This window comes from Telopea speciosissima, chromosome 4 (genome assembly GCF_018873765.1).
Source record: "Telopea speciosissima isolate NSW1024214 ecotype Mountain lineage chromosome 4, Tspe_v1, whole genome shotgun sequence".
Classification (NCBI taxonomy): Eukaryota; Viridiplantae; Streptophyta; class Magnoliopsida; order Proteales; family Proteaceae; genus Telopea; species Telopea speciosissima.
In genome coordinates this window covers 24553617-24625396 of record NC_057919.1, presented here as the reverse complement: position 1 = coordinate 24625396, position 71780 = coordinate 24553617, and the positions used below count along the sequence as shown (strand labels likewise).

The 71780-nt window shown below is 39.9% G+C and overlaps 3 protein-coding genes across 4 annotated transcripts in view; 2 read left to right on the top strand and 1 right to left on the bottom strand.

Moving 5' to 3' along the window:
- LOC122658727 (ABC transporter G family member 42-like) overlaps positions 1–9102 on the top strand; it is a 9522-nt gene extending 420 nt beyond the window's left edge. The window contains exons 1-22 of one of the 2 annotated variants that reach the window (XM_043853816.1): positions 1–7; positions 380–674; positions 771–930; positions 1012–1088; positions 1183–1236; positions 1713–1803; positions 3581–3882; positions 3976–4574; positions 4675–4835; positions 4978–5087; positions 5236–5389; positions 5590–5745; positions 5866–6041; positions 6243–6575; positions 6663–6953; positions 7061–7144; positions 7263–7396; positions 7513–7740; positions 7875–8046; positions 8351–8605; positions 8726–9026; positions 9058–9102. The exon at positions 1–7 is cut by the window's left edge and continues 420 nt beyond it. In XM_043853816.1, the coding sequence (XP_043709751.1) occupies positions 1–7; positions 380–674; positions 771–930; positions 1012–1088; positions 1183–1236; positions 1713–1803; positions 3581–3882; positions 3976–4574; positions 4675–4835; positions 4978–5087; positions 5236–5389; positions 5590–5745; positions 5866–6041; positions 6243–6575; positions 6663–6953; positions 7061–7144; positions 7263–7396; positions 7513–7740; positions 7875–8046; positions 8351–8605; positions 8726–8995 (4109 nt within the window). In that variant the 3' untranslated portion in view covers positions 8996–9026; positions 9058–9102. Of the gene's footprint in view, positions 8–379; positions 675–770; positions 931–1011; positions 1089–1182; positions 1237–1712; positions 1804–3580; positions 3883–3975; positions 4575–4674; positions 4836–4977; positions 5088–5235; positions 5390–5589; positions 5746–5865; positions 6042–6242; positions 6576–6662; positions 6954–7060; positions 7145–7262; positions 7397–7512; positions 7741–7874; positions 8047–8350; positions 8606–8725 lie in introns of both variants that reach the window. The other variant, XM_043853815.1, reaches the window with a different exon arrangement.
- A 27292-nt stretch (positions 9103–36394) lies between these two features.
- On the top strand, positions 36395–42983 carry LOC122658690 (NADP-dependent malic enzyme-like). Its single transcript, XM_043853749.1, has 20 exons — positions 36395–36555; positions 36856–37130; positions 38805–38925; positions 39048–39122; positions 39234–39385; positions 39480–39585; positions 39722–39787; positions 40118–40213; positions 40317–40388; positions 40514–40597; positions 40682–40780; positions 41217–41264; positions 41354–41407; positions 41514–41612; positions 41710–41799; positions 41880–41957; positions 42079–42153; positions 42257–42347; positions 42604–42732; positions 42822–42983. Exons 1-20 carry the CDS (start codon positions 36526–36528, stop codon positions 42908–42910), a joined length of 1929 nt encoding a protein of 642 aa, XP_043709684.1. The 5' UTR covers positions 36395–36525; the 3' UTR covers positions 42911–42983.
- An 8221-nt stretch (positions 42984–51204) lies between these two features.
- Positions 51205–71561, bottom strand: LOC122657430 (2-oxoglutarate-Fe(II) type oxidoreductase hxnY-like). The gene is made up of 11 exons (XM_043852127.1): positions 71366–71561; positions 70832–71027; positions 70396–70494; positions 70126–70177; positions 69682–69803; positions 69471–69571; positions 69303–69361; positions 67096–67152; positions 54621–54666; positions 51891–51970; positions 51205–51452 (listed from the first exon to the last, which is right to left on the bottom strand). Exons 1-11 carry the CDS (start codon positions 71504–71506, stop codon positions 51362–51364), a joined length of 1044 nt encoding a protein of 347 aa, XP_043708062.1. The 5' UTR covers positions 71507–71561; the 3' UTR covers positions 51205–51361.
- Between the last annotated feature and the right edge of the window lie 219 nt (positions 71562–71780).

The following is a 71780-nucleotide window of genomic DNA, read 5'->3' as shown; positions in this document are numbered from 1 at the left end:
TTGACAGGTAAAATTTTCTAATTCTTCTTCAATGAATTTATGGATTTCTGAATAAAACAGAGGTTTCTTTAATGGCTTTTTTTTTGTTCTGATACAGGGGTTGTCAAGTAGTAGATAGAAATTTTCAGATATTTTATTAGATATTTAATCATTTTCATGAATGTTTTATTGTCCACAAACAAAAGATAAGATTTAATGGTGTTGGGTTGTTGAGTGTTGCTTTTCTGTTCCACCTAAAATGACAAGTGTGTTTGATCTTATCTGTTTCCATTAAAATGAAGCGGAAGAAAAAAAGATAGCTTGAAATTAACAATTGGGTTTCTGGGTTTCTACTTCTGATATTGATATATTATTTATTTGATCATGATTTTGGTTGCAGAGTTGGAATTCAGCTTCCAACAGTAGAAGTTAGATTTGAGAACTTAACAGTTGAAGCAGATTGCTACATTGGCAACAGAGCTCTTCCTACACTCCCAAATGCTGCAAGGAACCTTGTAGAATCAGCTCTAAGCTTACTAAGAATCAAACTAGCTAAAACAACAAAACTCACAATCCTAAAGGATGTTTCAGGCATTATAAAACCTTCTAGAATGGCACTTCTTTTAGGCCCTCCTTCCTCTGGGAAGACAACTCTGTTGCTGGCACTTGCAGGAAAGCTGGATCCAAATTTGAAGGTAAATCCACCATGTCTGAAGCTTGTGAACTCAGTTCAACTCGAGTTGAATTCGAGTTGACTCACTGATTTGATTATTATTATTTTAATTTTTCAGGTTAAAGGGCAAGTTACATATAATGGGCATAGACTGGATGAATTTGTGCCTCAGAAGACCTCTGCTTATATTAGCCAGAATGATGTTCACATAGGAGAATTTACAGTAAAAGAAACACTTGATTTCTCTGCAAGGTGCCAAGGGGTTGGGTCAAGATATGGTAAGTAAATCAAATTTTTACTCACTACCCATTAATCTTATCTTCTGAAGCTAAAATGGGTTAGGGTTTGATTAATCACAGAGCTCTTGGCTGAGCTTGCTAGAAGAGAGAAGGATGCCGGAATTTTCCCGGAGGCTGAAGTAGACCTTTTCATGAAGGTAATTAAACACACATGTAACCACTGCTTAATTTCCTTCTCTTATAGTTTTCATGGATTTGTTTAATCATTTTGACTGATAATTTCTTTCTCAGGCAACTGCAATGGAAGGGGTTGAATTCAGCTTGATCACAGATTACACTCTCAGGGTAGGTGTGTGTGTATGTGTGTGTTTGAGAATGAGAGAAAAGGAGACTTTGTGGGAAATGTTAGGTGTTGACAACCTCCCAAATGGGTTCCCTTAGGATTTTTCAGTATATCTAAAGGGGTGTCTGTACACAAGAGTTGAAGTCCGGGCCATATAAATAACGAGGCTCCACTGACCAAAGGTGGCAAAGCTTGTTAGCTTTCACACCATTTGTGTAATTGGGTTGGTGAACTACTTTTCCTAAAGTTTTTATTTTCATTTTTGATATCTGTTGTTTATTAAACAAAAGGGTTTGATGAGATGACCAAAACACCTTAAAAAATAATTCCGCTACCAAATACCTAACAAGTGGTATCAGAGTTAGAACATGAAAATTCTCATTTGACCAAGGATTTTGGATTTGATCTCAGATTCCACATCAGCAACTTATATGATTTTTATGACACTAATCTATGATTGTGTTGGATTTTGGAACAGATATTGGGGCTTGATATATGTAGAGACACAATTGTTGGGGATCAGATGCAGAGAGGAATATCTGGTGGACAGAAGAAACGAGTGACTACTGGTTAGTTTAGTTTATAATTCCTCTCCTCTTACTTCTTAATTCTGTCTCTTGCTTAGTCCATACTTCACAGTTCATCATTACTCTTGCTTTGGTCTTCCTCAAGAACTTTTTGGTTGGGAACTTTTCCAGTACATTTAGGCTGCAAGTTTGTTAATTGATTACATTTTGGAAAGCACTTAATGTTAGTCATCATTAGGTCCAATAAATTATAGATTCTGATTTCCATTACCAACCTCCTCTTAAAGTTTTAACCACTCAGAGGGACTTTTCTTCTCAATACCCTTAGTGCATTCCCCACCTACCTTCCCCTTCCCCTTCCCCTATTGAGAAGAGAAGAGTAGAGAGAAAGAGAATGAGTCTTACTTTCACATTCTGAGAAGAGTTTCACACTAATCATTATAGTCTTGTAGTGATTTTCAATCCAATTAATGTTTTAACTTCTGTTTGGTTCGTAAAAGCCCAGTTGTCTGGATCATTGGACTTGGACCAGACAATCTATCAGATTGGTCAAACTGGCCCTCCATGCTTGAAAAGTCTACTTTTGAGAGTCGTCCAGGTAAATTAAATTATTGGTCCAGGGAGTTGGTTGGGCTTCCCAATTAGTGTATCCATATCTTGCTGGGTTTGGGCCCCCGTACCTTGGGCTCACGAGTTTGAACTCAGGCCCAATTCAACTAGGCACTATTTAATGACTTTAAAGACAACTGTAGGTAGGAAAAGGTTTTAAGTATCCTAACATATGCTTCGATACTAATCAATACGTATCTTATCTTTAGGGTATCGATACAATATCTAAAAAAAGTACTAACTATAGCAGGACAATATGTTACCCGATATGATTGATACTTATCAATACGCTTGATACATCTCCTAAAAACTATATAACATGATCAATTATTATAAAACATGATTGATACTTATCAATACGCTTGATACATCTCCTAAAAACTATATAACATGATCAATTATTATAAAACACTTACCGAGAGCTCCTGTAAAGCACTAATCAATTTTATTTAATAAAGTCAACTTGATTACTTGCGTCTAATAAAAAAAGTGACTCTAGTAGTATTGATTTCATCATTATTTGATGATTAAATAACTCCAATTAAGGATCGAACCAGATTAGCGCAATAACAATTTTCTATTAAATTTTAAATTTTTGCACAAGTATTGATGTATAGTGTTAGTGTTTTCAATGGATTACTAGATTAGTGAAAAACAACTTGAATGATTGTATTACACTTTTTTTTTTTTTTTGTCGCAATGATGTGTGCATCTATACCCAAATCTTCTCCAATCTAAAAATTACTTTTTTGGGTCTTAGTATATGTTAGAAACCTCATCCATTATACATAATCAATTAATTGCACTTGTCTCATCATACTTTGTTACCTTCTTTATACATGATATATATTATCATATTATTTATTTGGGGGAATGTTTTCTGTGCCGGAGGCGTAGGCTGCACCCAGACACATGGGGGTAGGCGCTATGACCACCCTGCCCCCCTGAGTGGTAGGCCCATGTGTCTGGGCGCAGCCTGCACTGTGGCACAAAGAACGGATACGCCCTATTTATTTATACTATTTTATGTTTCATGACTGTATTTCACATATATCTTCCATGTATTTTTATATGTATCTTGCATATCTCCGATACGATACATCTTTTAAAATCACCTTTCGACTGCTGAGCAACATAAGAAGCATGATGAAGAATTCCAGTCCCATATTAACACTCTATTGACACTTAGACAAAATGGTCCTTGATGCAGGAGAGATGATCGTTGGGCCCACGAAGACCCTATTCATGGATGAGATATCAACGGGCCTAGACAGCTCCACGACATATCAGATAGTGAAATGCTTGCAGCAGATTGTCCACCTCACCGAAGCTACCATCTTCATGTCCCTCCTCCAACCTGCTCCGGAAACGTTCGATCTTTTTGATGATATCGTCCTCCTATCTGAGGGCCAGATCGTATACCAGGGCCCACGAGAGCACATCCTTGAGTTCTTCGAAACCTGTGGCTTTCGTTGTCCGGAGAGAAAGGGAACCGCTGATTTCCTTCAAGAGGTAAGTAATAAGGAGGACCAACTTACTCACACTTGGTAGCTCGCGACACACTGGATCATCATCAGGAATTACATCTCATGTTCGTTATTTCAGGTAACCTCGAAGAAGGATCAAGAACAATACTGGGCCGATAAGAGCAAACCGTACTGTTACATATCGGTGAGCGACTTTGTGAATCGGTTCAGGAGGTTCCATGCTGGGTTGCGCCTGGAGAACGAGCTTTCAGTACCATTCGACAAGAGCAGAAGCCACAAGGCAGCACTGGTGTTAAGCAGGTACTCCGTTCCCATGATGGATCTCTTGAGGGCTTCCTTCGACAAGGAATGGCTTCTCCTCAAGAGAAACTCCTTCGTCTACATCTTCAAGACTGTTCAGATCATCATCGTCGCTTTCATTGCTTCGACGGTGTTCTTGAAGACCCAAATGCACACTTCCACCGAAGACGATGGCGCTGTTTACGTTGGTGCCCTAATCTTTGCTGTGGTAATCAACATGTTCAATGGGTTTGCAGAGATCACCATCACCATCGCAAGGCTTCCTGTATTGTACAAGCACAGAGACCTCCTCTTTTACCCTGCTTGGGTTTTCACCCTTCCAAATTTCCTCCTTAGGATCCCAATCTCCATCCTTGAAACCGTTGTTTGGATGATCATGACTTACTATACTATGGGTTTCGCCCCAGATGCTAGCAGGTAAACCTCAATTCCACTACTACTTCACCTTTTATTTCTCATCTGTAACTAATCAGAGGACAATGTGAATGATTCTGAGGTTCCCCACTCCTTTTTGAAGGTTTTTCAAGCAACTACTGCTGATATTTTTGGTCCAACAAATGGCAGCGGGTAGCTTCAGGCTCATAGCTGGAGTGTGCAGGACTAACACCATTGCAAGCACTGGTGGATCGCTCATGCTCCTCGTCGTGTTCTTGCTAGGCGGTTTTATCATCCCTCGAGGCTAGTAGTGTGCCTTTTTCCTGTTTCTGTATAGGCTAGCATTGTCTTTATAGTGCTTCTATACTCTGCTAATGAATACGTACCCTGTTCTTGATCAGTATTGTTATACATAGCTAATATAAGTAGTAATTTTCTGTTACAGATCAAATTCCCAAATGGTGGATCTGGGGTTACTGGATTTCACCTCTCTCTTACAGTTATAATGCTGTTGTTGTCAATGAGATGTTTGATCCAAGATGGATGAACAAATTGGTACGTTTGAGATTATTTGTTCTTTCTCTGCCTCAACCATGCCTTAGTTTCTTTGAATTATTGACGTTTCTTGCAACCAGACCTTGAAATTTTTCACTATGGTCGGAAAATGGAATCTCTCTTTAACAAAACCTTAATTTTATGACAGGCATCTGATAAAGTTACAAGGTTGGGTATTGCTGTGATGGAGAACAATGCTGTCTTTCCAAAGAGAAGCTGGTTTTGGATTGGGAGTGCTGCCCTTTTGGGGTTCACATTCCTCTTCAATGTCCTCTTCACCCTTGCACTAATGTACTTAAACCGTGAGTGTTCAATTTTATTCTAGATGGGATATTTTAATTATTTACTTTTTGATAATTTTTTTCATATATTGTTATAGACAGTCTCAAGAATAAACCTCACTGAGTTATAAACTGATTACCCTCCTTAATCTGTTTTTAGTTGAAGTATTAATCACGAATTCTTACTTCTCAACTGTTGTTTTCTTTTTTTTTTATGATAGCTCTTGGAAAACCACAAGCAACTATATCCGAAGAATTGGCCTACGAGATGGAGGCCAGCCAAGAAGAATCAAAGGAAGAACCAAGAATCATAACATCAAGGTCGAAGAGAGAAACACCCCCTCAACCTTTAGCAGCGACAGACGGAAACAATACAAGTAAGAAATGCAACAATGCGACCTATATTTTTGTCTTCATCTCTAACAAAACGTAGAATCCCAAATACAAAATTACTAGTAAATGATTAAACCTCCTGACATCGACTTGGAATCTTTCAGGAGAAATGTCAATCCGACGAATGAGTAGTCAAAGCAATGCTAATGGACTTAGCAGAAATGGTGATTCAACCCTTGAAGCAGCAAATGGGGTTGCTCCCAAGAGGGGGATGGTTCTGCCTTTCACACCTCAAGCCATGTCATTTGACAGTGTGAACTACTATGTCGACATGCCCCCGGTTAGATCCCCTTTGCTTTTATCTATTTTCACTTTCTTCAACTACTTGTTTGGAACTTGAATCATTATAAGAGATCCTCCCAATCAGTATTTTACTCCACAAAAGACAGTTTTTAGAGTATCATTGTAGAATCAAGTAATAAGTAACTGCAGAATAATGAGCTGACTAACAAAAAGCTAGCTGAATTACTGATTTTAACAGGAAATGAAAGACCAAGGAGTGACAGAAGAGAGACTCCAGTTACTTAGGGGAGTGACAGGGGCATTTAGGCCCGGCGTCCTCACTGCACTGATGGGAGTTAGTGGGGCAGGAAAGACAACATTGATGGATGTTCTTGCAGGCAGAAAGACAGGGGGATACATTGAAGGTGATATCAGAATCTCAGGTTTCCCTAAGAAGCAAGAAACCTTTGCGAGAATATCGGGTTACTGTGAACAGAATGATATTCATTCGCCCCAAGTCACTGTTAGGGAATCCTTGATCTTCTCTGCTTTCCTCCGTCTTCCAAAAGAGATCAGAAAAGAGGAAAAGATGGTACTATTACAATTCTTATTTTTTATTTCAAAGTATTTTAATGTAGAGGTGCAGGTTCTAAAACACTTGGATTGAAATCTTTGTCAGAAATTTGTGGATGAAGTGATGGAATTAGTAGAGCTTGACAATCTCATGGATGGTATAGTGGGGCTTCCAGGGATTACGGGTCTGTCAACTGAACAACGGAAGAGGTTGACAATTGCTGTGGAGCTTGTTGCTAATCCTTCAATCATCTTCATGGATGAACCAACATCAGGACTTGATGCAAGGGCAGCCGCCATTGTCATGAGAACTGTGAGGAACACTGTTGACACGGGTAGAACAGTTGTCTGCACTATTCATCAACCTAGCATTGATATCTTTGAAGCTTTTGATGAGGTAACAGATACCTACTCTCTCTCTCTCTCACAGCCCCACACACACCACAGGCATGCACACACACAAATTATAGCGGAGTAATATATTGATATGATGTTATACTCCAGTTGCTACTGATGAAAAGAGGAGGACAACTAATCTATGGAGGTCCTTTGGGTCGAAATTCTCAAAAGATAATCGAGTACTTTGAGGTATTTCTTATCATCAATTTTCCCGCTATTAGTAACATTATTTAGGAAGGCTGCAATTACACAAATAGCATAATAAAAGAAGAAATTTAATCTAATCCTCCCTACTACTGGTTTTCAGGCCATTCCTGGGGTTCCAATGATCAAAGAAAATTACAATCCTGCAGCATGGATGCTGGAAGCTAGCTCCATTGCTACTGAAGTTCGGCTTGGAATTGATTTTGCTGAGTACTACAAATCATCACCCTTGTATCAGTAAGGGAACCCACTCTGCTCTATTACTGAATACAGAAGTTATAACATTATCCGCTTTTGGAATAATAAATTTTGTAGACCTGATATGATATGTGTCACATTGCATCTATTACCAGGCGAAACCAGGCATTAGTTAAGGAGCTGAGCATCCCAGCCCCTGGAGCGAAAGATCTTTATTTTCCTACTAAATTTTCTCAGTCATCATGGGAGCAGTTCAAATCTTGCCTATGGAAGCAGTGGTGGACGTATTGGAGAAGCCCAGATTACAATCTTGTCAGATTTGTCTTCACCTTGGCTTGTGCCCTCATGATTGGGACAATCTTCTGGAATGTTGGCTCTAAAAGGTCAGTGCCATTGTTCCCACACAAGGGACTCAACTTACTTTTGTGCTATTAGTCATAGGAGCTCAATGTTCACCTTGCACCTCACCTGCACCTGAACAGACAATCTAAATTTTTTTCTTTTGCCAATGGTTCAGGGAGAGTTCAACTGATCTAACCATCATTATTGGAGCTATGTATGCGGCTGTCCAGTTTGCTGGAATCAACAACTGCACAACTGTACAACCGGTTGTCGCCATTGAAAGAACAGTGTTCTATCGAGAAAGAGCTGCTGGGATGTACTCTGCCTTACCATATGCTATTGCACAGGTGAGAAAATGGGTTTTGGAAAGTAACAGGAATTGGTGAAAAGTTCTCTTTTGTCTTTGATAACTCATAGACTTAGATGAACTACCACTAGAAGTTGGACCTTAGAGACTTGTAATTCAATCTTTTGATTTATATGTTGGAATCTATTAATTGGATGGGGATCTTCAGTTACTCTCAATAAATCCTGTCCAAAACTTAAAGCCAAGTTAACTAATTATAACCCTATAAAACAAGTCATATCTTAAAATTAATTTATATAGTAAAGGAACCCATTAAAAATAATACCATATCCATTGTGATGCAGGTGGTCACTGAAATCCCATATGTATTTGTACAAACCACATATTACACAGCTATTGTGTATGCCATGGTCAGCTTCGAATGGACAGCAGCAAAGTACTTTTGGTTCTTTTTCATCAGCTTCTTCTCCTTTCTCTACTTTACTTACTATGGAATGATGACCGTGGCCATCACACCAAACCACCAAGTTGCTGCAATTTTTGCCGCTTCTTTCTTTGGGCTCTTTAATCTCTTTTCAGGCTTCTTCATCCCCAAACCAGTAAGTCAGTCTTCCTTATCAGTATTTCTAATTAAATTAATTTGCATCTAATTCAAGATCTTTTTCCCTTTTCCAGTTTCTTCTTGTCCTGATGAATTTAACCATCTGTCAAATTTACAGAAAATTCCAAAGTGGTGGATCTGGTATTACTGGATTTGCCCAGTGGCATGGACAGTTTATGGGCTTATAGTTTCACAATATGGAGACCAGGAGCAATTCATTAGTGTGTCTGGAGGGAAGGACCAGAGCATTAAGAGCTATGTGGAAGAACACTTTGGGTATGATACCAATTTCATGGGTCCAATTGCAGGAGTTCTTGTTGGATTCGCAGTCTTCTTTGCATTTATGTTTGCATATGCCATTAAAGCGTTGAACTTCCAACATAGGTAGAAACATACAGGACAATATGCCATACGTAGAGCATTAAAAAAATGCTTCCTAACCCTTTAGATGTTCTTCATCCAAGTAATTCTTGTAAATACATGTGAAGCCCATACTCAGAAGATAAAGAGAAAGTGGCAGTAATTGCACCAGATTCGCATTCATCTATCAGGGACGCAAGAGATGTTCAGTCATAAAGTTTTAGTTCAAACTAAAAAGTACTGAATGGAGTTGAGCTGAGGTTAGAAACTAAATGTATTAAATCATCAATGTTAAAGAAGAAAGCTTTGCTTTATGGAAGAGTACATAATATAAATCTTACAGTGATTGTATCCCTAGTTTTTGTTGTTCGGGCTCTATTGGCCAGCCGGTGTGCCATAGTTATTAATAGTCTATCCTGCTTCAATATAGTTATAGAACCAAAAGAAGAAACAGCAGTAGAAATGGTTTGTAATAATGAAAACAGTTGCCATGGCTAGCAGACACTATTCCTCCGGTATAGCCAAGTTACCAAATCCTAACAATCTATCCATACTACTCTTTGCATCCCATCTCCAATCCACCTTGTAGTCCTTATTATAGTCCCCTTGCTTCTGCTTCTTGAGTACATCTTGAAACACCACAATCATATATTCCAAGACAAACTGATGGTTAACAGTTGACACCACACCCTTTTATTCATCACAGCAAAACCATTCTGTCACTGAGAACAAGATAAAAAGGATGCAGCATCCTTAGTACTAAAGTATCCAGTTTGAGTCAATGGACCAAAACAGAAAACAGAAAGTCTTAATGTGGAGTCCTACTCACACAAATTTTGAGAATTAAATCTTCAACATTGGAAGGAAAATAGAATAAATAAGGTTATGGTTCCATTCACTGTCATGCATCAACTCACTTACCTTAGAGAATAGAGGACTTGAAATCATAGAAGGAATACAAAACCCATCAATATAAGAGATCCAAGAATCTTTCCATAGATAAGCCTATCGGCCATCCCCAATTTTCTAACAAACCATCTTCTCCTTAAGGTGGGAAGAACCCATTTTGATATTGTTCTACTATCAAGACTCATTAAAGTGAGGTGAATTGAGGGTGGTGGGGAGGAGAAGTAAAGCATTATTATGAGTAAGATTAACTTGACACCCCCTACTTTGAACATTTGAAAAATAATGTAAAACATATTACAACTTCAAGCCAACCAAAATGAAAGTGAGATGAACTGAGGGGGGTGGGGAGGAGAGAGAGAGAGAGAGAGAGAGAGCCAACTTGTCTATGGGAGGATGGGTTTTTGAAAATTTTGGGCTACAATGACCCGAGGGACGATGGCTTTTTAAATTCTCTTCATGCTTAAAACCAGCCCATTCTAGACGACAAGAAATGACAAAACCTGCTTATAGTGTTTTAAATTGTCACCACCATTACATGTAAGGTTAGAAATTAGTCATCCTTTGGATCATGGTATATTATCTTAATATACCAAATTGGAAGGTGGATAAAGATGGGAGCAATTTGAAGAAAATGTTGGAGATAATGCATAACCACGGGGAAGAAATCAAGAAAACAATCACTCACAACACGGGGAATATAATGTGATTTGCTATGATTGTCTACATCCACCCGAGATAACCAAAGATTTTTCACTAAATTAGAAAAACTCTCTACATCACTCTCCACCTTACAAATGATCTCCCTTTTAATTGTGCCAAGGGTTTTCACCAATTAAATAATATATAAGAAATCCTTACACAAATATAATTTTAACCCCATGCATGTAATGGATCTAAAACCCATTCCAATTCAAATACAGACCCAATAATAATAATGTGGACATTCAGAATACAAAATACACCCAACCCCAATAAAAATGACCTTAAATCTTTGTGTACCGGGACTCCTAATTGAATTGTGTGGGATTCATAAGTGAAAGAAATCATTTTGTCTACTAGTAGTGACCAAATTGGCATATTACCGAATCATTCTCTAGTCTACGGTTTAATGAATGAACCGTTGGGTTCTAAGCCGTCTCTGGCAATGAATCAACAAAACCATATCTTTTAAATTTTTAAAACCATATATTTTAAATATTTTATTATTTTCTTACATTTTCTTAATGAACCAGTATTGGGTTGGACGAATTATCCAAAGAGAATCGTTAAACCTTAGCAAGAACATACAAAATTCATAGTACATTTCTTGCGTATTCTTGATGAACCAGCCTTGGGTTGGACCAAATATCCAAAGAGGATCATTAAACCATAAAATTGAATCCTTCCTATCACAACCATTCTTCATAGCAGAAGTATTCCTTTCGAGGAATGCCCGAAGGAGTAATGAACATTATTTAGATTTTGATTTTGAGATGAAAGAACTCTCCTTAAATCAAATATTTTGAAAAGTTTCACACATGCAATTACTTTTTCGTTTATATGTCTTGCAATTTGAATTTAAATTCCTTTTGTGTTGTTCTATTAATTCAATGGGAGAATGTTCTCTGTGCCGCAGCGTAGACTGCATCCAGGCACATGGGTAGCCTGTGAGGGGGGGGGGGGCAGGGTGGTTATTGCACCCAACCCCATGTGCCTGGGCGCAGCCTACGCTGTGGCATAGAGAACAGCGCCCCTAATTCAATAGTCTTTTCATTGTACTTCATAAATGAAACTCTATTTTTTAATTGTCCAATTATATATTCTCCAAGAATATTAGGTTGTCCACGAGTTATAAGGTACCTAAATTAGATAGGGATCTATCTTAGGTCATTCATGTATTATTAAATGTCATCTTTGTTGATCAGTTCAGGAACTCGTCTTTCGATTCTCACCTTGCAATAAACCTAATTGTGTCTTTCTAGTCAATTTAACTAGAAATTTTTTTTTTAATCAGATAGTCTTTTAAATTTTCCCTCTAGAAATGCCACACTTGGGAGACTATCTAAACCCTAGAGCGTGGAACTTTTCAAATTTGGGCATGTTTAGGATTTTGTTCCCATCCAAGAACGTCTTTTCACAAAAAAAATCTATATATTTGAATAAACATATTTTAAATGACAAATAGTTTAGTTAGTTAATTGGATCCAAATGGGTTAATGGACCTCCATAATGCATGAGTTCCATGTGTTTTGGCAGTCTAATATGATGATGTAGATGTCCCTTCATCTATTATAATCAACATGCAATATTTTGACACAAAAATGGCACATCCCATATTATATATATATTCATTATGGGGTTTGGGGAGGGTTATAAACTTATATTATATGCAGTCTTACCCCTACTTTCACTAAAAAGACTGTTTCCAAACTCGAACTTGTGATCACTTGATCACAATGGAACAACCTTAGCGTTGCATCAAGACCCCCCTCCATTTTGTATTTATATAATATCATAATAATAATAATAATAATAATAATAATAATTGTTATTATGAATTATTTTCTAATCGTTTGATATATATTTTTACTTGACAATATCTTTCATTATGGAATTGTTAAATATGTGTTTTGGATTGTCGATTAGAACTGAAATTCAAAGGTCAATTGATCTTCAAAGATAACATATGGGTCGATGGGATTGATTAGAAAACGAGAAAATCTTCTAAATGAATGGGCGACTTTTACCTTACCCTTTTATTGAGCCATGTCTAGGTGGAATCGACAAGATTGAACCGAGGCCTGCCTGGTCACTGCCGAAGGACAACCAGTAGGCTTTCTTTCTGAAGTATCCTCCCGGCGGGCCCAACATCATTGAATGTTTAGGGGCATCCCGGGCAAAAGAAAGGAACACTGGCGGATTGGATTCGTTTATCGATACCAAATTTGGACATTCCATAAATGTATTTTGAAGTGTGTCACTCAAAAGGGGCTCAATTAACTCAAGAACCTTTAACATGATCAGTTAGTTGCATGGTTTTAAAATATGGTATCGAATCGGGCATATTCGTTGATCGCCTTGATCGGTATCAGTATGGGTTGTGCTTGATATTGATGGAACCGATCCATATCGATATCAGAATTCATATTGGTTCAGACCGATATCGATCGCAATACCATTTTTAAAACCATGGTTAGTTGGTGTCATATTTCAGCTAAATGAACTTCTAACACATCTAACACTTAAAGCTCTTGTGGTTGATCCATCTATGATAACCTCAATGAACAAACAACTTTTTTGTTTTGGTAAGAAGAATGAACAAAGAAGTTAAAAGTACCACATGGAGAGTGTTTTGGCAAATCCTCTGTAGAATAGGAAGGAGATGGTCTAAACTGAACCAAATTACCATTTGATTTAGTTATGGACCAAAACTTGTGTAATTATGGATTAATGCGTGGGAAAATGTATGAAAATAAAGGGCATATGGTTGAATTATGGCACAAAATTTGATAAATGAATTCCTCTTTCCATTCAACAATTTAAATTTCCTCATTTTGTACATACCACATCGCATTGAACTGATGTTACTCGATGAATCTACTCTATATTTAAGATTTATTTTTTTTTTTGGGTTGGGGGTGGGAAGGGGTAAGTTGAACCATGGTCCATGGAATAATTGAACCATGAACACCGGAGATACATCTCAAGGCAACGATTCAAGACTTCAGTCTGGCCATCAGATTGAGGGTGATAAGCTGTACTCATGGCCAAAGTGGTGCCCTGGAGGCGAAACAATTCCCTCCAAAAGTTGCTCAAAAATAACGTATCGCGGTCACTTACAATAGACCGAGGTAAGCCATGAAGCTTTGTGATGTGGACTGTAAAGAGTTCAGCGACTTTGGCGCTGGTGTAGTTCGGGGGCAGAGCACAGAAGTGAGCAAATTTGGACAATCGATCAACCACCACTAATATGGCAGTCTTCCCAGCTGAAGTTGGCAGTCCGGTAATAAAATCCATCGATAAATCTTCCCAAATCTGCTCCGGTATGGGTAGGGGTTGAAGAAGCCCAGCAGGGGAGGTGGTCATTGTCTTCATGTGTTGGCAAATTGAACAGCACGCGACATAGTGCTTCACATAGTCACGCATGCCCTTCCAGTGCAAGCTGGCAGCCACCCTACTGTGGGTGCGACGAAATCCGGCGTGGTCCCCTAATGGTGAAGAGTGAAACTCGTGAAGGAATGTGGCACGAAGGGGGAATCGAGGCAAGAACTACTCGATGGTGGAAAAAAGAAGTCCATTCCTGAGAGAGTAGTGTGAAAGGATGTGGGAGTAGTAGTCGCCCTCTCAGTAATGCGTTGTAGCTCAGGATTAGTTGCAACCTCGTAACGGAGTTGGTCCAAGAAGTCCAAGGTAGGACCTGTAATAATCAACAAAGAAGGGGACTCGACCGGGGTCCTTGAAAGGGCATCGGCTGCTTTATTTTCCTTACCTGGCTGGTATACGATGTCGAAGATAAACCCCAGTAACTTGGATAACCAATGCTGTTGTTCCGGTGTCTGGATGACCTGACTGGCGAGCTCTTTAAGGCTACGCTGATCCGTTTTGATGATGAATTTTCTGCCCAACAGGTATTGCCGCCATTTCATCACCGCCTGAGTGATGGCGTACATTTCACGCACGTACGTGGAAGCTCCCTGCATCTGAGATGATAGTTTCTTACTGAAGAATGCCACAGGGTGTGAATCTTGGGAGAGTACAGCGCCGATTCCGACACCTGAAGCATCCTTTTCCACATTGAAAGGAAGGCTAAAGTCTGGAAGGCGCAACACCGGCGCGCTGGTCATAGCCACCTGCAGAGCTTCGAAATATTGTTGGGTTTTCGCATTCCATCCAAATGCATCGCGCTTGAGTAAATCGGTGAGGGGGGCGATCTGGGCGTAACCTCTAATGAACCGTCGGTAGTACCCTGTCAAGCCGAGGAATCCCCTTAACGCCCTGAGAGAACTGGGTACAGGCCAATTGAGCATGGCTGTAATTTTGGATGGGTCCATCTGTACACCGTGGGCAGAGACTATATGGCCCAAATATTCCACCTGACGCTGCCCAAAGGCACATTTCGACTGCTTAGCATACAGTTGGTGGGTGCCCAACGTTTCCAGAACCTTGTGTAGATGCTGTAGATGAGCTTCCCAAGAGGGGCTATAGATTAACAGGTCATCAAAAAACACAAGGACGCAGCGTCGTAAGAATGGTTTGAAGATATCGTTCATCGTGGATTGGAAAGTAGATGGCGCGTTGGTGAGTCCGAAGGGCATTACAAGGAATTCGTAATGGCCATCGTGTGTGCGAAACGCAGTCTTATGTTCATCCCCTGCGCGAATGCGAATCTGATGGTAACCGGAGCGCAAATCCAATTTGGAAAAAAATACTGCACCATGGAGCTCATCGAGCAGTTCATCGACAGTTGGAATTGGGAAGCGGTCCTTCACAGTCACCATGTTCAAAGCCCTGTAATCAACACAGAACCGCCAAGTACCGTCTTTCTTCTTGACGAGCAGAACTGGAGACGAGTAGGGGCTTGTGCTTGGTCGGATGATACCATCAGAGAGCATCTTAGAGACCAAACGCTCTATTTCCCCTTTTTGAAAGTGGGGGTATCGATATGGTCCGACATTTACAGGTTGAGTGCCCGGGAGGAGATGAATTGCATGGTCTTGTGGCCGTGGGGAGGCAGGAATGTGGAGTGGTGAACACAGATGCATGACTCGCAATGTAGAGCTAATGGCCTCTTGCGCACTGAAGACAATGTGGCGTGAAGTTGGCAATGAAAGCGGCTGAACCTCCAAACGAAAGTACATCGCCGCGGAGTGTGTGTGAAACAAGCGACGCATGCTCTGGTAGTGTAGTGGGGATGGGGTGAGAGTGGGATCCCCTGTAAGACATATTCGCTCCCCATCTCTGTGAAACTCCAAGGAGGGTTTACTGTAATAAAAAACAACTGGACCTAAGGTGGCCAACCATTGGACGCCCAAGACGAAGTCTGCTCCAAATAAGGGAAGGACATATGCGTCAAGGACAAAGAGATGAGGAGGAACAGTTACCTGTAAACCAGTGACCTACCCCTCACACTGTAGGCGATTCCCACTGCCCACCATAACATTGATACGAGGTGCGGCTTCAATAGATAACCCCAGATGACGCGCAACTCGACTTTGAATAAAGTTATGGGTGCTACCACCATCGACCAGCACTTGGATAGGGGAACCCGCGACGTACCCTGTAAAACGCAGAGTAGTAGGGGCTATGCCGCCGATGAGAGAATTATAGGAGAGCTCTGTAACGACATCCAAGGCAGGGAAAGGCTCCGTGTCGACAACCTCGGTGGGAAAATCCAGGGGTGGGTCCCCATCAGGCTCAAGGAGGAATAGGATGCGATTCTTGCAACGATGGCCAGGGGTAAATCGTTCGTCATAATTGTAACAGAGGCCCCAATCCCGGCGTTGTTGCATCTCAGCCGAGGTGAGCCGTTGGATAGGGATTCGCGGCGGAGGTGCGGGTAATGCAGGGGGGGTTGTGGAGAGTGGAACAGCGGCAATGGGAGCAGCGATAGAGTGGCGCCCAGTCGAGGCACGAAAGTGAGAACGCGGCATGTCGAGAATCTTCGCCTCCTGCAGGCGAGCCAGACTGACTGCCTGGGACATAGTATTAGGACGGAATGCCAGGACCTCATTCTTAATATCAGAGCGCAGGCCGGAAACGAAGCAGCTCACTAAGAAAGCTGGGGGAAGTCCCAAAATGCGATTGGCCAATGCCTCAAAATGGGACTGATAGTCTGCGACCGTCGTGAGTTGGGAGAGCTTTGCGAGAGACGCCTGGGGGTCATCAAACTCGGATGGGCCGAAGCGCACTTCGAGCGCTCTGATGAACATCGCCCAGGACGTGAACATGGCGGAGCGGTACATCCACTGGTACCACTGCAGAGCCTCTCCATCCATGTGGAAAGACGAAACCAAGAGGCGTTGGTCATCGGGTGTATTATGGTAGTCAAAAAAACGCTCAGCCTTAAACACCCATCCCATTGGGTCCACGCCGGCGAAGCGAGGAAACTCCAAACGCATCGTGTGGGTTGGAATGGCGGCAGGGGGATGTGGGGGGTTACTGCCGGAGGAACCAGGGGTACCGAGGATTCCAGGGCGAGGGTCAGGGGGGACAAGGCGCAGGGATTGTTCGAGCTGACCGCCGAGGGCAGTGAGGCGAATGGACGATCCGCTATCGATTCCTGTTGACCGGCCATGGCGCACGGATCTCCCGGCACCTGGCATCTCGCTGCTGTAGATCTCGTCGAGATAAGGCCCGAACCAATTCATCCAACCGTCGAAGACGAGTACCTTCGGCCATTGGAGAGCAATCCGAAAGCAGGTCGGACCAATGATACGTGTTCGATTGGGATAGAGGAAGAGGGAAGTCAGAGACAGAGGAAGAAGACGAAGAAGAAGGGAAGGAGGAGAAGAAGAAGATGAAAACGGAGAAAGAAGAAGAGAGATTTGAGATAATACTTTTCTATTCTTCCACTCTGTGGGAAATTACATTATATAGTCCTATTCAGAATTCTCCAAACTTCCTTAGCCTATCATTAATAACCTAATGTGGGCCCTCTATCTATTCATGCTTTACAGGTTGATGTGCTTGTTCTAACGGGTTGGTGGGATCACATAGTCACGCAAGGCTGCAGGTAGCTTGGTTCTCCTGCTAGAGTGACGTGTGGCTTCCACAGGTGTTGTAATGGTCGTAATATCCCTTGCCACGTTATCTGCTGATGTGTTCCCCTTTATATTATTTATAACAAAATCCCTCTGTAGAATAGGAAGGAGATGGTCTAAACTGAACCAAATTACCATTTGATTTAGTTATGGACCAAAACTTGTGTAATTATGGATTAATGCGTGGGAAAATGTATGAAAATAAAGGGCATATGGTTGAATTATGGCACAAAATTTGATAAATGAATTCCTCTTTCCATTCAACAATTTAAATTTCCTCATTTTGTACATACCACATCGCATTGAACTGATGTTACTCGATGAATCTACTCTATATTTAAGATTTATTTTTTTTTGGGTTGGGGGTGGGAAGGGGTAAGTTGAACCATGGTCCATGGAATAATTGAACCATATGAAAAAGGATGCAACATAGAACGGCCATTATGATATTGATAGATGGTTTTAATCCATATAGTCTCATCTGCATCCAATAATTAAAATGGAAAATAAATTTTTAACAATTGAATAGTTGCATATAAAAAGAAAGGGGAAAAGAACGTTAACTGATCACGTGGTTCTTGCGCCTAGATACAAGACTGCATTGATTTCCACTCAGCACCGATTGTACTAAAAAAATCTAACTCAGTCAAATGCTCTTACATGTGCACTTATTGGTCCTTGTGCTGGTGTAGGTACTACACAACCAAATAGCAATCTGTTGTTCAAAAAGAAAATATTTATTATATAGTTGAGCATACATTTGAAATGATCCATGAATTATTTTATATGGATAACTCCCAATGATATTCTACAAATGTTAGGGGTATCTGCTAGGGCTCCACTCTTTGGAGGGCATCACCCAATGAGTGTCCAATGATGCATTCAATGGCTGGGCTATGCCGCACATATCCCAATGGTTGACTGGGCACACGCCAAGATGTCTACGGCATAGCCTAGTCGTCGGATGCCTCATTGGGCACTCATTGGGTGATGCCCTCCAAGGAGAGGAGCCTAATCCACTTGGGGGAGGGTCAATCAATCAATTCCAATTGGATCTAATCAGTATCCAACAATTTAAAGTCTCATATTGTCACGCCCTCATTTCTAGATAGGAATAAAGCACAGTTAAGGGGTGACTGGGATGACACACAGCATCCCCTTTCGCTACCAGGATCACTGACACAGTGTCCCAAGTCCACAGTCAACAATCAAGGTCCAACATAATAGTTACAATTTTGCAGAAAAGGAAGGAAAATTCTATTCAAGACAAAATAATTACAAGCGAAAGCAATTTAGATAGCAGTTACTATATGTTCAGCTGGCTAGGTGATACAAATAAAGTTTAACATTGTTTGCCAACTAACCATGATATAACTATACAAAAGAATATAAAGTATTACAAGCAAATGCTCATAATGGGCACAAGCCCCAAAAGAATCAAATGATGGGACAATCCCCAACATCATCATGATCCGTAGGCACAATCGTCATAGGGGCATCCATCACCGTATTCCTCTGACATAGCCTCGGGTTCCTCCTACGCGCAAATCCTATCGTCCCAAGAGGTATTTCGAGTGCATCAACGTCCCATTCCATCTAGTACCTGGGAACCAACACGGCACGGCGCATACAAGGCATTATGACAATCAATAAATCTCATAAACATTTTTGGGGTTCCGACACCGGCACATCCGGCACCGTAACCCAATTCAATAATGTAAAGTAAACATATTCACATTTCATCAATTCGTAACCAAGATATTTTACATGCAAGAATGCATCATGTTCATAAATGATGCAAGTATCATAGCTATTGTATAGTTCATATTAAACAAGCCCAAACATCATCCAAAACCCACTCACAAGTTGTTCGATCGTCGCTTGGGATGTTTAGTAGGATTTGCCTTGATACACGTTCTCCCGTACAGGTTATGAAATCTGGGGATGCGTGAGAATAGTATTAGAAGAGTATAGGGGGGTCCCATGATGAGTCCCAATAGTTAACTTGAGGCTTTTGTCAAGACAGCACGGACGGAGGCAACTAGGTGAGTCTGTTCCTGGTTCCGCCCAGGCATACTATGAAAATAGGTGGGACGGATTCACGGACAGAACCTCTAGGTGAATCCGTTCGTGCATCCGTCCGAACCCTAAGACATTCCCAAGAGGGAACGGAACTACAGACAGAACTATTAAGTAAATCCGTTCCTGGCTCCGTTCTAGCCAGTCAATCAGATTATACAGAACAGATCTACGGACGAAACCACGATGTTGGATCCATTCGTGGATCCATCGAGTCTCCACTCGAGATTTTGAAGGATTTTCACCTCCAACCTTCCATCCTTGAGGCCACATGGTTCCTAGGGTTAGGGAGGAGAGTCCCAAGCTTCGCTGGGGTCAATAGCACCCAGTCTCATCATGGCCTTAGAGGATTCAAGGGATTTGGAATCACCTCCAAGGTTTCACATTCCTAGATTTAGGTCTCAAGGCTTGGAATAGCAGTTCAAGCCATTAAAGTCATAAATGACATTAAGAGAGAGAGAGGGGGTAGGTTTCCATTTAGGGGACCAAAGGATGATATTGGGTTTCCAAAAGGAAACCCTAAGTTGGAACCGGTCAGGGAAGGGTTTCCCCATTTTGAAATGGAAAGAGAGGGAGAAAGGAAAGGCACTCACCAAACTTGGTGAGCCAATAATTGGGTTCCACCTCCAGCCTCCTCCAATCACCTCCTTCTTCACTTTCAATGCTCTCCCAGCCTTCAACGACTTGGTTGGTAGGAGAAGTAAAAGAGCCAATGAATGGTTAGGCTATGTATTTATAGCAAATGGCCGACTGAGGGCCTGTTTGGCTTGGGGTTCATAGAGTAAAACTCATTTAAATGCAACCATAGGCTAGTGGGCTCACCTATATAGCACATACACATTTCAAGGGGACCAAGGGTGGGGTCCACCATGCCTGGGGGCTCAGGTATAATATCTGGGGCACGGGGTGTGGACCCCATATAAGGAAAACACTCAAAAGCCTGAAACAACACGAACGGATCTACGGACGGAACCAGTCTTGTGAGTCCGTCCATGACTCCGTCGCTACTGTAAGGGCAGAAACATAAGAAAAGTGGTTAGGCTTTGGCCCACACTTCAAGGCCATAGAGGGGAGGGTACAATAGCATACTTTAGGGTAGTAACTCACACCTCGACCGTCACGACGTGTCCTTCGTGATCCTAAAGAGTTTCCCGACCGTGATGCTAAGCTCATCGCTGAGTGAGGTGTCTAAGTGTGGGGACACAGGAAACGCCTTCCGGTACTCTTCACTCCGGGGGCTCGTGCTAGGAGGATGGTCGACGAAATCACCATCGACAAATCTCCCCCACTGCCGGTTGAGGAATCTCTCTTCGACAGGCAAACCCATGAACTAGTCAACGATCTTATAACTGGGTTTGACCACCAGTGAAACAGTTCCCCGGCGTACACGGTAGCAGTATCTACACGTCACAAGGGAGAAAAATTATAAATAATTAGCAAACCCGGGTGCAGATGTAACACATATTGTTTAGTTAATCGGGTCTAATAGGTCAAACATGGGCACACGATTATATTTGATCAGTTGGTTACATTTTCATTATTGACTTAATTAGGGATGTAAGAAACTGGTAAACAAACTAATAGGATTATAAACAGGCTATCCATAAACAGGTTGATTAAGCTATACATGAGCTAATCGGGCAATGAACAGTCAAATACCGATGTCGATCAGGTAAGGGTGTCAATCGGTATGGTTCTGGTTATTTGGTTGAGTTGCGGTACAGTTTACATTTTGATAAGGTGAAATCAAAACCGAACCGGATAGGAATCAGCCAAAATCAGAATTGTTTTGCATCGGTTCGATTTTATAGGTTTCTATTCGGTTTTCATTATCCAATTCGCAATAGGTTTACATGCAGTCTGTATAGTATCCATTTTGGGAAACAATAATGAAGACAACCTCGGTTTTCAAAGCCTTTATATTCTTGTGTTTCCCCATTCTCTTTTGGTCTCCTTCACTCATCATATTTCCCATGTCTATGTGATATTTTTAAAAAAAATCCCATCTTCACTCGTCCTTTTATTCCTTTCCCCATTCTTTGTTTTTCCATTTTTTTTTCTTCTCCACTCTCACATGATAAACAAACTATTTCTTCTGTTAGCAAGTAGGTATTTGTTAATACATTTTAACATCATCCATCATTTTCAATTCGTACTTGAACAATATAATCTATAGTTAATCCAAGACATTTTACATGTTTACTTATTTTATGTTTCTAGTATGTTGTAATGATTGTTGTTTATTAAATTAGGAAAGTAGTTTTCTGTTTGGAAGTGTGGCCTACGCCAGCACTATTATGTATCTATCTCTCTCCTCCTCAAAACAACGGGGCAGAGGTGTCTTTTCAAATGGGGAGGAGAGAGAAAGACTCATGGGAATGCTGGCATAGGCCAAACTCCCTGACAGAGAACTTTCTCCCATTAAATTAATTGTTGTGTTATTAATTAATCCAAGGGAAATTTACACATACCACCCCTGAGGTTTGACGAAAGGATATTTTCACCCCCCAGTTTTGGAAAATTCTGCGTACCCCCCTGAGGTTTACAAATGGTAATAAATAAGCCCATTCCGTCAGTTCATGACTAACACTGTTAAAAATTAGACTTGAACTGACAGAATTGCCCTTCTAAAAAGAACCCAAAAAAAGAAGAAGTGAATGGGCAAAATTACCCTTGCAAGAAACGAAAAAAAAAAAACTGCAACTCATCAAAATAAGTTTAACAAGCTCTTTTATTTCATGGATAAAGCGTTAATTTGTTGACGAGTAGCAACTTAAAACTATGAAAATTTGAAACAGGAACAGCTCTGATTCAGATTAAGGAAACAAAATAATACCAAGCATCGATCATATATTAACTATTTGCAAGTAAAAATTTTCAATATTGATTCATAACCAAGTGGCGAAGTTGTCCTGGAAGAGGAAGCATTTGCCCCAAGACCCATTTGAATCTGATCCCTGTCTTCGTTGGAGACATTGCCACCGGGCATCGACAATGTAAGGGCACACGGTGGAAGCTTCCCGTCTGTACAAATTGATGACTTACTCCCTGTATTTGGCCTTGCCGGGGTAGACCACGCGTCAATGGACCGCCTGGGCGTTCGTTGCTGTTTAGGGCTTGAAGGCTCACCTAAGGTGATGGAAGATGGAAGAAAGTTGCAGAGGAAGATGGATCGAGTAGGGTTGGAAGGTAGATTCTAGAGTGACAACCTGCAACTTATCTTCCATGAAAGTGGGTAGCAAGACTACTCTGAGGCAGGACTTGGTCGATGCTCTTGAAATCAGGGCTTTCCAGAGGCTCACCAGGTTGAATCATTGTGATGTTGATCTTCTGAAGAAGGAAATGAATGAAACAGAAGTTCCAATGTCCTATTCTGGTAACGGTATTCCTGAGAAACCAATCCGCAAGGCTACCTTGGAGGAAATTCTCCATAGATTGCTTAATTTCTTGAAGTCCGAGTCCTTCCAAGGAGCTGTTAAAGCAATCAATGAGAGGATTCTTTCTGTATTAGATGTTTCAGACTCTGGTAGGGTGGATTTGGGCATGCTCCTACAAGACGCAAGAGGCCGGGTTGTCTTTGATACTGGAACTCCATGGAGAAGCAGATGCTTCACTAGTCTCTTTTTCAGAGTTCCTCTAGATGTAAGAGAGTGGTTAGGTATTGGGGTTAGGGTTTGTTGGGAAGAAAGAAGAGGCTAATGGGGAAGAAGAAGATGGAAGAGGAAACAGATGCCAGGTTTTACCTTCAACGTTTTTGGATTTTGGTGCCATTAATTGATTGATTAGGGTTATATGATTAAAAAAGTTGCAGAGGAAGGAAGATGGAAGAAGAGGGAGATTCTTCATCCACTGCTTTTCCCAACTTATTTCATGAAAATTAACTCATTTATCCATGAAATAAAAGAGCTTTTTAAACTTATTTTGCATAAAACCTGCAACTCATCTTCCCCAATCGATGTGGGGAAGATGAGTTGCAGTTTTTTCTTTTCTTTTCTTACAAGGGTAATTTTGTCCATTCACTTCTTTTTTTTTGGGTTCTTTTTAGATGGGCAATTCCGTCAGTTTAAGTCTAATTTTTAACAGTGTTAGTCATGAAATGACGGAATGGGCTTATTTGTTACCGTTTGCAAACCTCAAGGGGGTACGCAGAATTTTCCAAAACTGGGGGGTGAAAATATCCTTTCGTCAAACCTCAGGGGTGGTACGTGTAAATTTCCCTTAATCCAATTAATGCATGGGTTAGTATTCAAGTAAGAGGTATCGGTTTCTATTCGGTTTAGAACTGCGGTTTTGCGGTGCAAATCAAAACTGAACCGAAAAGAGAACCTATAAAATCAAAATCGAATCATTTTTCTGCGATGCGATTTGATTCGATCGGTTTTGTTTCCAATATTCAATTCTGATTCCGTTTTGATTCCCTTACGATCAGGTGATCGTCAAACTACAACCAAACAACAAAAATAATTGAATAATAATCATTCTAGAATCTAGACCTGACACTGGGCCATTTATTATTCGATCGATCCGATGTCAGACTTTAGTCGATCAATTTCAATGGATCCTCTGCTGCCTGGGGGTTGAGTGACTATCATGGTGTGATCAACTCCCAGGTATCCATGTCAGATTCCATGTCGATCCAACGATCGATAGATGAGCTCCAAGCATTTTGAATTTTGAATTGAGTTCGTCTATCAACCATTGGATCGACAGGAAGTCTGACGTGGTGACTTGGGAGTTGAGCACACCACGATGATCGCTCAACCCAGGCTGAAGAGGATCTAAATCCCTGCTAGACATGCTAACTAGTTCATGATGGGATTTAAGGACCAGTATGTTATTGTGTAGAGATTCTTCTCTACTTGTGTTTGTGTAGAGAAACTTGTGCCAAAAATCGCTTCACCTTGGATACTCCGGCACATAAGGCCGTCCCTAGTATTGAACTCCCCTATCTAACTACCTACCCTTTCGTGACTCCCAAATTCAAAAACCAAAAGAGTAATAAATTATTCTTACCAAAAAACAGAAAAGAGTACAAAAACACCCATTGATCTTGCTTTCCCTTCTTTCTTCTTTTGGTTTGTGTGACTGAGGGAAAATCTGCTGTCTACACGTTACAAAATTAGGAATTAAAAAAACGTGAATGGGTCATGATTGGCGTCAGCAGTGAGTTGGTAATTCCTGCGTGCGCATGTTAGAAAGACTCCCTTCTTCTGTTGCTTTGTATGGTGACTTATATTGCAACATTGGTCCATCGTTAATAAAGTCTTTTCATCAAAAAACAAAATATCTATAGCTATAGCTACAGCTACATCGTAAGACCCGCCCGTAATATAACTTTTTAGTGTCACCACACGGTGATGTGATTTGCCGACACGTATGCACTGAGTGGGGTTTGAGGGAATGAAACGCAGAGAGATTCCGGTGGGGTCCATTTCTCCAAGTAGCGTGTGTCATGTGCGGTGAGGAAGGAATCTACGTGTCGAATCAGAGTGACATCATTGATTGACATCTAAATAAAACGCATCGTCGCGTCACGTGTTGATATAAATATTTACTATAAAAAATTCTAAAGACCACGCGCTTTATAGTTTATACCACCAAACTCAGCCGGGATACAACAGTATACAACTGTATAAAGCCAGTGGGACCCATAATTCAGTTTAGAGTGTGGCCCACCTTGACATGGAGAAAATTAATGGGATTTATAAAAGAAAAGGAAAATCAATTCAATGGTCAAGATTCAAGATCTGAAGTAAGTCTCTTCAATATCGACGGGCGGGTCTTAGTCTTTAATGCGCGCGTTAGGTCAGTCGTTGGGGTTAAGTGGCTTTTACCGGCTAGAAAATAGGTTATATAACTTACAAGGAATGGAAGAATTGACCCATTGTAGTTTCAGGTGACGAAAATGCCCCTACAAGCTGAGCGAGCGGACATTCCCAGGGAAAGTAGCCAACTAACTAGTCAAGGGAAATGTTCTATGAGCAAGCGGTGTAGAGGATTGCACTGCACGGTTGAGATCATAGTTTGAGGAATCGGTGTCGGATTGGTCAGATCGGACTATTCGTATCGGTATTGGTGGAAGCCGATGCCGATACCTGACCTATACAATACCGATCCAAGGGTACTGACCAAGGGTTACAATGTAATTAAAACCATTTTTATTGAAGTTTAGGGGTGAAACTGTCTGATCCAAATCAATATCGTATCAGTGTTGGCCGAAATCGATACAGATCCCGATACCAATTACTAAAACCATTGTAGAGATTAACCGAATCAGTTTGTATGGAGGAGCACAGTGAAGTCATTTCATACATGGTTTTAGTCCACGGTGTCGGAATGGGTATCGATCATCTACAAAACACAATACCAATATTATAAGTTTGTAACTTAGCATCTAGAGGTCACAAACCATACAACCATGTTCAATAAATGGAATACAAAAACTGATACTGATCCTGATACCAAGTACTAAAACCATTGTTGAGATGAGGCGAAGCGGTTTGTATGGAGGAGCACACTAGATTGGGTATCGGTCATCTTCAAATTACGATACCGATTTGTATCGATACGAATCAACCGTATGAGAGAAGTTTACACTTGGCTTTCCTTTAAAAACAGGTTTTTTTTTTTTTTTTTACTATTTTACCCATTGTCCATACCGTTCCAACGATACACTATCGGCCAGGTATCAATATTGGTCACATTTAAAATCGTGCAATATCGGGTGATTCGATACCAATACCTCAAACCATGATTTCATGTGAAGAGGAGAGAGATGCTAGCTTACCCTCTCCAACCGATTTCAATACTATATTAGTTACCATTCAACTCGAATCAGCAGTCATTAGGTCACAATGGAGTAATCTGACAAATGTGTCACCCTCTTAGTTCAAATAAAACTAATTTACAAGAAAATTTTAAAAAAAAAAGGAAAAAGAAATCAGAAAAAGAATAACAAATTTTTTTTTTTCGAAAAAAAAATGGAATAACAAAAATAAAATAAAACAAAACAATAATGGGAGGGGGGGTCATTGTTATGTTGTGTGGCTCCTGCACCAGCTCATGGGCATCCAATAACCTAGCAGTCTTCTTTTTCCCAATATTAACATGTTTATTGTATGCGCTCTCTCACAATCTCTAGGACACTTTCCTTTTCATAGGCTCTCTCTTCTCTCCCTTACCATGTGGAACCCTCTGTACATGAATTGTATTGTTCTTCTCATCCAACCATTGGCTAGACATATAAAATGCTAATATACTACAATAATGTGTCAATCTCTACAAGAACTCAAATTTATCCCAATTAAATGGGGTAGATTGCATAGATCTTTATCCTTTAATATGCTTTTTTCTAGGTTATAATTGACACAAGGCCTAAGTTATGCATGTCTCTCCTCACCACTTCTCTTAAAGTCATTTTAGGTGTGCCCTTGGTTCTTTTAATTTCTTCAATCTGAATTAGTCCACTCCATACTGGTGCATCCAAAGGCCTCTGTTGAACATGACCTTGTCACCTCAAACGACTTTCTTATAGCTTATCATATATCAGAGCTACTCCCAAATCAGCTCTAATATGCTGATTCCTTACTTTATGTTTCCTAGTTTTACCACTCATCCATCTTAACATCCTCATCACCATTACATTGAGTTTATTCATATAATACTTCTTAATTTCTCAACATTATGCACCAAACATCTTAACTGATCGTATGATTGTCCTATAAATTTTTTTTTTAAGTTTTAAACGAATATGTCGATCATATAACAATGTGTCGATTTCTCTCCTAGAAAAATATCATAATTCTTCTCCACTATTGAAATGAAATAATCATTCACATCTGAATATTTGGAAGGGTTGTTTTAATTTTGCATAATGTAATGAGGGTTACAAAAACAAATAAAGGTCTTTCCAATTTTATTTGGATAGGTATTCTTAGCTAGTGTTGGTATTTTCGTTATCCTTCCTATTGAGAGAGAATGGAAGTGGATTCAAAAATCATTTAATGGCAAGTCTCCTTGCGATTCCCTGAGCAAGTTGGCATTTAATATGGTCATCGATCATATTTGATGGGAACGTAATAAAAGAAGGTGATCATCCTCATCGCATTCACTTGAGAAGATTTGGAATAATCTTATCTTTGAGGTTAGAAATAAAATTCTTAAAAATTGATCAGCCTATATTGACACTGCTAGAAATAGGTATATGAGCTATTCCTAAGATCTTTCTCTTTCCCCCCTAATTTTGATATATCATATTTTGCTTTGTTTTTGTTCCCCCCCCCCCCCTTTGTTCCCCATTTTTGTTATTGTTTCTTTCCCTTTTTTTATTTTGTTGTGTCCCCTTTTGAAGGTTGTTTCTTTAATCAAAGGTTTTCCTCTTGATTATCATCTTGGCTTGTGTATTCGTCTTTGTTTTTCTTTTTATAAATAATTTTTATTCATAAAAAAATAGAGGGTTTTGTTTGGTAAACAAAAAATATATAAATCAGAATTGATTGAGGCCAATCAAGATCGGCCAATCCAATTCCAAAATTTAGGGTTATAGCAACTTTGGCCTAATTCTGATCAATTCCTCACTGATCCTGATCAATTCCGATCTAATGTGATTGGAACCAATCCAAATTTTGATTCTGGGTTTTAAACCCTGCTTTCTTATTTTTTCGTAATTCAAAGTCTATTCATTAGATCATGTTGAGCACATGAAAACAGAATTACAAGAAGACTGAAACCACGGAGTGGAAGTAGGCTAGTCTTCTACACGATAAGGAAAGGGCCTTTCGGGCAAAAGAGTCAGCTAACATATTGCTTTCTCTTGGGATAAACTCAAAGGAGCAATGCAGGAAATAGGAAGTGAGGTGGTTTATATCATTTAGGACTGGAAGAACTAACAAGGAAGCTCTATCCTGCTGTCCCATAATAAAAGAGATAAGCTCCTTATTATCATATTCGATCTCCACCAACTCTCTAACTTCCACAATGGCCAGAAGCATGTTGTTCCTTAATGCCAAGGCTTCACCTAGTAGAATGGAGTCAAAGGTAGCTTGCTCTGAAGATGTAGCAATAGGTTGTCCCAGGTGGTCCCTAATAACCTCTCTTGTTGTTCTTGCCCATGGAGGCATCACAGTTCACCTTGCATCTTCCTGCTGTGGGTGCATGCCAAAGATGAGATGGTTGTTATGGTTGAACATTTGGTGACTGGGAATAGATACCTTGGTCTGTGGTCTGGACATTTAAGTATTCATTAGCTGCCTCTTGCGCTCGTTTGATAACTATTGCTGGGGATATTGAATTACTTCTGAATAGTTTCTCATTGGGAGCTAACTAGATGTTCCAAGCAATGAAGTTGCATGGCGTCATATTTTTTCTACCCTCCTGCTTACTATGGGTGGATAAAGCATCCCAACTTCTTTTAATTCATTCTCCAAAGGATAAGAGATCTCTGGCAGGAACGATAAGATAGGGGGCAACCAAACCAGACAACCCCGGCAAACTCGCAATTCAATAGAGTATGATCAATGCTTTCCAATGGGACACCACAAAGGTTGCATTAAGGATCTAGCGGAACATGCTTCTGACGAAGGGAGCTTCCTGTTGCTAGACCTCCAGCACACGCCTTCCACAAAAAAGTTTCGATTTTGGGGAGTGTGGGACAATACCATATCTTCTTCCACATAGATGCTTGACTTAGAGGTCCTATCAGTCTAGAGCATGTAGGCCTCTGATTTTGCTGGGCATCTTCTCTATTGCAAAGAAGGTAATATGTGGATTTGACACTGAATTTTCGTTTCTTGTTGCTCCCCATTTCAAGCTGTCATATCGGGGAAATAGAGATAATGGGATTTTCAAAATAGTCTCCTTGTCTACCGGGTGAAAGAACCTATTGAGAAGGTTTGAATTCCATTTCCTGTTATCATGATCAATGAGTTCATTCACCCAATGGAGAAGGCAGTTTTGTGGCTTTGGGTGGATAGGTCTGGAGTTTGGGTTTATTGGGATTCAATTATCATCCCAAATGTTGATATGTTCCCCTGTTTTCACCTGCCAGACCAACCCCATTTTGAGCACTTTCTTGCCTTCAACAATGCTGCGCCACGCCCAGGAAGCTTGAGAGCCCAATGTTGCATGAAGGAAATCAGTCGAAGGGTAATCAATATTCTTCATGAAGGACACCCAAGTAAATTGGGGATCAGAATAAAGCCTCCACGTTGCTTTCACCAACATTGCTTGGTTATGTAATCTTGGATCCCTAAAACCCAAGCCACCATTTAGCTTAGAACAACACATCTTCCTCCAAGAGATCCAGTGGATCTTGTTTTTCCCACCTTGCTCTCCCCAGAAGAAATTACAAGCTACCGAATTGAGCTTACCACGATGCGATCTTGGGAGCTTGAAATGAGCCAAGACGAAGGTATTCATCGTGAGAGCTTTAGATTTTAGTAAGATTTCTTTCCCATATTGGGTTAGGAGCTTATTCTTCCAGGTCTACATCAAAACAAGAGGTTTATCATTAACCTCTCAAAAGATTTGCATCTTTGAAAGCCCGAAATTAGTAGGGAGTCCTAGGTATTTCTTTGGACCTTCCCCATAAGACATTTTTAAAATTTGGGAAAACCAATGTTTGAAACGGGATGCTGTGTTTGGGCTGAATGTAATGGATGATTTTTGCAAATTAACTTCTTGGCCACTGGCTTTATAGTAGAATTGTATCCATAATTGAGTGGATTTGGGTAGGCTTTGCCTTCGAGAACAGTAGACTATCATCGGCTAATAGCAAATGGTTGATAGCTGTACCTCGGTTATGCACTCTAATGCCTTGGATCTTTCCCTCTAATTGAACTTCATTTAATATAGCACTAAGCGCTAGGGAACAAAGAATGAACTAGGGGGGGGGGGGGAAGTGGATCTCCTTGTTGTATTCCCCTTGTAGGGGTGATCTCATCACCAATATTTCCATTTAAAAGAACATGATAGGAAGCTGAAGTAATGCAGTTCATTACTATAGTAACCCATTTGGTGGAGAAACCGAGCCGAAGGAGCATTTGCCTAATGAAAATTCACTCCAAGCGATCATATACCTTTTTCATATCCAATTTGACATCAATAAACATTTTCTTCCCCTTCTTCCTCTTCCTTCTGTAATGGAAAATTTCATATGTTGTGTAGATGTTATAAAAAATCACTCTTTGAGGCATGAAAGCAAATTGTGATGGTGAGATGATATCTGGTTTTAAACTCTGCTTTCAAGAATGCAAAAAAAAAATGCAAAAAGCCAAGAGGTTTTGGCTAGATTCCTCTAACAAAGTACCAAGTAAATGAAATGCCTAGAGAAGGAACTAAGGAAAATAATTCTAAAAGAGTGCCATGGTTGGGGGCTATACTTTACCCAAAAAAATAAAAAAGGTGAGGCGTAAGCAGACCATAGTTGGAAAACCAGGTTTTCCGACTCGACTCGTCCAGCCAAAAACCTGGTGATTCGGCCTGGTCAATCATAGTCAGAACGAGGCAGGTTTGTCCTATTTTTTTTTTTAATATATTTTTAATGTATTTAATATACATTATATAAAGATTAAAAAAATATAAAATCAAAAAAATACAAAGCTTTTAAAAATGAATTGGGAAGCAATGAACTTCGTATTCGAACCATAGTGCCACACTACTTTATGATAAAAGGTAATTAAAAACCTTGTCTTTTTATCTCTTTTCTCCATCACCCTCTCAATATTTCTGCATACTTCTATCAATAGAGTCCAAGAAGGGAGGAGGAAGGGTTGTGATCAACAAGAAAGATTGATGATGCTGAAAAGCAGAAGAAGGGAGCGGGGAAGTAGGACGGGGTTGAGCAGAGATCTAAGGTAGAGACCAGTGCAGATGGAGCAGAGGTGATGGGGTCTGGAGGTGAAGGAGGAGAAGAAGTGGTCAGCTAGGAATTAGGATGGGAAATTAGTAGTAGCAGTCGCCAAAGATTTCTAGGCTTTGAGGAGGGAACAAGAGAATGGTTGCCGATATCGCATGGATGTGGAGAGGGAAAACGTTGTGTCTATCTCGATCAAATGGCGAAGGGGCGAGATTTAGGTTCAATGGTGACAAGGGGCTTGGGGATCTCTGGTTCTTCTCTTTCTCCCATTATTGGGAATATAGGGTTCATGGAACTGCCGAAAGAAATTGATACATAATAACACATGGCCCCAACCTCCTCTCTAGTGAAGCAAGACTATTTCTTTCCTTCTCTTCATGGGATATCCCTCCCTAAATCCGACAATCTTTACTTGAACCTCTGTGAGCATGAGCTGAAGGTCAAACTCGACGAGTTTTCTGTGACTCTGTAGACAATGAATTTTGTCAGCCCCGACGATGATGACAACAGTACATGGACAGACATCAGTATCTCTCTCAAGAAAGACTCTAGCCCTTGCGACGCGAAAAAACCGCGACGTCTTATAGAGGGGGGGGGAACACAGTCTTGCGTTAGCTAGGTGACCCCCACCCTCATTTTTGGAGGGAGAGAGCTCCAAGAAACGAGTTCCACCCCCATTTTGCTCCCATTTTCCTCCTTTTTTAGCCATTTCACATCATTTTTTACCCCCCTTTTGCTAGCTTCAATCATCTTTCCCCATGGGTAGATCCTTCAATTATCTTACCTAAAGGTTGTTTTGGTTCGAAGTCTTACTTTCCTTGAATCCTTGACCCATATTTAGTTTATATACAACCGTTGCTCTGTCCATGTTCAGGTAGCGAAAATCCCATTTACAGCCTTTATTTGCCTGAAGTCTGAGTAGCAAAACCCATCTCACATAGCCCTTACTCTGTCCAACAAGAAAGAGGCAAATCGTCAATCTCCACCTGAGCCGTGAGACATCGCATATTTCGTATTTGGTACATTTTCCTTTATTTCTTGGCAAATATCTATCTCTTTCTTTCTTATTATTTTGGACACAATGTAGACTATTAAAGTAATTACTTTAGTGTACATAATAAATAATTTTTTATTCTTTCTTTCTTATGTTTGATGCATCATAATCTAGCCTTGTATGTTGGTATAAGACATGTTATTATGAGAGAATTTTCTAAATCTAGCATCTAGTAGAAAGACCAGTTTAATCGGGTGAGATGGGGTGCTAATACTTTCCCACGCTCATAACCTAACCACTTTCCTAGAATCTTTGACCAAACCATATGGAATCACGTATCCTTTTCCATTCACCTCGAATGGGGTTACACCCATTGGGTCTTAGGCCCGAACCCTAGGTGGCGACTCCATTTATTTTAATTTATGAAGCATGATCCCAACCATTTATGTTTTATTTTTGGTAGAAAGCAAGGCTATTCCATTCATGCGCGCCCAACGCCAAACAAAGGAAAATGAAATACTTAAAACAGATAGAGAGCATGATAAGCATAAGGTATGGATATATGGTATCCAAGACCAAAGAGTGAAAATTGACCTAGTCGCACATGCCATTGATTGGGTTATCTAGACTAGGGGTTGGGTCACTACCACTTCCCTAGGTAACAGGCTGTAGCCATTGTTAATTTAAAGCGCGCGCGTATACGTGCCAATAGAAGGGGCCTCAAATGTGCCAAACAGTCCATGGCCGATGGCTGGAGCATCAGAGCCTACGTTAGCCTCGGTGCCACAAGCACCAAGGTCGGCAACACCTACAAACACACAAAAAAAAGGAAAAAGAAAAATTGCCCTTGACAAAGGGCCCATACACTGATACATATCCTTGGAGCACAAAAAATACACCAAGCACCCATGGAACGGGCCCACCAAAACCTTAGACACCCACAAAATGGACCCACCAAGCATTGTCTCCCCTTTTCGCGCATATCTACGCTCCAACCGGAGCCAACAGCAGAGATAGAGGTGAAGGTGCCCACGCCACCCCAGGTGATGTCGCAAAACAGGCTGTGGCCCTCCACGGCCTTGCGGTCGAAGAACTAGCGATGGCAGGTGTTATCGCAGCCGGAGGTGCCGATGCGCTTGAACTCTGCTTTGGTCTAGACGAACAAGGTGAGGACCCCCCAACATCAACACAAACACCTCCATAACGTGCATGTCTAAATCTCTACCAGAGCCAATGGTGGAGACAAAGACGAAGATGCCGATGTCGACCCAGGCGATGACGTAGAGCTCCATGTCGAGGGCAGTGGGCTGGGTGTCCACGGCCTTGCGCTCGAGGATCCAGAGAATGCAGGGGTTATAGCTACTGGAGGTACCAAAGCGCTTGGGCTTGGCTTCATTCCAGATGAATGAAGTGCAGGTTGTATCGTTGCCGTCAGAGATGCACCAGTCGTCAGCATCGTCGTGGTCATCGGCGTCTTCTTCGGTCGGGGTTCCAATGAGCATGGTGGAGGAGATGAGGAGGAGAAGGGAGGGAAGGATATAACACGCATAAGACGGACAAATGAACACGCACAGAGGAGGATAAGATTCACACCTCGACGGCGGACACAGTGCTACTCACATCGGCGGAAAAAAGGAAAAAAACCAACCACTTATGTTGGTACATCGAAATACGATGCCATCCATAACCCACACGTCAACAATACTCCTTTTGTTGCCAAGGGACCAAGCGAAAACCGATTCCTTTATATTTGGACTATTGTACCTACAGACTCAGACAGAAATACCGAGTTGATAGAAAATCAATGAGACTCGAACCGAGTCTGGTCATTTTCTAAGCTGGATGAGTTTTCATAACTCTTGACCAGGTTTTATAAATTTTTTACTCAGCTCAGTTGACTTGGCCGAGTCAAAACCTGGTTTTCCAACTATGAAACTAGCTTTAAAGGCAGTCGAGGTTACAAGCAAACCCCTTTTTGCAATGAAAACCTAGAAACACTTTGACATATCTTCCTCTCCTGTCCATTTACTAAAAGGATTTGGGCAGCAGAACCATTGGGACTACGTACTGTCCATTTACTGAGCTTAATTCAGCCTGCTCATAAATTAGCTACGCAGGCCAGACTAGTTAATTCTGCAGAACTATGTATGATGGATAGTTACAAGCAAACACTTAACCATTTTCACCTACCAGACCAAAAAAAAAAAACGAAAAAAAAAAAAGAAAGAAAGAAAATTGCTATGAGGCATATGCCACCTACACCTATTTATGGGCAGCTTCGTTTCTAGTTAGGTGTATGTTTCTAACCACTATCCATAACCTCGTGTGACCAATTCCATGGACCACGAGGAACTCCAACAAACAACCGGGCCAAGACCTCTCTCTCCCCACACTACCATCGCTACACGACACACGCGTTTTTAATTACAGTTCAAAACTCCAAAACAGCATTTATAATGTTAAGTGACACATGTCTCAATTTTTGGGACCTACATGAGTGATAATTACACTGTTCCAAGTATCGGTATCGTGTATCGTTTAATTCGTATTAGTATCACTAAAACCAGATATCATATAGCACTATATGGATTGGACGATATGAACCAAAAAATAAAAAATGGATTTTTTATTCTCGAATCGATCTGATTCAACCGATATGTATCTAGGGTTACAGGTATTGTTGGCCATTAAGGGTGTTAAACGGTTTGCTTCAATTCGATTTTAACTACATGAGGGTAGAAACCGTAATCAGACCGTTTAACTAAACGGTTTCATAATCAAAATCAGAACCGTTTGATAAACGGTTTCGGTTAAATGGTTGTATACAGTTTTACACGGTTTCGGTTAGATGGTTCTATACACATTTATTATTCTATTTATTAATGCTAATTATTAGTCAATAATTATTTACTTATTACTTGCTAAGTTATTAGTTATTTTCTTGAAAACAAGAAATCATTAATGAAGAAACGTGATTGCTTAGTAATTGCTATTTGTTAGGTTTTGATTTTTTGTTTATCCAAAAAAAAAAAAAAGTTAAGTTTTTAAACGGTTAGACAATTTGGTTATAATCAGTTATATTTGAATTACATGGTTTGAAACTGTTGAATTAATCGATCTAAATCGAATCGAACCGATTAAATAAACAGTGTCATTTCTAAAACCATAACCAGACCATTTAACTAAACGGTCTACCGATTTCGATTTAAACGATTCAATTCGATTTCGGTAAACGATTTCAGTTTTGTTTTGACACCCTTAATGGCCATATTGATGTCACTATCGATATTGATACTGATACGATACTGATATGATTGTATTGACCTATGATTTAGCCGACACTTCAAATTCATATCAGTATTTTATCAATATCGACATCGAAACCCGATATTGGGTGAGAGCGGTACTGATACCGATAACTAAAACCTTGCTTATTATCAGATTCAAAAGGATAGTTTGGTAATTAAGCATGACAAAAAACATAAGAAATAGCTCGTGCCTCACGCCGACCAGGCAATCATGTTCCATCGTGGAATTTAGTTTAGACTGAGATGCGAATGAATCGGCTTGCCTCGGCTCGGCTTAGCTCAGCTTGACTGGAACAGTCGAGTCAGTAACCAACGGAAGCCAAACAACCTCACATCACCTTCGTTCTTTTTCCCCTTTGTTGATTAATTACATAAAAGTACATTTCCAGACCTGTAAATCTCTTTGAAGCTGCCCCATTGCGACATTTCTTATATATATATATCTTACTTCAATTGCTTCTGCACTCCTCTCTTCCTCCTGTAAAAAGTAATCGCAGTCTGTCGCAGAGCACAAGAGTAAGAAGAAGCAGAGGGAGAGAGAGAGATAGAAAGGAAAGGTAGATTGCTCAGAAGACTCTCTCTCCTCTCGTTTTCTCTCTCTTAAAGTTACGGTCGCCGACCGGGGACTAAAAGCGAACGTCTCTCCTTCCCATTTCTTTTTTCAATTCCGTCGCGATGATTTCGTTGAACAGAAGCAGTTTCCTGGTAATATAAATCAAACCCAGTTCGAAATTTTTTATTTTTAGTAAGCCCATTTTTACAGCATGACCAGAGGAAGGAAAGAAAGAAAGAAAAGAAATTTTCAATTTTTTGTTTTTTCATTCGTTCACATTTGGTATTTGATGGCTGCCCTGGTCTATCTTCTGCTTTTTTTGACATTGGGAAAGAAAAATGTTTTTTCTGTTGATTTCGGATTCAAAAAATGGAATCAATATTTAGTTTTTTTATTGAAAATTTGGTATAAAATGAGGTGTTGGGTTGTCTTTGTTTCTTGATTGTAAGCAGAACAACAACTCTACGAGTTTATCTGGCATTTCTAGATTCTCTAATACGCAGAGAAAAGCATCAGCTGTGGTGGTAGCTGTGAGCTCCAACGGTCGACCAGGCGAGAGAAAGATTAGGGCTGTGATGGAGAGCACTCTGAAAGAGACGAGAGAAGGTGCTTCGGTTCTGGATTTGGACCCCAAATCCACTGTCGGCGGAGGAGTTGAAGACACCCACGGTGAGGATACCGCCTCCGAAGATCATCCCATCACCCCTTGGACCTATTCCGTTGCTAGGTGAGAGATAGATCGATCATTCCTTCAAGACTTGTTTATCTATTTTCCTTGATTCTTTACTAAAAGTCTTTTCTTTTTCTTTTTCTTTTAATTTCTTGGTGGGGTTGGTGTTCGATGATTTCAACGAGCCCCTCCCTTTTCTCTGTTCCCAATTTTCTCTATTTTTCTGTTGGTTACTTTCCCATTTGATTGCTTTTTAATATGCTTCGTGCGTTTGATTGTCCCTATCGTTCCAACTGTTTGACGGTGGTCATCTGTTTTACAAGGAATTTTATGTTACTTAAACCTTTTTCTCTTTTTCTTCGTCCCTTTCATTCTGAAGAACTTGTATAATAGATATAAATCGATGTGACCAGAAGCAAAGCAAAGCTGTTTACGTATTTATTTTGGATTTCTATTTGTTTCGTCTATACATTTCTTTTTGGATCTATCTAGTATATTGGGGGAAATAACAAACGCGAAGATTTTTCCTTTATTATATTTTGGTTTCTTGTGGTAGCTGAAATGAAATTTAATGGAATTATTTACTTTAGGAAGAGAGGGGTTGAATGGTTTCGTAGTCAGCATTTTAGTTGTTTTGTTTATTCTGTACCTTTTAGTCCATTCCTTTTATTTATTGTTTGTTAAATTTCTTCGAAGGTGTCTACTTTGGTTGATTTCTGAACCCAGGAACGTTGCTTTCCGATGTTTTGGCGCTTTCAGTTTTATTTGGCACCTCTCTCTCTCTTTCTCTTTCCCCTGCAGTAAATTCTGTTAATTTACTAAAAAAAGAATGGCACCTCTTTGGGTCATTATCCTTCTAAAGTTGCAAAAGAGGACTATATTAACCTCTTCATTATTTTGAACATCTTTGCATCCCACTCTGGCTTATTCACCCATCTCTTAGTGGTTTTGAGGGCAAAAACACAAAGTTTACTACCATGATGTGCTCTGATCTAAACACTATTGCTTGTCAACAGGTTCTCTTGCTTCATTGCATAAGCAGTGTAAATCACTTTTGTGCAATCATATCCCCCCCCCCCCCCCAACCAAAAAAAAATGTAAACAACTTTTTATTGATATTATTAAAAAAGTGAAAAATGTAAACTACTAAGCTCTTATTCTTAACCTCTCCTTTTTAATTGATTGAGGATGGCCGTCCAAATAATGTTTGTCAAACAACTTCTGAAAAGTGGTCTACTTTTATCAGTAGGAAATTTCTTTTCAATATTCTACTGATCCAGGTGGGAGTAAAAAAAATTCCATCAGAAGGATATGGCTCACTAGGCCGTCAGCTCCTTTGTTAGATTGTGGTGTTAGAAACATTGTTCTGTTTGATGAATCAGTTCTTTGGGAAAATTGTGATCCTTTGTTCTATGCATCAACTTCATATACTATGCATTTGTATATTGGAATCAGTATTATGTTTCTTCAACTGAATCTTCTAAACTTTTTTGTTTATGTTAAGCTTTCAGTAAGAATGATACTTCACCTTTACAAGGCTTTCTGTGGCTTTGTTTTATTGTGGTGTTGGTGACATTGTTCTGTCCAATGTGATGTTCAATTTGTTAATTCTTTGTGAATCCATCTCTGTAATGCATAAACTCCCTAGGCTGTACATTTGTAAGATGGGGATCTGTAGATTGTTTCTTCAGCTGAATCTTCTGAACTTTCTTGTTTTTCCTTATGATAAAGTGGGTATACTTTGTTGCGGGATCCACACCACAACAAAGGGCTTGCCTTCTCTGAGAAAGAGAGAGATGCTCATTACTTGCGTGGCCTTCTTCCCCCAGCAGTTGTATCTCAAGAACTTCAGGTTGTCGCATTGTTAAAGCTGTGATGCAGTTCAGACATTAATTATCAATCTTCTTTTTTCTTTTGCAAAATTTGAAACAATGGTCCACTAACCCTTTCTCTTTTCATAATACTAATCATCAGGAGAGGAAGATAATGAATAATATCCGTCAATATAATGTGCCATTGCAGAGATACGTTGCCATGATGGATCTTCAGGTTGCCACTCACCCAGCACCCCGGTCAATTATTGTATTCTGTGTTTAACTTGATGGTATATTTGGGTCTTTGAATGTTTGGTTTATATGGGTATTCTGTCTTGGTTTACAGGAGAGGAATGCAAGGCTGTTCTACAAGCTTCTCATTGATCATGTCGAGGAATTGCTTCCTGTTGTGTACACACCAACTGTTGGTGAGGCTTGCCAGAAATATGGAAGCATCTTCAGGCGTCCACAGGGTTTATACGTCAGCTTGAAAGAGAAGTATGGCTGTTCAAAACACAACTTCTTTTCTTTCTAACTCATGTCTTCTTCTTCTTCTTCTTCTTCTTTACCAAGAAGTAGTCATTTTTTTCAGGGGAAGGATTCTTGAGGTGTTGAAGAACTGGCCTGAGAAAAGTATCCAAGTTATTGTTGTAACTGATGGTGAGCGGATTTTGGGGCTAGGGGATCTTGGATGCCAGGTATAATGTGAAGCAGTTCTTTTTAAATTCATGACCATCAATATTTAAAATATTGGTTTCAATTGGCGAATGTTTCTGTCTCTTGTATCTTAATTGGTCCTGGGAGTCATTGAGACAATGTTTGAAATGTTCTCAGGGGATGGGAATTCCGGTCGGCAAACTAGCGCTATATACAGCACTTGGAGGTGTACGTCCTTCTTCGGTAAGCATTTCCATAATTGAGACTGCCTACTTTGATTGATCAGCTATTGAAAACTAGAATCTCAGTTGGTGAATATGATATCTTGGTTCTGGTTTGCATTTTGGATAGGCTCGACACTAGTCCTTGATTCAACTGCATTTCTTCCCCATTTATGTGAAATTTTATTTGCCATTGGCAAGTCAGTAGCATAAGTTACCCCTCACATGGAGCAGAGGCTAATCTAATCCAGCTCAACCCAGTTCTCAAGTTCAGATCATATGATCCTTTGCTTTTTTTTTATTTTTTTCAGTAATAAAAATTGATTTATTTGTTCGATTTTACCATTTGCAGTGCTTGCCTGTAACCATTGATGTGGGTACAAACAATGAGCAGTTGTTGAAGGATGAGTTCTACATTGGACTCAGGCAGAAGAGGGCAACTGGCCAGGTCATACAACTTACAGGGTCAATTAAGATGAGAAACTTACAGGATCTCTATGGTTGTAATTTCTTGTTATACTAAATATGGTTTATGTACCTTCTGATTATAGGAATATGCAGAACTTCTACATGAATTCATGTGTGCAGTTAAGCAGAATTATGGGGAGAAAGTCCTCATACAGGTGCCATCTGTTCAGGATCTCAATGAGATTAATAAACTGAGTAATTTTTCAACTTTCTGAAGCTTGACTCGAAGCTTCTTTGTGCTATTATAGACCCTCTGAACTTTTTTTTATTGAATTGACAGTTTGAAGATTTTGCAAACCACAATGCCTTTGAGCTGCTTGCAAAATATAGGACAACGCATCTTGTTTTCAATGACGATATACAGGTAAGTTCTCAATTTGATGGTATTAGTTACTTCTCTGGGAAGCATGAGTTTAAACTTCAATCTATGGTTTTTTTCCCTTTGTAGGGAACAGCATCAGTGGTCCTTGCAGGGCTTGTTGCAGCACTGAAGTTAGTTGGAGGAACCTTGGCTGAGCATACGTTCTTATTTCTTGGTGCTGGAGAGGTGCATCTCCACTACTCTTTTCCCCCGAGTTTCCAATATAATCACTATTCAACATCCCCCTGTGATACATTCAATAATGTAGCAGCCTATAAATGGGGAACAGGAAACTTAAAAAATATGAACACATGAGTAATTGATGTGTTTGTACACACTGAAGCCTCCTACTTGAGCTGGATCCTTTCAGGCTTTCCCCCTCCCAAGTTCTTTTTTAAATTCACCTCTCATAATTGTATCATGCTATCAAATTATAAAAGAGTCTACTTCCTCAGAAATTTTCACCTCTCAATTTTCCAAGTTTGGGGCCTTGCATCAATATAATTATTTTATTACTCTGTTTTTGCTTTCTTTTCTCTACATCAAGATAATATCCTAAGTTACTTATATACAAGTTAAAGTTCTATTGGTATACCTCAGTGCTGTTCTTTTGTGATTGCAGGCTGGTACTGGTATTGCTGAACTTATAGCTCTTGAGATGTCAAGACAGGTTGGTAACTTGCTGCAGTCATTTGTTTAACATTTTTATGTAGAAGGATTCTTTGATGCAATGAGATTTATCTTTTATCTTCTTTGCAGACAAAAGCTCCATTGGAAGAGAGTCGTAAAAAAATTTGGCTTGTGGACTCAAAGGTAATGGAAAACTGAGCACTTCCAAGTTCTTGCTTAAAAACCAGATTAACTCTATTTATTTCCACTTTTCTTTCTAGTTTCTATTGTAATTTTGTTTCCATTGCAGGGATTGATTGTTAACTCCCGAAAGGAGTCTCTTCAACAGTTCAAAAAACCTTGGGCTCATGAACATGAACCTGTTAAGACACTTCTGGATGCTGTCAACGTCAGTACTCTCTTTCTCTCTCTCTCTGTGTGTGTGTGTGTGTGATTTGCAAGACGGTTTAGAAATCTTACTTTACAACCTGGTGTTGCCTTCTCAGGCAATCAAGCCAACTGTGTTGATCGGTTCCTCAGGGGCAGGCCAAACATTTACAAAGGAGGTGGTTGAGGCTATGGCTTCCTTCAATGAGGTACTTTTTCCATTTCTCCCCCTCTCTAATTATACTTCAGGTGGTAGAAGCTGACATTGATATTAACCACTGGCATGCAGAAACCAGTTGTTCTTGCTCTCTCAAATCCGACCTCACAGTCTGAGTGCACAGCTGAACAAGCATACACATGGAGTAAGGTAATATGAAATAGATCTTTTTTCTCTATTGCTCACTGAGCAAGACATGATGCATCACATATAAGAGAACATATGATGATAAATAAAAAAGGAAAGCTGAATACTCTCTCTCAATTTGCAGGGCCGTGCAATTTTTGCCAGTGGGAGTCCATTTGACCCTGTTGAATATGATGGGAAGGTTTTTGTACCTGGCCAGGTTCTAACATTATACCTTTCTTATCTTTTGGGTTACCTTAGATGGAAATATCTCCCTAACAGGACTTGACTTATACTAATGTCTTCCTGTTGAATGATTTCAGGCAAACAATGCATACATTTTCCCTGGACTTGGTTTGGGTTTGATAATTTCCGGTGCAATCCGTGTGCATGATGACATGCTTTTGGCAGCCTGTAAGTTCACCACAGATTGAAGTAAATTTAATTATTGCTAATCGCTGGACTATACAGTTTCTTCTAAAAGTCCTCTTAACTACTTTATTGAAATGCAAGACCCATATGGTTGTGTAAGATACAGGTCCATTGAGTAGGATAAGTGTTAAATGTTTAGACTTTGGAACATATGTGGCGCCCTTTTTTCCCATTGTATTATAGTTCAGATGAATATTCACTTAACTAGCATTTTTGTTTGGGTTCTTCCTTGAAACAGCGGAAGCATTAGCTGCACAGGTGACACAGGAGAATTTCAACAAAGGCCTTATCTATCCTCCATTTTCTAATATCAGAAAGATATCTGCTCATATTGCTGCTAGTGTAGCTGCTAAAGCATATGAATTAGGTGAGTAACTGGAGTCGGGTCACGCAAACTCTGCCCCATCCCATATCTACAATTAAAACTAACCATATCCAAAATGCTTGCTTATGTAGGTTTGGCAACCCGTCTCCCTCAACCAGAAAATCTGGTTGAGTATGCGGAGAGCTGCATGTACAGTCCTGCCTACAGAAACTACCGGTGAATTGGTGGAAGCATCACGTCATGTCACTGCAGTTTTTGTATTTTCATTTGTTCTCAACATATTTATCTTTATATTTTTTTTGGTTCTTTTATGGTGTCTATGTCTGCCATACCTTCTCTCTTCCCTCTTGCCCCTTGTAGTGTTGTAATTTTTGTTTTGATAGGAATTGCTTAATTCTAGTCTTGCTCTTTTTCCAGTGATCAAAGCTACCTATTGACACAAATAGATATCCAGGCAAGTCTGTAAGGCAAGGAGACATGTAACCATGTCCATTTTCAGTCTTTATGGGGAAAGAAGATGAGATTCAATGGAGTATGTTGATGCTACATTTTGCCTTTCTCTCTCTCTCTCTGCTCTGTAGTCACAACATTGAGGGTTATGGATTGCAAACCAGGAAAGTTAGTGAAAAAATTGTTGAACCATAGGTCAATACAGGAGATGCACCCAAGGGCAGCAGCTTCTCGTAAAGACTGGTTTGGACTTAAGTAGCAAACAGATGTACATACTTTCAGCTTAGTATAAGCTTCAGAAATCTCTGTTGACTGGAGCTACACTCCCAGTTGAGACTTTATATGGTTTGCTTGTGACTACTATTCATGCTGAAGCAACAACCCTGACCCTGAACTAGGGATGTAACACCATTCCGTCCACTTAGGCATTGGTTTGCAGTGGAATAGCTCTTGAACAAACGAATGCTTTAAATGATAATACTACTAGGTAAGGGTGTTAAAATGGAACCAGAACCGTATATCAAAACCGGAACTGACCATTTATGATCAAACCGAATAGCAACGTAGAAAAATGACTCGGTTTTGATTTTATAGATTCTTTTTCTGGTTTGGTTTTGATTTGCACAGGAAAATCGACGGTTCTAAATTGAATAAAAATCAGTACCTCACTTGAATACTAGCCTATGCGTCAATTGGGTTAATTAATAAAATAATAATTAATTTAATAAACAATAGTGCTTGCATCATACAGGAAACATAAATCTGTAAAATGTATTGGTACTAACTATATAATGTATGGGGAAAAGAATGCTATTTGGTTTCATGGCCCGCTTGGCTCTTGCACCTAGACACAGAAGTGCACGAAAGTACCCCATTGTCCCCATGAAAAAGTCAAAACCTGCTCAGGATGATGCTTGCATGCATGTTCCCATTGGCCAGCACGTGCTTTCGGCCCGGGCAACAGTCTCTTTCCAATAATAAATATGTTCCAAGTACTGGTTGAAAATGATGGTTCATGTTAAAATGGATTTGGAAGAAATAGTTTGTTTATTATGTGATAGAGAAGAAGAAAAAACAAAGAAAATGAAAGGAAAAGAAAGATGGGGTGAAGATGGGATGGTTTTTTTTAAATCACATTGGCATGGGAGATAGGATGAGCGAGGGAGAGTGGGAGAGAATTAGGAAACACATGAATATATAGGATTTCAAAACCTAAAGTTGTTTTCATTACCATTTCCCTAAACCGGCACTACAAATTGCATGTAAAGCGGTAATGGATCGGATAACAAAAACCGAATAGAAACCGGTAAAAGTGGGCTGAATGCAAAACGATTTTGATTTTGGTTGATTCGTATTTGGTTTGGTTTTGATTTTACCTTGTCAAAATGAAAATTGCATCAAAACCGGATCGAATAATCAAAACTAGATCAATTGACACCCTTACTATTAGGATTGAATTTCTCTACAGCCATGGTGAAGGGAAATCTCCACATCTAAGAATATCTACCGCTTTGGATTAGCATGGGTTAGAGTATTTTTGACCCTGTGCTCTATGAGTGAAGGGAAACTTATTAGTGCACTTTGCATCTAGGTCCCATTCAACACCTTGGGTAACCTATATGTCGTGACAATTATGGACACCCCAATCATATGGTCATATCACTAGTTGATAAAAGATTTCTTTATTCTCAAGGAAAACTTAGTATGCACTCTATAATGCCATTTTGCATTGTTTTTTATATTTTTAAGAAAAAAATAAGACCTAGATTCTCTTCACTATGGAGATCTGACCATTTGAGTAGATGAGAAGGGTAATTTTAACCTTTTACAATAGGAATGAGAGTTAATGATGACCCAAGAGTTCAATTTCTGGGTTACGAATTTCTTCTCCATGGGTGAAGGAAAACTTAATACTTAACAACATTTTCATTATCCAAATAAAAAAGAAAGAAAAAAAAGGTTGTTAGGCTGTGTGTGACTTTACCTAGACATACGAACGGCTAAATGACCGTCCTACACCAGTGAAATGAAAAATCACACCACTATTGGATGCCCATGCATGTGCTCTCATTGGCCCCGCGCTGGTGTCAGGACCACATAGCCTGGCAGCGATCCCCCTTAGGTACTACTTGTCATGATCTGAGCCCACTACAATGAAATGGGATCTCCATCATTTTGCATTAATTGGCACTTCCCTTCCCCTCATGCACTCTCTTTCGAAAATCTTAAGATGCACCATCTGTATAAGAAACTCTGCTATATTTGTCTCAGCTTCGAATGAAATAAAACCTAAAGGATGATTTGTGCGTCAGACAAGGAAATAAATAGTTGATCCAACAGCAGCAAGGGTTAACTAAATATAAATATCAAAAAAATAAAATGGAAGAGAAAGTGTTTAGGGTTTCGTATTTGTGATTCTGCCTTATCCCTCGGGCGACTGCTCACTGCTTGACTATTTCATTATTTCATTCCTCTGCGCGATTGCTTCTTCTGGTAAGTTTTTTTTTTATTTCCTCTTCTTCTTCTTCTTCTTGGTTTCTTTTTTCCTTGCTATCTGCGTCTCCTACTTTTTGTTTCAAAAGAAGAACAAAAATCAAAGAGAAGAAGAACCTACAAACTACTGAGTACCTCCTCTTCAGGCCCAGGACCTTAGGCGACATCTACATCATCACCTCATCTTCCAGCAACTTCTCCTCTGGCGTCACCTCCTCTTCTTATTTCGGTAAATTTTTTTACGTTCTTTTTTTTATTTTGTTAAGTGTTTTTTCTTTCTTTTTTCTGAGTCTCCCTCTTTTTCTCTAAACCTAAAGGCCAAGTGAACTATTTGCAGCAACACACCTCTTCAAGCAACACCTCGGTTGTGTTTTTTTATTTTTTTTTATTTTGTTTTAATTTTTTTTTATTTTGATAAGAAGTTCAAAATCTTACGGACACAATATTTTCCGTAGTTAACTTAGTTTTTGTTTTGTTTCTGGTTGCAAGATCCAGCAATGTTCTATTTAGTTTGTGGTCAGATTACACACAATAGTATCTGTTAATTAACTCTCTTTATTTGATTTTGCTATTAGTTTCTGAATTCTACTATTAATCAACATCCAATTAGGGCGGGCTTGGGCTAGGCTGGGCCCGTCAGGATTAGGGCCAGGGTTGAGGTTTTTAGGCCCTAAGTCAGGGTCAGGGTGAGCCTGGTTAAGTTATGAGGATTCAGGGTTAGGTTGGGGTTTTAAAAAGCCTGGCCCAACCCGGCCTTGTTGTAGCCCTATGTGTAGGGGTGTCAATAAAGCCTTGCTGGCCCGAACCCGCCTTGAGCCAGGCCCGGATCGGACCCTGATTTTTCAACCTTGAGGGCGGGTTTGGGTTTAGTTATAGTCTGGCCCTGCAGGGTCAGGTCGGGTCAGGGTTTAGATCCCGGGCTTAGCCCGGCCCGGCCCAACCCGATCCTGTATTAATTATAAGTATATAATATTGCATATATATATTGGTCTAATATTTATTTATATATATAGCCTAATAAAAAAATTAAAAAACAAAAGACAAAAAAAGCCCTAAAAGCACATGGGATTACAGACAAAATCAGGGTCAGGGTCAGGGTCAATCAGGGCCAACCCAACCTTGCCCGACCCTACCAGGGTCAATCAGGGTCGGGTCGGGTCAGGAAAAACCCTGGCAGGGTCGGGACTGGGTTGAGGGTTTCTTGGCCCTAGCAGGGTCGGGTGGCATCGGGTCAGGGTTTAGGTTAAGGCCTCTAGGGTTGGGTTAGGGTTTAGGGCAGGCCCAGCCCAACCCGACCCATTGACACCCCTACCTATATGGGAGACAAATTGTTTCTCTTTTAAAATTACAAACATCAATACGTGAATAATGGATTTTACGATGGCATGTGTTACTAATGTTTTCTTCTTATCAAAGGGTTTTAATCTTTATATGTGATATTGCAATGGTTGTTCCTTCGGATGTTTTTTGCAAGGTACTGTCTAGCCTATCTTTTCTCCGATTAAGTCTCTCTTTGATATGATTTTTAATTTTAATAAACTTGAAGAGAACTCTGTAACAACAATAGTAGTCATAAAAAAAAGTTGAGTATGTTTTATTCCTGCAAGCTCACGTTTAGATAACCAAGTTTTGTACCTAAGACATTCCTTCTTCATGTAACCCTTCTTCTTACAAAAAAAACAGTGACTATCCTCCTTCTTAAAAGAGGCTTTCTTAGGACCCAAATTGCTAGATTAACCGGACTCCTTATTGGTTCTTTCAATAGCTTTATGAGTATGGGGTTTGGCCTTCTTACCCTTATGGGCACTGGAGCTAGAAGTAAACAAGGAAGTTTGAGTTTTCTTTCTTTAGTTTTTCTTCCTCGACAACAACTCTAGAAATTAGGCCATTAATGGTTCAGGTTTTGTCTTGGGAATTGCAATTGGTCTTGATAATCCTAAAATCAGGAGGAGAGATATTTAAGGCTTAATGATTAATGCAAGGGTCGGGAAGAGAAACGTTTAAGGCTTTGAGTTTGGTTTGGTAATCCCCCATCCGAATGATAGAGTCCCTAATACCTCCAGAACCATCATATTTCATATTAGAAAGTTCCTGCATAAGAGTTCCTATTTCAGCATTCAATGAGACCCGGTACCTGAATGCAACTGTAGCCATCATTTCCTTAGCAGTGCAATCAGTAGGCAAACCACTTTTCAGGTGATCCTTAATTGATCTATTAATGGACAGTAAACATATGTGATTACTCTTCAAACATGCAGCATGCACCAATTTTTCATCCTCAGTACTTTGATGAGTGAGATCCGCTGATTTATTCATAACAAAGGATGTGTGAACATCTGTCATCTCCAAGGTAAACTTTACATCATTTTTCCATTTCTTAAAATTTGGTCTAGTGAGAACCTTAATTGTGACCATATTATTGTTTGACAGAAAAGATGACTGAAAAAAAAAAAAAATGTATATTATTAGCACAATGCAAGTATGGTGTGACTTTGAACCATAGAAGTACACCACTTGAGAAGTCATATGTGAAAAGTCATATGCATCATTATGAAAACACCTTTGGGCTAAATTCACACTATACAGTTGCAAAATTCTCCACATGATAGCGGCCATGGAAACATTTTCTAAACTTCGATAATCTACCACTTTGGGTGTGTAGACCTCTTGGGTTAGTCAGCTCCCAACCATATGTTGTCTATGTGATCCTCCAAGTTTCATCACATGATCACCACCTTTGGGTGTATGACCATACATCAGAGTTAGAGACATCCATCTACCGTATGAGACTGATATTTCACAAATAACAAGGAAGACCACTTTGGCAGCTATAACCCAATTGAATTCATGGAACTCTTTCAGGAATATGCTTGAAATTACTCACAATAAACCAAAATCATCCAATTTCAGACTTGAAGACAAGGGGCTAAATATTGTCTTGAAAATTATGTAAGATGTCAATAACATTGTTCAATACATTAATAATCCATAAAGATTAGATTGTTACAGAAGGTATCGGCCTATTTTCTTGTAATTGATTCAATCAATAAATACAAGAATAATTTATTGATATATATCACTTTGAGTTTGCTTTAAAAAATAAAAAAAAAAACTCAATTGCAGAAACATTAAAGAGAAAGAGAAAAAAAGGAAGTGAATCAATCCTTTATCATGTTAGTATATTAAACAAATAAAGTCAAATCCATTGATTTCTCTTTTGAACGAGTCTAGCAATCAATAGAGAATTGATTCAATCAATAGACAAATTTATATCCCATTAGGAAAACAATCTCAACATTTGATCCAGAAAGTGAAAACAGACAAAAAGAAAAAATGCTTGTTTGGTCAGATTCATTGTGATCATAATCCTTGTCAATAGCTATCCATCAATCCATATTCTGATCAACAACAATCCATCCATATGCAGATTTTAAACAAATAAATTAATTGAATCATAAACAAAAATGATTCAACCCTAAACTTTAATCTATCAACTGTAAATCAAATTAGGGTTATAGATCCGATCTATGATAGCTCTGATACCACATGTTGAGATTAAATCTTCAAAGAGATGAAAACCACAAGTCCTGGATCAATTTATGTCCTGGATCACATAAATTGATCCAAACCATTAATAACAATGGATAGAAACTATATTGATCAAAGCATACCTTGTTTGGGATCCATGGTCACAACAATGCGCAGCGAAAATCTGTAGATCCTTAGAGCAAGATGCTTCTCCTCTATTTCCCTCTGAATCACTAGCTAGATGAGAGAACCAGATGCATAAGGAAGAACACCACCAGCGTGATTCTTTCACCTTCCCCAGATATAAAATCAGTGCGGTTGGAATGCCAAGGTTAGAGGAGGGACCTAACTCTTTATTTATAGAGTTTCTTAATGGGCCCACTAATCACAAGCCCAAAGGTCGACTCAAAAACCCACACCATCCAACTCATATTAAACTTATTAGAGCCTGTATGCCTTACTTGATTAGACAAACCAATTAGCTTGGTTTTGTTAAAGCCCAAGAACCCAATTAATATAAGCCCACATGTAAAAATATTATAACATTTTTAACCATGTACAATAGGTGTGAGATTTAATGATGACACAAGAGTTCAATTATAGAGTTATGAATTCCTTCTCCATGGGTGAAGGGAAACTTAATACTCAAAAATATTTTTGTTATCCAAATAAAAAAGAAGGGAAAAGAAGATTGTTAGGCTGTATGCGCCTGTCTAGACATAAGAAAGGCTAAATGACCATCCTGTCCCCATGAAATGAAAAATCCCACCCCTATTGGATGCCCACGGATGTGCTCTCATTGGCCCGGTGATGGTGCATGGGCCACACAGTCTGATAGCAACTCCCCTCAGGTGCCACATGGCATGATCTTAGCTCACTATAATGAAATGGTATCTCCATCATTTTGCAGTAATTGGCACTTCCCTTCCCCTCCTACACTCTCTTTCAAAAATCTTAAGATGCACCATCTGCATAAGAATCTCTGCTATATTTGTCTCAACTTCGAATGGAATGAAACCTAAAAGATAATTTGTGCGTCAGACAGGGAAATAAAAAGTTGATCCAACAGCAGTCAACTTCGCTGATACCAGTATGTACTAGTACATATTGACTCTCATCTTCCCAGCCAACCCTTAATTAACTAAAATATATTCATTCTTTATTTTATCTTTTTCTATTTTTGCCACTCATCCATCTCAACATCCTTGTCTCAATTCTCAACTACACTGAGTTAGTTTATATTTTGTTCCTTCACTGCCCAACATTCCACTCCATACATCATTTTTGGTCGAATAACTATCCTATAAAATTTTCTTTTAAGTTCCAAAAGAATATAATTATCCTATAACTCTAATATATTCTTTATTTATTTTCTTGCATATTTTTGTGTGTTTGTTTGTAGGTATATATGTATATGAATATGTACACATGGTTCCCCAATTGGTATACTTTCAATGTCTGCTAAACCTTTAGCTCTAGATTGTACTAGGAACTCAAAGATTTTGTGATGCAGTATTGGTACATCAATGAGGCTCCAAATTGGGTCTGAATCTGGGCCATATTCGGGATTTATTCAAGCCCATAGATCCAGCATATTCAAACTAATATTCTGCCCATATAACAGGGATCGACCATTTTGACAGTGGCCACAGGTTCGAGTATGGAAGTAGCCTATTTGCGAAAGTTTAGGGGTAAGACTGCATAAATTATGATCCTCCCTAAACACTCTAGTGGCAGGAGCCTCATGCACTGGGTATGCCCCCCTTTTAAAAAAAAAAAAAGTTCTAAAGAAAAACATCGATCACACAACAATCCGGATGCATCACTCCACTTCATCCACACTATTCTAATTCCTTGTCCAATATCATTCTCTATTTCTTCTTTATTCATACTTGAATCTAGATACCTACAATTTTCACTTCTCTAAACTCATAAGCACAAGGAATTTGGAATTGATCCTTGAGCCTCAGCAAAGCATCCAACTCAGCTCCCACCCCAAACCCCCCCCCCCCCCCACAAAATTAATCAACAATATACAGCTTATTTGAGAACAAAAGGCCTCTCTTTATTCCAATATATACTGTTCTTTACATTATGTATTACAAAGGCAAACATTTGAACTATATGCTTCAGCAATGCACCTCCAGATGAATTTCCCAAAGCATTTTCTTTTCTTCTATAACTGTTGCACCATCACCAACTAATCTTGATGGTTCTGGTACAAGCTCAGGTCCGCATGAGTATCCTTATAACGCTGACTCAGATATGTTACACATTTCACAGGAGGAAACCTGGTAGAACAGAGCAGTAAATAAAGGTCTCCAATAGGAACATATGCCTATATTAAGCTGTACAATATGCAATCAATTGACCTTAGTCATTCATCCACTAGTTTTAATATATAATTTAATAATTCAATAGTCAGCAAGATAATGCTTCAGACTCTGACAGTCATGAGGATCTGATCAATTTGCCATGAGAACCATAGGCCATTGCAGGAAGCAATCATTGGACAGCTCCTGTGTTCTTTCTTTGTAAATGAGATATGCATCTTCAAGATTGATTTGTTCCTAATGCATTGTAGTGTTCAGTTTTCCATATAATGCCTAGGTTCAAAGATTTGCATCCTGGGCCCAGATTTGCATTGTCCAGAATCCAGATCCCCCTGGATATAAACTAAGTTCCTATGAATTCTAGACAGGCTTCCATGTGTTCATGCAGTAACTTACTTGGGCGGGTTAGTTTCTGATTTACATGAAGGTAAGCACTCAACAAGACATTCGTGGCTAGGCTCCACAAAGAATGCAATCTGCCCCCATGAAGAAAGAAGATCAGTAATCATGATGTAACATTTTCCTTTAATAGAAGGTACAGAATATAAATAACTAAATATCATAATAAAGAATAGTCATACAATATAATGAATAAAATAAATGGCGTAAGAGAGATATAATCATATATTTATCCACTACCCAGTTAGCATGGTTTTCTCCCTATGTAGAATTTTACATTTTTTGTGTGTGTGGGGGGGGGGGGGGGGATTGGCTTCCCATCCATCAAGACAGTTGAATTAAAGTTGAAAGGAGTGAAAACAGAATACTTCTAGTTATCCATCCCACCCAAGGTAACCTTATGAAGGAATAGCCAAAGCTTAGATCCAACTGAGAGCTTCAGTCTTTGAATACCAAGCTTCATTTAGCAGTCTTTGAAGAATTAATTTAAAAAAAAATTGTCCAGTTGCTGTCCAGCAACATATGTGAAGAGTCTCTTGTATCTTTTTCTTTGGGGAGTGGGGGAACCCCATTCTCTGCCTCAGATTTTTTTAGTATGCATATAATTTCATGTACAATATTAATACAGCTACCAATCACCAAAATTAAAAATCCTAAAAGTGTTAGGAGAATAAAAAGAGTCAGGACCGGCCAATGAATGGGCCTCACCTAAGAGGTTTTAGGGAAAAGGTCATGGATTCTGCCCACCTAAGCAATAATTTTTTCCTTTCTAGATCTATAAAAATGACTTTCTCACATGAGCAGGTGTATTTTAATCATAAGGTTATTCAGTGGGGGTCTTGCTAGTATTAACTGGGTCACATGCATTCACTGAAGCTGATGCAGTTGCCTTAGCCTGGCTGGACTGACATGACCCACTTTGGAGGCCCAAACCAAAGACTGCTCCTAAACTGGTTTTCTGGTCTGGCAAAGGCTGGTAGTTTACTTAGGATGCAATATTTATTTTAGTTGATTTATTTGAAATGGGTAGATTATTTAGGAGCTTCTTAGGTAGTTTCCTTTTGATTAGATATGGCTTATTTTGGTAGTTTCCTATTTGGGTTGTTTCCATTTAGTAATTTCTATTCTTATGCAAGGTTCTTTCCTTTAAATTGGTGTCTTACGGTAGAAGAGTTTAGAATTGAAGATTTGAGAATTGAATATTGAAGTTGAACTTGCTGGTTTGTGTAAGAAGTGATTGTGCATGTGTGTTCCCTTTTCTCTTCTTTCTCTAGCTCTTTTTTTTTTCCACTGGTTCTGGCGGAACCAAGAAGGTGGGTGATGGTGGGTTGGGGATTATGCTCAGGGAATCGAAAGGGATGGGATTGGGATCTGGGTTGAGGTTTGGGGGTTTATTGGTAGGAATCGCGGGGGTGGGATGGGTCATTGGAATCAACGGAAGGATAGGTCTGGGTTTTCTATTCGACCTAGTCGGTTTTTTTTTTTTTTTTTTTTTTTTTTGGTGTTTCGCTGTTTCAGCAAGGTAGAAAGGGAAGGGAGAGGTGGGGTTGGGATTTCAGTGGATGTTCGATGAGTTGTTGCAGTAATGTGCAGCAGTGGGATGTGATGGGGTTGAGGCCCTGAGAAGAGAAGTAACGGAAGGAGAGAATAGAGAAGAAGAAGAAAGGGATGAGAGGGATTGACAGGGAAGGAGATGGGAATCTTCAGCTCTGACACCAAGTTGGTGGAGGGCCGGATAGGAGAAGAGGGAACCCTGGAAGAAATCAAAACTGTAGGGGGGAAGAGAGAAGAGGGAACACACATGAACAATCACTTCTTGCACAAGTTCAACTTCAATATTCAATTCTCAAATCTTCAATTCTAAACTCTTCTACCGTATTACACCACTTTAAAGGAAATAACCTTGCAAAAGAATAGAAACTACTAAATGGAAACAACCCAAATAGGAATCTAACCAAAGTAGGAAACTACCAAAATAAGCCATATCTAAGAAAAGGAAACTACCTTAAGAAGCTCCTACGTAATCTACCCATTTCAAATAAATAAACTAAAATGAATATTGCATCCTAAGGCTATGTTTGGAAGCCAAGACAAGAAAAGAAAAGAAAAGAAATCATTCATCGAGTCATCATGACTTTTGATTTTTTATGTTTATTCTTTTCTTGGCTTCCAAATATAGCCTAAGTAAACTACCAGCCTTTGCCAGACCAGAAAACCGGTTTAGGACCAGTCTTTGGTTTGGGCCTCCAAAGTAGGCCATGTCGGTCCAGCCAGGCTAAGGCAACTGCATCACCCACCCTTCCCCCCAACCATCCATCCATATGACAGGCACCTCACTGGATCAAATATCCTGTCCCCACAAGTAGGCACCATACAGGTACTATCAACCAGTAGTCTTGAACTTCAGCCTTGGCAGATCTTTTAGGTGTGATGTTTTAAATTTTGGGTACACTCCTCTCATTGTCAACCTCACATTCAAAAATAGGTCTACAATTGGTCATTAGACTGTGTAGCCAGCAGCACTTCAGTAATGTCCTGCTTGTTAACTCCAATCTCTCAAAAAGTTATAAAGAACTTCCCAAACATGCCTTGCAAATGCAATGCAAAGTCTCAACAAGGGTGAAAAATGTATCTAATGCATATAAATAACAAATGACATAACCGAGGCAAATATCCTCATAGATTATTGAGATTATAGAACATTCAAAAGTTCATGAAGAGCCTTACAGAGTATCTCTCATGACCATTTCCTAATACTCGATGCAATGTGGACCTGGAAATAAATCAGAACCATGGACTTCATGTTCTCAATTAACTGATTCAAAAATACCAGAACTAGTTGCACATATAACGACAATTAAGAATGATGATAACAATAATGGAAATGATAATTGATAACGATCATAAGAGTTTGCAGACTTCATTACCCTTTTTTATGAAATTAACCAAAGCATTAAAATGCAAATACCTTCAATCTAAAAGCAAGACAGTATTCCAGGACCAAAAGTTATAAAGGTTCCACTATTTGAAAAGGAGCCATAACAATTGCAAAATAGCCTAGCAAAGGCTAGAAGGGATGCAACTCAGGCATTCTCAATCCAAAACATCCAGGCTTTAGATCCATTATTATAAAGAGTGCTATCTAGAATTTATTAATAATTTCCATCAATAAATTATTAGATTATTACTATAAGGAAACCTATTTGTCATGAAGGTTAGTGAATTGCCATAAAATTTCACAAGGCCATGATCTGTAGCCTGGTGGCAGTTTACAATGGATGCAGCTGGGTCCATGTTATAGAGCACCCAACTCCCATCTCACCAGTGACATTGCAGCCCAATATGAGCATGTATTTTTTTTTTTTGTGTGTGTGTGGGGGGGGGGGGGGGGAACATGGTTTGAAATTAGGAAGACACTATAACCTCAAATATGTAGTAGTAGAGGTTGGTGGCATTGTTTGTAATTTGTTAGAGCTTTGGATGAACTTTTGACTCATATGGAATATGCACAATTTGGGTTCAAATTTGACCATTAAAATGGATGCTGCTCATTTTGGGTTGAAATTTGACCCTCTATCACATGTGTGAGAGTGCAGACCTGCAATCGTGACCAGTAGAGAAGAAGAGGGGAGAAGATGGAGAAGGAGAAGAGAAGAGAAAGATGGAGAAGAGAGATCAATAGAGAGAACCAGGAAAACTCCCTCACGATTCTAATTAATTGAATAGTGAGGGGGACAATATTACTTATATTGACTAAAACACATTACAAGAGTAAATACCTAAACTACCCTTAATATAGAAAATAAACTAGAAACATAAATAAGACAGAAATCAAACCAAACACCCCCCCAGACTACTAAATCTAATCGACATCCTCAACACTCCCCCTCAAGCTGGAGCGTAGACATCACCAAGAACCAGCTTGGAACAACCATCCAAGAACTGAGGTCGAAACAAGGCCTTCGTAAACATATCTCCAAGCTGAAACTGTGAACGAACAAAAGGAGTGACAATGAGCTTCTTCTGAACGGCATCTTGAACAAAATGACAATCAACTTCAATGTGTTTGGTCCGTTCATGAAAGACAGGGTTGTTGGCAATGTAAATAGCAGCTTGGTTATCACAGTACATTTCCATGGGCTGATCACTGGAATAACCAAGCTCAATAAGGAATGAACGAATCCACATCAACTCTGCAGCAGTATGAGCCATGGCTCTGTATTCAGCCTCAGCTATGGAACGAGCTACAGTCGTCTGTTTCTTGCTCTTCCAAGTGACCAAATTTCCTCCAAAGAAAGTACAATAACCTGTGGTCGATCTTCTATCGCCATCAGAACCAGCCCAATCCGCATCAGAGAACCCAACCACGTTGGTATGACCATGGCGATAATACACTAATCCCTTACCAGGAGCACTTTTGAGGTATCTTAGAATGCGACAGGCAGCATCCCAATGTACTTGCTTAGGGTTCTGCATGAACTGACTAACAACCCCTACAGCAAATGAGATATCAAGACGAGTAACTGTGAGATAAATAAGTTTACCAACCAAACGTCGATACTGATGTATGTCACCAAACTCTTTGTCATCAGAAGCACCAAACTTGATGTGGGGATCCATAGGAGTATCAATAGGTTTACAACCTAACATCCATGTCTCATCAAGTAAATCAAGGACATACTTTCTCTGGGACAGGTTAAGACCTCGAGAGCAGCGAACAACCTCAATGCCAAGAAAGTACCTGAGGCAACCTAAGTCTTTGATCTGGAAATTATCGTGTAAATAAGTCTTCACCTGTGCAATTCCAGAAGCATCATTACCAGTAACAATGATGTCATCGACATATACTGCAAGAATGACCACGTTAGACCCCTGATGCCTAACAAAAATAGAGTGATCAAAATAGCACTGAGAAAACCCATAACCAACCACAACACTGCTGAATTTATCAAACCATGCACAGGGAGGCTGTTTCAGTTCATAAATTGCATTATGAAGGCGACAAACCCGGACACTATCCTCCCCCTGAGCAACATACCCAGGAGGTTGCTCCATATATACCTCCTCCTGGAGATCACCATACAAGAAGGCGTTCTTCACATCCATTTGAATTAGAGGCCAATCAAGATTGACAGCCAAGGAAAGTATGATATGAACAGAATTCAAACGAGCAACAGGAGAGAAGGTCTCAGAATAGTCGACCCCATAGGTCTGTGTAAACCCTTTCGCAACCAAACGGGTCTTGAGCCGTTCCACAGTTCCATCTGGATTGTACTTAACTGTATACACCCAACGACACTTAACAGGATCCTTACTAGGTGGTAGATCCACTAATGACCACGTCTTACGAGAGATCAAGGCATCCATCTCCACATCCATAGCATGTTTCCACCCGAGGTGAGACAAGGCAAGGGTATAAGAAGTAGGAACAAAGGTAGAGTGTAATGTAGTAGCAAAAGCACGATAAGAAGTTGGGAGATGAGCAACAGAAACATAATTTGCCAATGGGTAAAGTGAACTATTTTGAGTGCAAGTACGAGTACCTTTGCGCAAAGCCATAGGACGGTCATCAGCATCTAAAGGAGGATCCGCAGGCAAGGACTCAGCTGGTGGCGGTAGAGGGCAGCATCAACATTTTGAGGCGGCACAGGCGGCGGCTGCTGTTGGGCCCAGCGGTGATAGACCCGCAAAGGATTGGCAACCAATGGAAGAGGAGGAACAGTAGTAACAACCGGACCAACAAACCTAGTATCAACAGGGAGATCAATATCACTGGGAGAACCAGGAAAATAAGGAGTATTTTCGAAGAAAGTCACATTGGCGGAGACAAAGTGTTGGTGAGAAACAGGATCAAAACATCGATACCCCTTCTAAGTACGAGAATAACCAAGAAACAGACACTTGATAGCCCTAGGAGACAATTTATCAAGGCCAGGGCGAAGAACATGAACAAAACATTGGCAACCAAAAACACGAGGAAGAGAGAAAACAACCCGCTCCGGAAAAACAACATTAAAAGGAATTTGATCATGAAGAACCGAGGAAGGCATGCGATTAATCAAGAAACAAGCAGTCAACACTGCATCAGCCCAATAGAGTTTAAGAACATTCATATGAAACATTAATGATCTAGTAATGTCTAACAAATGGCGGTTTTTACGCTCCGCCACACCATTTTGTTGTGGTGTATAAGAGCAACTAGTTTGATGAAGAATGCCATTGTCAGAACAAAAGGAAAAGATCTCATGTTGAACTAGTTCCAGAGCATTATCAGTACGTAAAATTTTCAAATGAACACCAAATTGAAAACAAATTTCATTATAAAATTGTTTGAAAACAAAAACAAACTCAGATCTATCCTTCAAGAGGTACAACCATGTCATCCAAGAATGATCATCAATAAAACTGACAAAATAACGAAAACCCAATCGACTCTTGACCCTACATGGACCCCAAATATTAGAATGGACTAACTGAAATAAAGAAGTACTCCTAGACTCTGGACTCAAAGGAAAAACAGTACGATGATGCTTGCCAAGCTCACAAGCTTCACACTCAATACGGGAGACAGATTTGCAGCTAGGAACCAGATGTCACAGCTTGGATAAGGAAGGATGTCCTAGCCGATAGTGCCAATATAATGGAGAAACATCAAAAGAACTAGCAACAGCCGCTGTTGGAGAAGTTGCCAAATCAAAATAATAGAGACCACCCTTCTCATGCTCGCCACCAATCGTCGTCCTTGTTGCGACATCCTGGAAGACATAATGAGATGGATGAAAGGTTATAGAGCAATTTAAAGATTTGGTTAACTGAATAACAGACAAAAGATTAAGAGGCAGCCTAGGTACATGAAGAACATTAGTCAAGGAAAGATTAGACGATAAGGGGATATCCCCATGACCAATAACAGGAATAAAAGATCCATCGGCAATGGAAATCCGAGATGAAGTAGTAGACTAAGTAAAAGAGGATAATAAATTAGGTTTACCAGTCATATGAGAAGAAGCACCGGAGTCAATGATCGACGGAGAGGATGAAGAGGCGAAACATGCAGTAGTACCTGAGTGGGCGAGAGTAGCTGTAGGAGTAGAAGATGATGATGCCTCCAGTTGTTGAACTCGTTGTAACAGTTGAGAAACCAGGTCACTAAAAGTACTACCACCATCAGTAGGAGACCCATGATTAGTGTTAGAAGGATGCACAGAATCAGCCGCTCCATTAGAGACTGCGGCATTGGCAAACTGCTCACGAGCCCATTGTGGTTTGCTATGTTTCAGCTAGCATTTTTCAACAGTGTGGTTAGGACGACCACAATGAGAACACCATCGAGAACCACCATCACTAGAAGAGGAACTAGCAGGGTTCAAACCAGCCCCTCGACCACCAAAAACAGCCCCACGACCACGACCAGTTCCAGAACCACGACCACCTCGAGAAGAGGTACCACCACCACGACTACGCCCTCCAATAGAAGTAAAAAGGGCAGAATTATCCTTAGAGACAGGACTGCATCAGATTTGACCGTGGAAGGAGAAACAACCCTTTGTATGCGACAGTAAGCTTCATTCATAGACAGGATCTTCTCACCAGTCAATAATTGGCTTTTGACTGACTGAAGATCAGAATCTCACACAGAGAGGAACTTAGCAATAAGAAATTCAGAACGTTGAGCCTTAATCATAGCAACATCAGTAGATATAGGCTGGTACACATTGAGTTCCTCCCAAATGCCCTTCAAAGAGCTGTAGTATTCGCCAAGCGATTTTCCCTCTTGCTTGGAGAAAAACTTTTCATACAAATCGTAAATCCGTGAAAGATTAGTGTCTTGAGAATAGCTCTCCTTGAGTTCTTCCCAAACACCCTTGGTAGTTTTATGAAACATCACGTTTGAGGCTATGGAGGGCTCCATGCTATTCCAAAGCCAGCAGAGGACGGTTGCATTCTCAGCCTTCCAATCTTCATAGTTATCATCAGTAGAGGCTGGAGGAGTCATAGTAAGGTAAGACATCTTCCGGCGAGCAGTAACTTATACCTCAAAGGCTTGAGACCAAAGAAGATAGTTCGAAGCACCCATTCAACTTGATGGTAGTAATCTGAACATTAAAGTGATCTGTAGGAGGCTTAGAATCAGCCATGATAACCAAGTAGATGTTATCTCAAAGCTTGGACAGATGCAGCCAACAAATAGGACAGGCCAAAACAAATCGATTTCAGCCAAAAAAAACCAAAATAGGGCAGAAAAACAGAGGACCCGATAACCTTGAGAGCAGCAGCCAAAAAGGAGACCAATTTATGGCCAAATAATCACCAACAACAGAGAATAAAACCCCAGACCAGCAGCTAATGTAGAGATAAGAAAAATCCAGGAGAAGCAAAATCGATTTCCACAGGGTTTTTGGAAAATCGATTTCAGGCTGGGGTAGAAAACACTTCAACCATCAAACTTGCAGACAGCCAAACAGTAGCACAACAGGGAACCCTAGTCCTTCATCATAATATGACTAGGGTTCAGGCAATATAAGGCAGCATATGGTTGCTGTGGACCACGATAAGAGAGAACACAGAAAATCTTCAAAACTGCAGGAGAGGAGCAGATCGTGGATCAGAATTGCTGCTCTGATACCATGTGAGAGTGCAGACCTGCAATCGTGACCAGTAGAGAAGAAGAGGGGAGAAGATGGAGAAGGAGAAGAGAAGAGAAAGATGGAGAAGAGACATCGATAGAGAGAACCAGGAAAACTCCCTCACGATTCTAATTAATTGAATCGTGAGGGGGACAATATTACTTATATTGACTAAAACACATTACAAGAGTAAATACCTGAACTACCCTTAATATAGAAAAAAAACTATGTTGCAATCAGAATTAAACTAATCACATCAGGGGTGAAGAAGAAAGATGAAAGAAGAAGAAGGAGAGGGAGAAGAAGTTGCCGCAAGAGAGGAGAGCAGCCTGCGATAGGTTTTTCAGAATTCCTTCACGCAGGCTACCTCTCAATATATAATAACTTTAGACAAAATAGAAAGTTAGGTAGTTAGGGATATATGAAATTACCCCTAACCCCTTACTTATTACGACCTTATAAACTAAGGACAGAACTGATGTAAAATAACAGAAAACCCCAAACAACCAAAATATAAGACTAAAATACCCCTAGTTTTCAACACTCCCCCTCAAGCTGGAGCATAGAGGTCTCCCATGCTCAGCTTGTTACAACAGGTGCGAAAACTAGGAGCAAAAAGTGACTTGGTGAACATATCTGCCAATTGATTCAAGGATGAAACAAATGGGGTCTCAACAAGTTTTTTTAACACAGCATCTCGAACAAAGTGACAGTCCACTTCAATATGTTTGGTCCATTCATGATAGACTGGATTGCTCGCAATGTATATAGCTGCCTGGTTATCACAATACATCTTCATAGGCACCGACACAGATAAACCCATCTCAAGAAGAAAAGACCTGAGCCACATCAACTCTGCAGTAGTGTGAGCCATAGCTCTGTATTCCGCTTCAGCACTCAACCTGGCAATTATAGTCTGTTTCTTACTACGCCACGTAACCAGATTACCCCCAACAAAAGTACAATACCATGTAGTCGAGCGACGATCACTGGCCGAACCAGCCCAGTCAGCATCTGAAAAAGCAACAAGATCCATATGCCTATGAGGGCGATAAATCAACCCTTTACCAGGAGCACCCTTCAAATAGCGAAGAACACGAACAACTCCATCCCAATGAGCCTTCCGAGGAGACTGCATAAACTGACTAAGGACACCCACTGCAAAGGAAATGTCTGGTCTGGTAACTGTAAGATAGATTAGCTTCCCAACCAAACTTCTGTACTGGTGCACGTCTTTAAGGAGATCACCATCATCTACTCCAAATTTCTGATGAGGATCCATAGGAACATCCACTGGCTTTGAGGCAAGCATGCCAGTGTCAGACAGAAGGTCCAATACATATTTCCTTTGAGATAAACTGACACCTTTCCTACTTCTCACAACTTCGATGCCAACAAAATAGTGAAGATTACCTAGATCCTTGGTCTGAAAATGCCGCTATAAATATGTTTTTACCTCTGCAATACCAGCCTCATCATCACCAGAAATAATAATATCGTCTACATAAACGACCAAGACAATCACCTTACCATCCCGGCGGCGGACAAACACCGCGTGGTCGGAATAACACTGTGAAAAGCCACAAGACATCACTGTAGGGTGTAGCACTGAATTTCTCAAACCACGCTCTGGGCGACTGTTTGAGACCATAGATAGCCTTCTGTAGCTTACAAACCCGTGTACGATCCTCCCCCTGAGCAACATACCCCGGAGGTTGCTCCATATAAACCTCCTCTTGTAAGTCACCATACAAAAAGGCATTTTTAATGTCAAGCTGATATAATGGCCAACCAAAATTCACCGCCAAGGAAATAAGTAAGTGCACCGAATTCAGTCGGGCAACAGGAGAGAACGTCTCAAAATAATCAACTCCATAGGTCTGGGTATATCCCTTGGCAACTAGACGGGCTTTGAGCCACTCAACAAAACCATCAGGAAGATACTTAATAGTGTAAACCCAGCGACACTTGACAAGGTCCTTACCAGGTGGCAAATCAACAAGTGTCCAGGTGTTACGGGTCAACAGGGCATCCATTTCAGCATCCATGGCATCCTTCCAACCAGGAAGATGAAGGGCCTCAGTGTGACTTTTAGGCACAGTAGAAGCGGATAACGACAAGGCAAAATTATGGACCAAAGGCGGTAGATGAGATAAGGATACAAAATTGTCAATGGGGTACACAATATTAGACTTCTGTGTACAGGAACGTGTACCTTTCCGCAAGGCAACAGGTAAGTTATCAGATGAGGAAGCAGACGGAGCTTCACCAGAGGAGGACGCAAGTGGAGGGGCAGAAACCACTGGAACAGTAGGAATCTCACACGGAGCTGCTGTCTTGTCCCGACGCTGATACACCTGCAAAGGAGGGGAAAACGGTACTAAGGTAGGAATAGGAGGTGGCACAACAGGATGCCACTCGTCCTCAGAGGACAACGAAGATTGAGAAAAGAAAGAACTTCCCTCAAAGAAGGTAACATCAGCACTCACAAAATATGTGGAAGAGACAGGGTCATAACACTTGTACCCTTTCTGGGTACGAGAATAACCTAGGAAAATACACTTGGTAGACCTAGGTGCAAACTTGTCAGTGGAGACATGTAAGTTCTGCACAAAGCACACATCCAAAAACACGAGGGGCCAAAGCGAAAGCGGGAATGCCCGGAAAAACAATGGAAAAAGGGGACCTATCGGCAAGAATAGAAGGCGGCATGCGATTAATCAAATAACATGCAGTCAACACACTCTCACACCAAAAAAGCTTTGGAACATGCATATGGAACATGATAGCACGAGCTACCTCAAGAAGATGCCTATTTTTGCGTTCAGCCACTCCATTTTCTTGTGGAGTGTAGGAACAACTAGTCTGATGAATCATGCCACGGGCAATACAAAAATCAGAAATTTCATTTTGTACATATTCTAATGCATTATCAGAACGAAAAACTTTAATAGACACACCAAACTGAGTTTTTATTTCATTATAAAATTCTTGGAATACAAATAAAAACTCGGAACGATCCTTCAGGAGATACAACAAGGTAAGACGGGAATGATCGTCCACGAATGTGACAAAATACATAAAACCACGTTTATTCTTGACACGACAGGTACCCCAGATGTCCGAATGGACTAAAGCAAATAAAGACGAACTACGAGCCACAGATCGAGAAGGGAAAGACACACGGTGGTGTTTCCCCAACTCGCAGGCTTCACACTCTATCCTAGACACAGACTTAAAAGACGGAAATAATAACTGTAACCTAGCTAAAGATAAATGACCCAAACGACAATGCCATTGGAAGGAGTCACCCCACCAACAGACGCAGCAACGAAAGAAAGTAAGAAGTAGCACCACGGGTAAGATAGTATAGCCCATCCTTTTCATGCCCTCCACCAATCGTCTTCCTCGTGTGAAGATCCCGAAAAACACAATGAGTAGGAAAAATGTCACGTAACGATTGTAAAGTTTTAGTAAGTGACTAACGTAAAGAAGACTCAATGGAAACTAAGGAATATGCAACACAGAGGAAAGACTAATAGAAGAGGTGGGAGTGACTGTACCAGATCCAGTAACAGGAGCAGCAGACCCAATAGCTAATATGACAGATGAAGAATCCAAGTTATTCGAAAAGGACGTAAACAAGGTAGACTCACCAGTCATATGAGCAGAAGCTCCAGAGTCAATAATTCAGGGAGAAGTAGTGGAGAAGAAAGCAGATGTACCTGCATGAGCAAGGGTAGCAGCGGAAGAGGAAGGTATGGAGGATGCGCTACTGGATGCCTCAAGAGTTTGTAACCTCCGTAATATCTGAGAAAGCTCATCACGATGAGTAGTGCTAGACGAACTGCCACCTGTAGTAGAACCCGATTGAGAATCACCAGTGGTCACAATATCAGCACTCTCATCAGATACTGCATGATTGGCTGATTGGGTTGCCCAATCTGGTTTGCCATGCTTATCCCAACAATAGTCAACAGTATGACCAGATTTACCACAATGAGTGCACCGTCGAGTAGAGCGATCACCTAAAGGACCACCAGTACTACAACCACCACCACCACCATGACCTCCCCATGTGCCACGGCCTCGTCCACGACCACGACCAGCAGTAAAAGCAGAGTTATCCTTAGAGGAGGAATCAGCCTTGATAGGAGCAGCAATACGCTGGAGACGAGAGAAGGTATCAGCCAGTGTAGGGACTGTCTCACCAGCCAATAAATGGCCCTTCACAGCCTTCAGATCAGAACTTAACCCAGCAAGAAATTTGGAGACAAAGAACTCGTTACGTTGGGCTTTTAATTTGTCAATATCAGTAGTAAGAGGCGGAAATACATTCAACTCCTCAACCAGGCCCTTAAAAGAACAATAGTACTCTTGAAGAGACTTAGAAGATTGCTGGAGCTGGAACAGTTTTTCATAACAATCGTATACACGGTTCATACTTTTATCCTGAGAATAAGTATCTTGCAGATCATCCCAAATACCTTTGGCCGTAGTGTGAAACATAACGTTGGCGGCTATATCTGGTTCCATGCTATTCCATAGCCAGATGAGAGTGATGGCATTCTCCTTTTTCCATTCACTGTAAGTGCTGTCAGTGGAGGAAGGTGGATCAGAGGTAATATATTGAAGCTTATCCTTGGCCATGATATACACTTTCACAGCCTGTGCCCATAACAAATAATTCGAGCTCTCCTTGAGCTTGATGGAGGTAATTGTCACATTCACATTATCAGAAGAAGGAGGAACAGCAGAGGTAGTAGACTTAGAGTCACCCATAATAAACAATTAATATGGACAAAAGCAGTAGACAGCAGCAACAATAACAAATCAGGTGCAAAAAAAAAAAAATTTGCAGGAATGATGACCCAGCAGTAGGTGAGCACCAACCACACAAAGCAAGCCAGCAAGTGTAGTAAATAACTAAAAGGATTTGGGGAAGAACATCACCAAGATAGCAAAACCTTGAAGAATAACAGAAGGAGGTCACCAGATCAGAAGAGTGGCAACCACAGTAGAAGAATCCTCCACATTCACACAGCCAGCAGCAACAATCGATTCTCACCAAAAAGGGAAACCAAAATTGATATGGAGAGCAAAACATCAGTTGAGATCGATTTCTCCAATATGAAGAACAGAGAGAGAAGTTGATAGAATCTTCAAACCAGCATGAAAACCACCTCAAAGAAGATCATAAAGAACAAGATTGGCATAGGAACCACATGCCATTAGCACCCAGTGATAATAAGAACCATCACACCATCAAGAGAGACAAAAAATATTCAGCAGAAACAATTCCTGATCCATTCTACAAGGTTGTCTTCCCATCAGTAACCAAACTCCATCGAGAGAGATCAAAAACAGCCCTCCATTCATTAATAAGGAGGCTTTAATCCATAGCAAACCAGAGCAGCAATCGGTGGCTGCACACAAAAAAAAAAAAAAAAACCTGGAAACCGAACGAGAAAACCAGAAGAATGGGATTGAAGAACCCTTGACTGATTAGTATCGCTCTGACACCATGTTGCAAATCAGAATTAAACTAATCACATCAGGGGTGAAGGAAGAAAGATGAAAGAAGAAGAAGAAGGAGAGGGAGAAGAAGTTGCCGCAAGAGAGGAGAGCAGCCTGCGATAGGTTTTTCAGAATTCCTTCACGCAGGCTGCCTCTCAATAGATAATAACTTTAGACAAAATAGAAAGTTAGGTAGTTAGGGATATATGAAATTATCCCTAACCCCTTACTTATTACAACCTTACAAACTAAGGACAGAACTGATGTAAAATAACAGAAAACCCCAAACAACCAAAATATAAGACTAAAATACCCCTAGTTTTCAACAAACTAAACATAAATAAGACAGAAATCAAACCAAACACCCCCCAGACTACTAAATCTAATCGACATCCTTAACAACATGGACCCACACAGATTTGCTGATGGGGTATTCATGACAATGACAGCAATTCACTAATAATCATGATGCTTATCAGCCCCCTCAGGGACTTCGAAAAACTTTTTGATTCCTATGGCATGAACATTTTGGGTCGAAACTTGACCGGTGAAATAGGTGCAGTGTCCTCGCATGGACCCAGCAAGTTTCCTGACTTGGCATTCATGACAATGGCATCAATTCAGTAACTGTTATTGGCTAAGTTGCTGGATACATTACCTAATCTTCTTCTCATCACTCTCTTTTTTTTACCTGGAGGGGGGGGTATTTTGTGCAGCCTAACATATATATACCTCATAAGTACTTTAGCAAGAAAACTCAACAGCAAAAGTGCTCTTTTAACTCCTCCATCCATGGTTCTCTAAACCTGGATGCTGGATGATCCAGTTCATCCAAAAAACAGAAGACTACACCAATGCATAAAGAGACAGATAGATGGCTGGAGATAATAAAGAGGAGAGAGAGAGAGAGAGGTGTTTTTACTTCTGAATCATTTCCTATTCAATTCTTATAGTTGTTTGCCCCAACTTGCATCCCTAAGGAACAACATTTTCATATTCTATCGGAATTGGCCAGAGCTCCAATTCAGAATGCAGTAATCACTAAAAAATAGGCATACCTGAAAAAACAATTGCTCCAACGCTCCAACATGTCACCAAGATTTACAATAAATGCACTGAAGTTAAAAAAAGAGAGAGAGATGTTATAGCAGAGAATATCACCCGGGGGGGGGGGGGGGGGGAGGCAAAAAAAAAAGGGGGAAACTGATGGCAAATATAAGAATTCATTCGTATATTTCAAAATACATGAGGGAATATAGAAGCATAATGACCACAAAAGACAAAATATACACTGAAATACTGTATTCGGAATTATCAATAATGGTTCGAAAATGTAGCATATTTGCCCAGAAAACACGAGGAAGCGTTTCTATCAAAGATCATAACCACAGGTAGAAGATCCATAGAAGCCACATTAGCAAAAGCATACAACTGAAGTTACTCAAGCTAACTTACATTATATAGTTGAGATTTAAATATGCTTACATCATCAACAAATAATCCACCAATAACTTGTATGCCCGACACAGAAACCACAAGGAAGAATTTCTGCTACAGATTCTAACCTTGGATACAGGTGCCCACTAGACTAGCAGAGGCCTTACCCTAATCTTGGAAACAAGGACCCAGTAGGCCCAAAGAAGACTCTAGTTTTATCTATTTTCCAACCCCATCTTCATATTATATTAATTACAAAGTTGGCACTGGAACAAGAATCAAGTTTAGAACAAAAAGAGGTCGAATATTCTATGACAATCACTTGGTTTCAGTATCTTCTACAGTCCCTGGGTTTTCTGGTAGAACCCCAAAGCCTTTACTCTAATACTCATGTCTACTGACAACCCAAGCATAAATCAAGAAAAGACCAGAAAAAAGTGGGCAAGAAGGAGAAACAAGGAGGTTCTATCAGTGGTTATATATTTGAGGAAAAAATTAGAGAAGAAGTGACCAGATTTTGACTTGTACTCAAGGAATCAGGAGATAATTATGACGATTATCAGAAGGAGAATAGGACAATGAGATAGTTGAAAAGGGTAGTTAATGATATATTAGGTAGAAGTGGCTAAAGGGCAAGAGAGAAGGGGGGGGCGGGATTTATGCATGTCTTTATTGACTTCATTGCTTAAAGAGTGTCAGGGGAAAAAATAGGCCATAGCAGAGGACTAATGGACCAGCATGACTGCTTTGGAAACCTAAACCAGATTGAACCAGCCCAACTAGGATTTTTGGGCTAATAAGATCTAGTAGTAGTTTACTTAGTCTTTATGTCTTTTATCATGTTTTTGTTTGAGTTGGATACGTAGGAATAGGAGATAGAGTTTGATTACAAGTTAGTTTCAGTTTTAGAGTCTAGTTAGGAGTCTTTGTTTTCCTCTTTATATACTTGCATGTACCCAACAAAAAGGTCAGATTTGAAAAGAGAATGAATTGCTTCGTTGGTTTCTGACAAGATCTGTGAGTGCTTGACTTTCTTCCTCCCTGCAACTCTGAGTTCCATCTCAGAAGTTTTCCCTTCTCTCTTTGGCCCTCCATCAAGGACAGTGAAGGAAATAAGAATAATGTGTTTGGGGAAGAAGTGATAGAGCAATAATATTATCAGCAAGGAAAAGTCAAAGAGTTCTTAAAGTTAATATAAATCAACTCAACTAAGGCTACCCAACTAAATAGGTGTCAGTTACATGGATCCTGTTTTTCCATTCAACTCCATTCAAGTTCTTAAAGTTAATAATATCTTATAAAATAACAACAAAAAAAAATTGTAGAAAAGTGTAATAGAATTATCTGAAAATATCTTTGCAGCCTAAGAAACAAATTTGGTTGTCATTAAACTGGGTTATGAATAAGGGTGGCAATCAGACAGGAGCAGGTAAAGGCAGGCTGAGCCAGGCTGCTTCAGGTAGTCAGGCTTATGCCTAACCCATCTGTTTGGGTGGCCCACATAAGTCACAGTATAAGTTCAATAATATAAATTAATCACTTTCGTTCATTGAATACACTACCTGATTATGTAGGACAATGAAGAAAAGTTAAAAATAAAATAATACATATAATAAACAAAATGTCAAATGTTGTTTCACCTCAGGTTTGGTCTAACTATAGAATCAAGCAACCAAAACTTTAGGTTCATGCTCAAACAGAACAAAGAGCATGCAAATTGGACTAAACTTTAAGACATCTAAAAAAAAAATAAAGTAGAAAGAAACCTGAAGACGTAAACAGTTTTCAGACTATAAAAATTAGGTCCTAAGATAGGTCTAACACTTACCCTTTAAGTGGTGACACATATTCCCATATCTGTGGGTTAGCATGCCTATCCTTGCATATCTGCAAAGTATTCCGGAAATGGCAAACTCTGTTGCAGTTATTCAAAATATAAAGTTAGATAGTAATATAATTAATATAAAAGAGGTACTTGTTTTAGCTTTGATCATACTTGAAGGCCTACGACTTCATCTGTTGCCAAGAGAGTGATAAAACCAAAATCAGAGTGAGCACCAGCTCCATAAATTCCCTCCAACGGATTGGAAACTCTACCTAGGTGGTGAATAAAAATAAAAAAGATTTTGTCAAAAAAGAAAAGTTGCATCAACCATAAAAGGGAACAATTCCATGAGGAAAAGCATAACCCATAACTCGTTCCAAACCTTCATAATGTAGCAAGCGTAATGTTGCAATAGGCTTGCCGGCAATTTCTGGCTTGTCAAAGAAATCAGCATCCAGATCAAGTGCAAGAGCTATAATCCTGGCTACTTTTTTTGCCACCTCACTGGATGAAAATAGAAGAGAGATGAGAAACATCAAAGAGAAATCAATGATTCCATGTATGTCTCATTAAAATTCGAAATCATTCAAAACTGAACCCCACATGCTTGCATACTATATAACAAAACCTAATGACCAACAAAACCTGTACTAGTTGCAAAAAAAAAAAAAAAAAGGTCCACAAATACATCCCACATAAAAGTGGGAACTAATTCTTCTTGCATAATGGACAAAATGGATTATAAAGAAGTACATGCATGTTAGAAATTATATGTACTTGTATTTTGAAAAATAAAATCTGCTAGCTGACTCAATGAAGAACTTACAGTGCCTCTTGGTGATATTTCTCCATAGTGTGCCTCCATCTAGGTAACAGATCTTCAAGGCATCAAATATTTTAGTAGTGGTTAATAAAAATTCAGGATCATCAAAAAATCCATCATTCAACTTGATTACCAGTAAAGGATGAGAAAAACAAAGAAATATGCATGTCAGAGAATCTAATCTAGCAAGTTAATGAAAATTTCCCAAAAGAATTATCTTTGCATTCAATAGTGTTAGAAATAAAGATTCATAAGGGTACAAATACTGTGTACCTGTTGTAGGCCAGATGTTTGGCCCATAAAATGGATTTTCTGCTTCTGGATCATCTTCCGGCACTTCAATGCCAATATAATATCCCTCTTTGTAATCTCCTAAGAAACAGAAAAGAGAATAACATTAAGTACCCAATTCCAGTATAGAAAACAAAGACCAAGATTAATAATTTGAGTACTGTAAAGATACGAAACCAAAAATAACATTTAGAGAAACCCAGAAGAATGAAGTCACAGCCTTACATGTGTAAGCCCAGCTCAACCACCCAGAGGGAAGGAGAGCAGAACAACAGAAAATATTTGAAATGTTAAAACTCTGAGTTGCACCCAGCAATTAAATGGTGTTATCCTTTTCTTTATTCCCCCTTTTCTGGACATTAGTTTGAATTCATTTTCTCAGACCAGGAAAAAAATTAACAGGTGTTTGTAAACCAACCATTTACTTGATTAACAGGATCAAGATATTCATCTAGAATTGGGGTATAGCCTCGGTTCTTCTCATTCCGCAGGAGCTTCATTTTCTCATTAATTGGTAGGTCAAAAATTTTTTTGCTTTGGGAGAAGACCTCATCCATAAAATCCTGGCTGATTCCATGATTGATCACATAGAAAAATCCAGAATCCAGGCATGCCTGATGAACAAGAAAAAAGAATAAGTCACTATAATATAAAAGAAAGCACAAAAGATGATTTCTGTGACTAGTTAGGAAACAATAGAACCCTTGACTTTTTTCTGTCTACCAAAATTGTTAACACCGACTATCGAAATTTGCTGCAATGACAAGTACATAACTCAAATTAACGCACAGAAAAATCTGCAACTATAACAAAATTATGATTTTTATGTTCGTTACAGGTTGAACTAAAAAAACAAAACAACTAACGTTTCACCATAAGAGAGGGGGGGGGGGGGGGAATCCACGAATTGGGGTTAAAAAGGAAAGAAGAAAAAGATTAGTTTCAACCTTACCTGTTTGAGTAAGGAAACAGATTTTTGAATGTCGGAGGTCAATAGATCAATACAGTTAAGAACAGAAACATTGGAAAACGCAGGAAAAGCTTCATCAGTAGTAGTAGTAGCTGTGGTGGTTGGATTATTGTTGCTCTCCATTTTATCTGGAACGGGAAAACTAATAATTGATTTGGAGAGTGGAGAGCCGGAGGAGGCGGATTTAATAGAGAGACAGGATAGAAATCGATTTGAGGTTCGTTGATTCGTTCACGTACGTGCAGAAAATTCAAACTTGAATTCTGTGTTTTAAAACCTTAATTGGTGCGGTATGGACCGATACCAATCTGATATCGATTTGGATCGGTCTGTCAGTCTCACTCTGACAGATTTACCTTTGTTGTCTTCAAAAAAATCAGATTTTTTTTTTAATATA

Excerpts from the sequence above, each read along its gene's own strand:
- LOC122658690 (XM_043853749.1), top strand. The coding sequence starts at position 36,526 with ATGATTTCGTTGAACAGAAGCAGTTTCCTG. Across the intron at positions 39,586-39,721 it reads TAGGGGATCTTGGATGCCAG|GGGATGGGAATTCCGGTCGG; the intron begins GTATAATGTGAA and ends AAATGTTCTCAG. Across the intron at positions 41,265-41,353 it reads CTCTTGAGATGTCAAGACAG|ACAAAAGCTCCATTGGAAGA; the intron begins GTTGGTAACTTG and ends TCTTCTTTGCAG.
- LOC122657430 (XM_043852127.1), bottom strand. The coding sequence starts at position 71,506 with ATGGAGAGCAACAATAATCCAACCACCACAGCTACTACTACTACTGAT. Across the intron at positions 70,178-70,395 it reads AAACATCTGGCCTACAACAG|ATCTGTTACCTAGATGGAGG; the intron begins GTACACAGTATT and ends GATGCCTTGAAG. Across the intron at positions 67,153-69,302 it reads TATGTGTCACCACTTAAAGG|TGCATTTATTGTAAATCTTG; the intron begins GTAAGTGTTAGA and ends TTTTAACTTCAG.